The following is a 72,089-nucleotide window of genomic DNA, read 5'->3' on the forward strand; positions in this document are numbered from 1 at the left end:
TGATTTTTTTTGAAAAAAAAAATTGAATTTTGAAATTTTTAAAACTAAGATAAGATAAAATAGAAATTTTAAAATAAAAATCTGAATTTTTTTTATTTTTGAATTTTATGATGAAAAAGAAAAACACACAAAAGGCACACAACTTAAAATTTTTAGATCTAATGCTCCTTGTTTTCGAAAATTTTGGAGGAAAAACACCAAGGAACACCAAACTTAAAAATTTTAAGATCAAAACACAAGGAAGACTCAAGAACACTTTGAAGACTCACAAGAACAACAAGAACATGAAGAAAGAACACCAAACTTAAAATTTTTAGAAAACCAAAATAAAATTTTTGAAAACAAAAGAAAACTTAACAGGAGAACACCAAACTTAAAGTTTGGCACAAGATTTATTCAAAGAAAAATTATTTTTGAAAAGATTTTAAAAAGAAAATTCCCAATTACCAAGAACATAAGCACACTGCTCTAGCCAATTGAGCTACAAATTTAAAGTGTTTTAATAAAGGTATTTAATGTATAAATTTTTATTTTTAATTAAATTTTTTTTGGATACTAATAATTCGAAAATGCACAAGAAAAACAAGAAAAATAAACAAGAACAACTTGAAGATTAAGAAAGAACAATGAACACAAATTCGAAAATTTAAAAGAAAATAAAAACATGCAATTGAGACCAAACTTAAAATATGAAACTAAACTCAAACAGAAAAACTCAATTATCAGTTTATAAAATTTTTGAAAAATTTAAAAAGAGAAAATAAGGATTTTAAAAAAAATTCAACCAAAAACAATAATAGAAGACTCTAAACCAAAAAGAAAAAATTTTTCCTAATCTAAGCAACAAAATAAACCGTCAGTTGTCCAGACTCGAACAATCCCCGACAACGGCGCCAAAAACTTGGTGCACGAATTGTAAATCACACTTTTCACAACTCGTACCACTAACCAGCAAGTGCACTGGGTCGTCCAAGTAATACCTTACGTGAGTAAGGGTCGAATCCCACGGAGATTCTTGGCTTGAAGCAATCTATGGTTATCTTGTAATTCTTAGTCAGGATATCAATTATAATTATCAGTTTGGATTGCGAAAAATAAAAGAGCATGAATTAAATACTTGTTATGCAGTATTGGAGAATATGTTGGAGTTTTGGAGATGCTTTGTCTTCTGAATCTCTGCTTTCCCCCTGTCTTCTTCTTCACGCACGCAAGGTTCCTCCTATCCTATGGCATGCTGTATATTGGTGGATCACCGTTGTCAATGGCTACCATCTGTCCTCTCAGTGAAAATGGTCCAGGTGCACTGTCACCGCACGGCTAATCATCTGTCGGTTCTCACTCATGCTGGAATAGGATCCATTGATCCTTTTGCGTCTGTCACTACGCCCAACCCTTGTGAGTTTGAAGCTCGTCACAGTCATTCAATCCCTGAATCCTACTCGGAATACCACAGACAAGGTTTAGACTTTCCAGATTCTCAAGAATGCTGCCAATGGATTCTAGCTTATACCACGAAGATTCTGATTAAGGAATCCAAGAGATACTCATTCAATCGAAGGTAGAACGGAGGTGGTTGTCAGGCACGCGTTCATAGGTTGAGAATGGTGATGAGTGTCATGGATTATCACATCCATCATATTGAAGTGTGAATGAACATCTTAGATAGAGACAAGCGTGTTTGAATAGAAAACAGAAATAATTGCATTAATTCATCGGGACACAGCAGAGCTCCTCACCCCCAACAATGGAGTTTAGAGACTCACGCCGTCAAAGAGTACAAAGTTCAGATCTAAAAATGTCATGAGGTCCAAAATAAATTTCTAAAAGTTGTTTAAATACTAAACTAGTAACCTAGGTTTACAGAAAATGAGTAAACTAAGATAGATAGTGCAGAGATCCACTTCTGGGGCCCACTTGGTGTGTGCTGGGGTTGAGACTTGAGCTTTACACGTGTCTAGGCTGTTTCTAGAGTTAAACGCCAGGTTGTAACCTATTTATGGCGTTTAACTCCAACTTGTAACCTCTTTCTGGCGTTTAACGCCAGAATGCAACATGGAACTGGCGTTGAACGCCAGTTTACGTCGTCTAGCCTTGAGCAAAGTATGGACTATTATATATTGCTGGAAAGCCCTGGATGTCTACTTTCTAACGCAATTGAGAGCGCACCAATTCGAATCCTGTATCTCCAAAAAAATTCATTTCGAGTGCAGGGAGGTCAGAATCCAACAGCATCAGCTGTCCTTTTTCAGCCTGAATCAGATTTTTGCTCAGCTCCCTCAATTTCAGCCAGAAAATACCTGAAATTATAGAAAAACACACAAACTCATAGTAAAGTCCAGAAATGTGATTTTTATTTAAAAACTAATAAAAATAGAATAAAAAGTGACTAAAACATATTAAAAACTGCCTACAAACAATGCCAAAAAGCGTATAAATTATCTGCTCATCAACCCACTAACAATTATCAACATACAATCATCCAAACAACAAGATTAAACATAGAAATCATCAATGTAACATCAACAAGTCAAGATTCGCAACATTCATGAAATGGGTATAAAATGACAATTGACAAGAATTCATAAAACTATCACTAGATATAAGCAAAATTGTAACAAGGAATTCAAATTGAACAATTAAAACTAGTAATTAACAAGATCCAATTCCTAAATCAACAAGGGAAGATCAAATTAAAACTAGATCTGGAGAGGAACAAGGGTTTCTCTCTCTAGAATAACCAAAGAACCAAAAACTAGCTAAAATTATGTTTTAGTGTAAAAATGATTGATCCCCCCTTTCCCCCTAGCATCCTTGGGTCTTTTCCATGCAGAAATAGCTTGAAATTAGGCCTGATGAGCCTCAGAAATCGCCAGGCATGATTTCCTTTAATGAGGTCACGTGCAGCTTCCCACGCGTGCGCGCCATGCGTGCGTGCGCGCCGATTGGTTTTGCGATCCACGCGTGCGTGCCCAGTGCGCGTGCGCGTCGATAGGAATCTTCTGATCCACGTAGATGCATCCATCCTTGCGCGCCGCTTCCAGCCAATCCCATCTATGTGTCCGCGTGGAGTGCGCGGGCGCGCCGATGTTGCTTTTCCCAAGATTTCAATTCTTCATGTTCCTCCCTCTTTGTACATGCTTTCTCCCTCTCTTCTAAGTCATTCCTACCCTATAATTCCTGAAATTACTCAAAAAATACATCACGGCATCGAATGGCAATAGAAGAGGATTAAAATATGGCAATTTTAAGGCAAAATAAGCATGTTTTCCATCATGGAGCAATATTGGGAAGTGAACACAAAACCATGCATTTCTTGCGAATAAGTGTGAGAAATATTGATAAAATTTCCCAAAATAAACACAAGATAAACTACAAAATTGGGGTTTATCAAATCTCCCCACACTTAAACCAAGCATGTCCTCATGCTTAAAATAAAAAGACCAAAGATCATGATGGGAAAGGGTTTATGAAATGCAAACTACCTAAATGGATGCATGCAACTAATGTAAAATCATCTACCTACTTGGTCAAGAGTAAATCTATCCTCCAAGAATACATGTGAGCATATAGGGTGAAAATAGTATGTGATTCATGAATCCTACCAAATTGAACATCGCCATGGAATGCATATGACTTGCTAAACGAACGCTTGTGAAAGCCGGGAACAAGCATTGAGCATCGAACCCTCACCGGAAGTGTATCCGCTCTATTCGCTCAAGTGTATAGGGTTCGTCACTCAATCTTCTCCTAATCATGCTTTCCAAGATTTGTCTTTCATCTAACAATCGACAATTATTTAATGCATGCTTACAAGTATCATGAGGTCTTATTCATGGGTTGTAACGGGGGTAGGGTGAAGGTAAGGATGTATATGGCCACGTGGGCTTAAAATTTGAGTCCTTGATCAACCTAGGATCCACTAGACACATAGAACAACCTATACAACTACAATATATTACCTAGCCACCCTTGAGTTTTACTCTTTTTGCATACTCATGTATTCTTTTCAATTCACACCCATATGCATTGTTTTTGTTACTTTATCTTGGGGCATCTTTGTCCCCTTTCATTGATTTCTCTCTTTTATTTATTTATTTATTTATTTTTTTATTATTATCCCCTTTTTCTTGGGGTTTCTTTGTGAACAAAAGTTTCACTGCATACAGTTTCGTCATTCAACATATGAGTATGTTCCAAATCCTAGAGTTTTTCAATTACACTACAATTACACACCTATATATCTACCCGAATTTCCAAATATACCCTCCTATTTGAATGACACACATCCTAACTTACCTAAGCTAATCAAGGATTCAAATTTAGGGACATTCATGGTTTTTCACTTAGGGTTGTTTATGTGCTCTATTTAAGAACAAAAGGGTTTATCATGGGCTCAAAATTGGTTAGCAACGGTAGATAAAAGGGTTAAGGCCATTTGGGAAAAGTGACTATTGAAATGATGGCCTCAATCATGTAAATGCATTCATACACCAAGCAATAGACATATAGAATCAGACAAAGCAAGGATCACAATCATAGAGAGAGAGATATGCACACAAGAATGGAAATAATGGTTAAAAGTTGTAACCATGCAATAGGCTCAAAACTTTCATGCTTATGTTCTTAGCTCAATCACTATGTTCCAAAATACATTCTTAAAGAAAGTTTACTGCAAAAAAAAATTTCAGAATTTTGGTAGGTCACCCAGAACACAGTTTCTTGAAAAGAAAGTTATTGTTTTAACCAAGTAACTCTATAGAAACTAACTATCATGCAAGGGTATTTACAAGCAAAACTAACTACACATGTAATATACTAACTTCTAATCAAAAGATAAATCCATGGGCATTGAGGGGAAGAGAATGTTACCCATGGAGATCGGTCGAATGACCTCCCCACACTTTAGAAATTAGCACGGTCCTCCGTTCTACGAATAATATGCAAGGGACGGTCGGGACCGGAACCTTCACTATCCCCATCATCAGAGCTCCCATCACTTGGGTTTGAGGTGGATGTGAACATTTCGGGTTCCTCCATGCTAGGGGTAACACAATGCAGAAGCTTCTTGATGTAAGTGTACCGGCGGTGGTTGCGCCGCTCATATCTATCAAGCTTCCGGTAAAGATCTTCTATCCTTTGATGTGTGGATCTCAGTGGTGGTGATGATGAGCTAGAAGGAAAAAGAAGTGGCGGGGCCATGTCGAGGCTTGGTTTGCTCATGGGAAGGTGTAGGTATTTCCCGCTTGGGACCACATCGCCCTTAGCCGGAACTATGATCTTTTTGTCCTTGGCTTCCCAAGAAATACCCGCAGTAGTAACTAAGTCATACAGAAATGCTGGAAATGGCAAATTACCCCAGTCATGAACTTGACTCATCGCTTACCTGACAAGAAGCGGAATATTCACCGGCTTCTCCGTGAGAACACACCAAACAAGCAAGGCGAGGTCTGCCGTGAGGGACGACTTGTGGGTGCTAGGTAGCACATAGTGGGATATGATCTGGGCCCAAGCTCTAGCTTCCACAGTGAGGAAGCGAGCGTCAATGCTCTTGGGCCTCATCCGGAGTCGACCTTGGGTCCAAAATGTCCCTGGCTCAGTAATGACTCAGAGAATCGAGTCCCAATTGAATCCATACTTCTCTCGCTGACGTAAGACTTCTTGGTAGCCATCCATGTCACTTGGCACTGGTAGGACATTAAGCACTTGCTGAATAGCCTCTTCTGAAACTGAGACTTGCTTTCGGCGCATGTATACCGATTGAAGAGAGGGAAGATGGTAGTTAGTGTAGAATTCTTCCACCCAAGAGAGGTTGATTTCCCTTGGTTTCCTCAAAAGAAACTTCCATCCTCGCTGTTCAATGCGGGGCAAAATATAAACAGCAACCTTGTCCGGCGGAGCGAGTAGATGCTCAGGATGATAGTTCCTTACAGCTATGGAGGGGAACATAAGTTCACAAAAGCGGTTGGGGAACCTTGAGGAATCTTTTGCCGGTTTGCCCTTGTCATTCTCATCAAAAGGAGCGGGTGTCTTCCCTTTCTTAGATAGGGGTTTGGCTCCTAATGAAGAGCGTGCCTTAGAATTTGACTTTTGGGGTGCCCTTTTTGTGGCCGGTTTCCTTGAAGCTATCTCCTTGCCTTTCTTGGTGGCCATCCTGAAAAGGAAGAGAAGGAAGGAAAACATTAAACCCAAGAATCAATTTGACAAAAAACATGCAAGTGACTTGTGGTGCCCATGATGAATGTAAAAGCAAGGGTCACAACACTTGGCATGGGATGCAAGAGGAAGTAAAGCATGCAATGGCATGAGAAGAGTAGTCTCAAGTATCCATAATAAAGAGCAAGTCATGTTCAATTAACATCTAATTGGCAAGTATAAACTTTAAGCACACAAATTAGACTCAATGCATTTAAGAGAAAGTAAGTGAATGAGGAGGGAGCACCAATTTGAAAAATATATGACTAAAATGAACCAAAATGGTATATGTGCATTTCCTCGAACACTTGGCGTGCAATAATCAAGCAATGAGCAATTATGAGATACTAAACCGATTCATAGCCCAAAATGGAACATCAATCATCACATAAACATCACACAATGGGAAAGATAAGAAAAAGAATGACAAAAGATCTATTAATGCAAATTAAGCTCAAATTCAACATCCATGGAGAAATAAGGAAAAAGGAAAGGTAAGCAAACAAAAAGCAAGAAACATCATCATGCAAGTAAAAGGGAAACTAAGTAAAGCAATAAGAAGCATCTAACTAGAGGAAATAATGCAAGAGAAAATAAAGAAGAGAAGTAGAAGAAGTGAAACCTTGAAAAGTATGAAGGAACAAGGTTGAATCTTCTTTTGTGAAGATGAGAAAGAAAATGGGAGAGGTGTAGTGCCACCGGAAAAAAGTTGGTTGTCGCCGGTGAGTGGCTGGAGACAGTGGTGGTGGGGTAGGGAGGAAGAAGAGGAGAAGGGAGATGATAGAGGGAGAAGGAAAAGAAACTAAGAAAGAAAAGGGTTTGAGAGAAAGAAAAACAGGGCAAAGCGCGAAGTATAAAACTGACTCGCGCAACCGGCGCGCGTGCGCAAGGTGCACTGGCGCGTCGGTGAGGGTGCCTCCCACCAAGCTATCATTCCTATGCACTCAATCAATCATCAAAAGATCACAAAATTCACAAGAAACTAAAGATACGAACAAGATGGTATAAACAAGGAAGATCTTACCACGGTGGGGTGCCTCCCACCAAGCACTTTTCTTTAACGTCCTTAAGTTGGACGGTCCTTTTCTTAAGCTTCCTCTCTCCTTGGTACATCCTCCAATATGTACACCTCTAGCTCTCATGGGGGCTTGCAACCATGATACTTCTTCACTCTATGTCCATTCACTTTGAAAGTTGCTTCACTCTTGGGATCGAACAATTCCACCACTCGGTAGGGCTTCATCTCCTTCACCTAGAAAGGTCCTTCCCATCTAGAACGGAGCTTGCCAGGCATAAATCGGAGCCTTGAGTTGTAGAGGAGGACCTCATCACCTTCTTGAAAGTCCTTCTTCCGGATGTGATGGTCATGAAATGCCTCAGTCTTTTCCTTGTAAATTCGGGCATTCTCATATGACTCGTTCCTCAAACACTCAAGCTCTACTAGTTGTAACTTCCTAACTTCGCCCACCTTGGCTAAATCCATGTTGCACTGCTTTACCGCCCAATAGGCTCGATGCTCAATCTCCACCAGAAGGTGGCACACCTTACCGTAGATGATCCGGAAAGGACTCATCCCTATCGTAGTCTTGTACGCCGTTCTATACGCCCATAGTGCAGCTCCTAACCGGAGGCTTCAATCCTTTCTTTGTGGATTGACCACTTTCTCCAAGATTCTCTTGATTTCCTGGTTGGACACTTCCACTTGTCCATTTGTTTGCGGATGATAAGCAGTAGCAACCTTATGCGACACTCCATAGCACTTGAGCAATGCTTCTACCTTCCTGTTACAAAAGTGGGATCCTTGGTCGCTCACGATTGCTCGTGGCGACCCATAACGGCATACAATGTGATTCCTAATGAAAGAAACAACGTCATTGGCATCGTCAAGGCGGGTAGGTACGGCCTCTACCCACTTTGACACGTAGTCAACCGCTAACAGAATATACAGATACCCACTAGAGTTGGGAAACGGTCCCATAAAGTCAATGCCCCATACATCAAATATCTCACAGAACAGCATAGGTTGCTGAGGCATTTCATCCCTTTGGGATGCGTTTCCTGACTTCTAACACTGATGACAAGACACACATAACCAGTTAGCATCCTTGAATAAGGTTGGCCACCAGAATCCACAATCCAACACTTTCTTAGCGGTCCTTTGTGGGCCAAAGTGGCCGCCACATTCGGACGAATGACAAGCTTCAAGAATTGGTTGGAATTCAGAGTCCGGCACACATCTTCGAATTACTTGGTCTACGCCCCTTTTCTACAAGTGAGGGTCATCCCAAATATAGTATTTGGAATCACTCCTCAACTTGACCCTTTGGTTTTTCGAAAAGTTAAGAGGGAAGATTCTTGCAACTAAGTAGTTCGCCATTGGGGCAAACCAAGGAAAGCTATCCGACACAGCATGCAAACTATCCAATGGGAATGAGTCATTGATCAGAAATGGATCAATTTTTAAATTCTCAATGCGGCTTAAATGATTTGCAACCAGGTTTTGAGATCCACTTCGGTCCCTAATCTCAATGTCAAATTCTTGCAAAAGCAAGATCCAACGTATGAGTCTAGGCTTTGACTCATTCTTTATCAATAAGTACTTTAAAGCTGCATGATCCGTGTATACCACTATCTTTGAGCCTAGCAAATAAGATCTGAATTTATCTAAAGCATAAACAATAGCTAGGAGTTCTTTTTCAGTAGTGGTATAGTTGGATTGTGCCGCATCTAGTGTCTTAGAAGAGTAAGCAATGACATAAGGGAGTTTACCATCGCGCTGTGCAAGCGCGGCACCCACAGCATGGTTTGACGCATCGCACATTATCTCAAATGGCAACGTCCAGTTGGGGCCTCGCACAATTGGTGCCGTGGTAAGAACTCTCCTTTGCTCTTCAAAAGCTTTTACACATTCACCATCAAACTCAAAATCCACATCTTTTTGGAGTAGGCGCGACAATGGCAAAGCAATCTTACTGAAGTCCTTGATAAAGCACCTATAAAATCCTGCATATCCCAAAAACGAGCGGACCTCCCTCACAGATGAAGGGTGAGGCAAAGTGGTGATAACATCGACCTTGGCCGAGTCTACAGAAATGCCTTCATGAGATACTACATGTCCTAACACTATACCTTTTTGTAACATAAAGTGACATTTTTCAAAATTTAAGACAAGGTTAGTGTCAACACATCTAGCTAGGACCTTGGCCAAGCTCTCTAAACAAAAATCGAATGAAGTACCATAAACGCTGAAGTCGTCCATAAAGACTTCCAGGCAATTCTCCATTAGATCAGAGAAGACACTCGTCATGCACCGCTGAAAAGTAGCGGGTGCGTTACATAGTCCAAATGGCATCATTTTATAGGAAAAGGTGCCAAACGGACAAGTAAACGTGGTCTTCTCCTGATCTTCAGGAGCAATATATATCTAGATGTAGCCAGTAAATCCATCAAGAAAGCAGTAGTGAGATTTACCTGCCAAGCGGTCTAGCATCTGATCGATGAAGGGTAAGGGGTAATGGTCCTTCCGTGTGGCGGCGTTCAATCTTCTGTAGTCAATACATACTCACCACACATTTTGTACTCTTTTAGTGACCATTTCACCGTCGTCCTTCTCGACCGTTGTGATGCCCGACTTCTTGGGGACAACTTGAACCGGGCTCACTCACTCACTATCGGAAATTGGGTATATGATATCCGCATCCAGTAATTGGGTGACCTCTTTCTTCACTACATCGAGGATGGTTGGGTTGAGCCTCCTTTGCGGTTGCCTAACCGGCTTAGCTCCATCTTGGAGGAATATCCTATGCATGCACTTGCGGGGGTCAATTCCCACAATATCCGCTAGGCTCCATCCTATTGCTTTCTTGTACTTTTTGAGAACATCTAGGAGCTTTCCCTCTTCTTCACTTGAGAGCTCACTAGCAATAATGATCAGAAACCTTTGGTTATCCTCTAAGAAAGCATACTTCAAATGAGATGGAAGGGGCTTCAATTCACTTTTTATCTCAAGTTGAGGTTCCTTTTCATCAATCTCAAGGGATTCATTCTCGATAACTTCTTCATGTTCATCTTCTTGGTCATCTGTCTCCTCAACAATGGGGTAGCACAACTTGTCATGGTCTTCTTCTTGCACTTCTGCTACCACTTCATCAATCACATCACATCGGAGCACGAAATGTTCTTCGAGAGGATGTTTCCACTACAAGAAAAACACCCATTCAGGTACACTTGAAAAATGTAGCCAAAAGTGAAAAAAAATGATGCCTTAGGCTACGGCTACGCTTTTTGGGCTACGGCTACGCTTTTTGGGGTGATTCCTATTCGGCCGCTACCTATTCTCAAAGGCTACGCTTTTCTGCACCAAGGGCTACGCTTTTGGCGTTTGGGAATAGGCTACGCTTTTCAAGTGATGCTGTCCAGGACCAAAGGCTACGCTTTTCAGCTTTCGTTCTTCAAGAATAGGCTACGCTTTTCAACCCCTACTGCATCACTTGTAAAGCGTAACCACATTGTATACCATAGCTACTTTTTATAAGCGTAGCCTTAGATCCCTCTTTTTTTTGTATACTATAGCTACTGTATATAAGTGTAGCCTTAGGTCCCTCATTGTTTTTTTTTATTTTCTATATATATATTCTAATAATTTTTTTTCTAAAACCTAATATTTAGTAATATGATTATATAATCCTATTTTTTTTAATTAAATTAGTCAAAAATTATAAAATAAAAATAAATACATAATAATACCATACAATATTCTTTAAATAATAAAAATTATCCTTTAACAAAATATATTTATAATGAACTAAAAATATTGGGATGATCATAAATGAGTATTCATACATCTCACACTAAATTAAACATACCCATATCAAAATATACATTAGACCACTTAGAATTTACTACTAATAAACTATAAAAAACCAAAATATTGTATCCTACATAAGTATCTTCTAATAAAAATTATTAACCTTCTGATAGAAGAGAAAAAAATCTTGTTCTTTAAATATCTTGTTCAACGGAAGATCGTATTTGGGAGATTTCTGGTTCTTCATCTGCCTCAAATCCCACATACCTGGGAATTCCATTTCATCGTCTTTGGAAATGATATTTTAGAAATAGTAGCAGGCAAATCTTTAAACAGAACCTAACAAGAGTATAATTAATAATCAGCAATGACATTTTCTTACAAAGTGTAATAAAGTAATAAACACAAATAAATCATAGATGAATACATGAGCCAGTGGTCTGAACATATCCTTGTGTATATCTCAAGGGAATTAGCCTGAAATTTTCCTTTTTTGAGTTTTTTAGTCCTCGCTCATTCTATGAATAAGGATACTTCTTTATAAACCTTATACAAATCTAATGCTCCCCTAACATCAAGTCTTTTATTTAAACTGCAGTACACAATTGTATTAACACTTAACAATAAAGACAAGTTCCCTAATAAACTACACAAGATTATTTCCCCTCACATATGTGTAATGTCTAGTGCTTACTCAGAAATTGTATGACACTTGTTCTTCCCTTGTTCTGATGCATTTCCTTATGGAAATGAGGAAACACATTTTTTGGTATTTTATGTTGTGTGTCCTGGCTCTGTGGTCCGGATCTTAAGGGTTGAATTTCTTGGGCATTTTGCTTCAATTTGTTTGAAAAGTAGTTCAGTTGACTCTAAATCATTTTGAAATTATTTTGTTAAATATGTGTTACTATATGGAATTATATATGTGGTCTAGAATCAAAGCTACCTGTAGGTTTAAGGAAAAAGCCACATAAATATTTGATATATTATATTAACCATGGAACTTGCATCCTCGGAAAAAAAAAAACATTAAACAAACATAGACGGCAAGATTTTTTAAGGATAATGAATAGAAAAACCTCTAAAGAATATCTTGAAAGCTTCACGCGAGCATAAACATATTCTGTTTTTCCTGCAATGTCAAGAAGCAAAAGTAGCATATTAACAGGAAAACTGACTGGAAATTTAAATTGGGAGAGAAAGCATAATCTAATATCATAAAGTTTCCTTTCCATAAAAGCAGCAAATGATGATGCATCAAGCCAATAAATTTTTCTGCATTATGAACTAGTGGCTATGCAAATGTATCGTCACGAAACCATTTATCACAAAGCATGAATTACCATAAGTCTATTTTTTGCCTTGTGCTGAAATTCTATCCCGTTTTTTGGAAGAATGGGGGCAACAAGAATCAAACAAGAATCTAAAGATATTTATAAAATATATTACCCAACTACACCCAGGTCTGCATGTTACAACTAAAAAAAGAAACCAAAACAAAACAAAACAAAACAGCATAAATTCTCACCAGAAGTGTTACTGGTAAAGAGCACATTTACAGATTGCTGAAGTTCCACCCACCTGGCTAAAACCATCGAGGGATCCTCCTTGTTTAGATGGGCATCCCCTAATCTTATGTTAGACTGCAGAATCTTACTCAACAAAATAGTATGAGCATGCTCCGATACCTACAAACACAATTGCCCAAGTCCAAGTCAATAAGGTGAATGTAGAATAAAAAAGATAGTCAAGTATTCACAAAACAATGAAAGGACTAAAAAGGAGTAGTTATACTTTGAATGCCAGCAATTTACAAGCCTTATCCCATTAAATGAGATTAGCTAAATTGAAGGGGTAAGTGTGTTCACATTACCTTTACATCCTGCTGGCTTGCTTTCCTAAGAATGGCCCGCATGAGTCATGATAGAATTTTCTAACAAAAATCCTTCATTTTCCAATCTATATATATCTGCTAACAATTTCATAAGTACATTTTTCCTACATTTATATCCCACAACAATTTCAAATTCAGAGTACTTCCCTAAACCTATACCTTGCATTGACAAACTTTGGAAATATTCCACACTCCACAGTAGAAGCAAGAACATGGAGTACAAACAAAGAAGATAGAGAAATAGTACAACTCGTTAACAGTCTTTATTTATTATTCACACTTACCATATCACCTCCTTTAGTGGGAGGGCGGAATTTGATTGGTGGAACAAAAATATTCTCAAGAAAGAACATTGAGTGACCTGCTTTCTTTCCATATCCCTGACCTTGAATATCATTAATATAGGAACAGAGTCGAACCTCATTTTTTCACAAAAGTTCTAACGTCATTTTAACCTGTAATTTGAATAGAATTAATATATGATTCTAAATTTTCCAACAGCATGTGAAACTTTTCAGTGTCCGGCTAACACTTTACATTGAGGTTAATTCAATATTTGGAAGAAACTAACTTGATATAGAAAGGACCAGAAAATCGATTTTGCTCAGCAAGCTTGTAAGACAACTTGTACCTTTTTGAATCACTTTTCTTGGTCCCAGCAGAGTTGATATCCTCTTCATATGTTGTATCCCTGTCATCGGTTATAGTCTCACTTGCCAAACCTGCTGGTACTTAGTTTCCAATGAGAGAATAACACTAATAACAACTACAAACCCTAACAAAGCAAGATGCAAAATAATAAAGCAAAATGCAAAATAAAAAAGCAAACTCTAACATAGTAAGAAGCAGAAATTACACAAGATTGTAAAACCCCAAATATCAGAACAACAAATCCTCAAAAAAAATTACAAAACCAGATAAACCAGGCTGCAAAAAAAAATTGGAAGTTGCTACCGTTTCTCTATTAATGGTGGCATGAGAATGTCAAGATAAACCAAGCTGCAAAACATATTGATAAACCTAAAAACAATTGAATTTCAATAAACTAAGTAGGATTCTGTCTCAGATAAGCAGAGACTAATAACTTCTTAACCATGTTGCATTTCGTATCATAGTTTTTTTGATCTTTCTTTCAACTGTTTAAAGTAGTTTGAATGCTTTTAAACTTGATAACACCATTCAGCAGGCGTATATATAAGGAAGTAGGTCACGAAGATGAAAAAATTATAATTTGTAATTTTCCACTAATGATAATAAGTATGACTTAGTGCTAAAGCTAATAGCATCACTATCATAGAGGTTTAGTCAACATTAAAATAGAGCATATGGGAATAGAAAGATCTGGCAACAGTTCAAGAAAAATTGATAGACCTACTACAATAATTTAATTTCTAACTTATATCATATTAGTCAGAAAATTCTCTATCACACTAATTTATTCATTGATTCTAAGAAAGGAAAACTATATTCATGAAACACAACAGAATAGTTATAAATTGCTACCTACGATATCCTCAATTAGTTCTTCAACAGAATTCAAAGAAGAACACCATTAAGGACAGCTTTTCCAGCCATATTCTTCATCTATTTCACCTTCTTGTGCACCACACTATCTTTGTCCATCAACTGTTTCAGCCCTTTCTCTCTATGCATATATAAGTAGAACCATATACTTTGCTCTCTTGTGACCTCTAATTAAAGAACCATATACTACTTTTAATTTCTATGCAGAAGAACTATTCAATGATTTTTTCTGTACAGAAGAAACTTTGATTCATAGAATTATTCGTGACAGAAATATATTAAGAAATCTCGATTTTCTTGTCTTACCGGAGGCAATTAAGGAAGCAATAAAGAATCATAACCAATTAGTTCCATGTGATGGCAGTGACTGCATTTCATTTTTCTATTACCCAAACAAGTATGGTTTAGAACAACAAGCAACCTCTACTCAATTCAGATTTCAGTAAACAACAACTGAATCACTTGAACTAAACCAAACTTCAGATTTCACGGATAACAGGCAATTAGTGTACAAAACCCCCCAAATTAAAAACCCTAAATCGGAACCCTAAACCTCCAATTTCAGAACCAAATGAAAATCTATACACACCTTCTCGATGATGGTGAGCAGAGAGAACGATGATGCTAGGTGCGCGGCGACGGTCGGCACAGAGACAACAAGAGTGAGATGCAACGGTGAGAGCAGAGACAACTTGGTTGAGCGGCGACAGTGAGTGCAGATACGACGATGGTGACCAGTGATGGTGAGAGCAGAGACTACGAAGGTAGATGAACGGTCTGGGTGGCGCGCTACGATCTGTGCAAGAGGGCGACTTAGCTTCGATTGACAGTCAGTGGTTAGTGGTTAGTGGGGGTGGTGTGTGGCGGTGAGTGGTGAGTGGGGGTCAGTGGTTAGCTTCGATTCACGATGATGTGTCAGTGGTGAGTGGTGAGTGAGGGTTTTCTGAGGGTGATGATGAGTGAGCTGAGGGTGATGATGAGTGAGCTGAGGGTGAGTGGTGAGTGGGGGTCAGTGGTTAGCTTCGATTCGCGATGATGAGTCAGTGGTGAGTGGTGAGTGAGGGTTTTCTGAGGGTGATGATGAGCGATCTGAGCGAGGGTGATGATGAGTGAGCTGAGGGTGATGACGATGAGGGTTTTCTTCTCTTTGTGAGCTGAGTGTGAAATGGTTTTCTTTGTGAGCTGAGTGTGAGCAGATTTTTTTTTTTTTTTGTGAAAGGTGAAATGGTTTTCTTCTCTTAGAGGGAAATTTTTCATTAAGTGTGAACTGGATAAAAAGTTAAGAGGGAAAAAATTTACAAGTGTTAAAGAGGAAAAAATTTGACAAGTATTAAGTTTTTAGTTCTAGATACATTAGGCATCACTTTTAAAATGCACCCAAAACTTAATAAATAGGCTACTTTCTAAAAGCGTTCCCTTTGATACGAAAAGTGAATCCATAGGTATCAATCTACGGCTATGCTTTATAAGTGATTTCTATAATACCTAAGGCTACACTTTTTAAATGATGCCACAATTGTGTATCCTTTTCTCTTATAAAAAGGCAACACGGAGAAAAGCGTAGCCTATTCTATGAATAGGCTACGCTTTTCAAATGTAGCTTAAAAAAAGTGTGGCAGAATGGGTATTTTTCTTGTAGTGTTCATAGCTTCCTCTAAATTGAACTTGATAGTCTTGTCTCCAACCCCAAAGAAATATATACCGGTGAAGGCATCTAACTTGAATTTGGAGGTTTTGAGGAAGGGTCTACCAAGTAAAACAGAGGAGGAGCTTCTATTTTCTGTTGGAGGCATTTCAAGGATGTAAAAGTCAACCGGAAAAACCAAATCCTTAATTGCCACGAGTACATCTTCCGCTATCCTCATCACTGTGATCACACTCTTATCGGCTAAGGCAAATCTCGCCGCCGACTTCTTTAATGGAGCTAAATTCAACCGCACATAGATAGAAAGTGGCATGATGCCTACACAAGCTCCCAAGTCACACATACAATCATGAAAAGTGTATCCAACAATACAACAAGACACTAAGCACAGTCCAGGGTCACCACATTTTCTTGGAATAGGTTCCATCAAGGAAGAAATTAAACTACCAAAGGATAATGTCTCCAATTCTCCTATCATATCCTTGTGTACACAAGTCTTTCAAAAATTTTGCATACTTTAGAATTTGTTGAATAGCATCAAGGAGTGGTATGGAAAGTTTCACACATGGTTAATTTGATGCATGAGAACCATTGGCAAGGTACTAAGTTTGGTGTTTCCACACTAAAGTAAGTTCAAAAGCCCACAAATAAATTAATGCATGCTAACCATCTTTTAAGTGCTTGGAAACAAGCAACTTTCAATATCATTGCACAGTATCATACAAATTTTTGGAAGGATTAAGCATCATCAACCAAAAGGAGGAAAAAGGAATGTAAGGACCAGCAATGATGATGATGAGGAGTAAAGCAAGCAAACTCCAAAAGGTTGTATTGTTAAGTGATTATTTTGCATCACTGCTATGATTGAAAGTGATATTATACCCCTATCTGTCTTTCTGTCTAGTATAATCTCTCTGTAATTCAATAATTAAGATGCTTGATCATTCACAACCCTATACTCTCCAAACTTGTTTGCACTCAATATCTCAAAAAGGAATCACATGACAGTTCTTTGAAAAGAAGGATTAAAGAATTAAACAGTTTTGAGGCAAGCAAAAGATTAGGAGAAGTGGTGGTTCTAGTTGTATGATTATGCATTGAGGTTGCATGCTTGTGAAACTTGCATGGGAGCTCATAGGCAGGACATAGAGTTCAAAGAAGTATTGTGGAGATTCTCAAACATTTATTGATCCAAGAAGCAGCAAACAAAAGAAAATAAAGAGAATATAAAAAAACAACAGAGCATGGCCCAAGGCTCTGAGCATCAATTACTAGGGAGAAAAGAAGAAAGAAACAAGAACTCAAAGAGTTGTTATCCTAGTAAATGCTTGTGGTCGAATTGTGTCAAAGAAAGAGGCTTGAATAAGTAAATCCTTAGGGGTGCTTTAATACCTAATACCTTAAAACCAACTGGTTTAGGAGTATTGATTGAAAGCTTATTTAAAGAGCCGCTTTGAGACATGATACTTAGAGTCAAAGCCAAAACACAAAAAAATCATAAGCTGCTTCAAGGTGATTACCTATAGAGAGATCTCCATGATATCATTTGGATGAAAGTCCTAGGACCTAAGACTCCCAAGATATAGGGACTAGTAAGCACTGAAGCCCTTGCATGAGCATATAATTTAGAGTTCACCCCATTGTCACTTAATCACTTCACTCACAGAACATTACAAGTTATTCTTCAACCCATTCTAATTGAAAAGAACTTTTGAGCATAACTCTTTTCTTGCTTGGCGACAAGCAAGTTTTGAGTTTAGTGTTGTGATGACAAGTCATCTTAGCTCAATTTTACTAGTCTTTTTCTTTGTTTTTATTAGGTTTTATGCACTTTCTTGCATTGTAAGTTAGCAATTTGGAGTGGAATTGCATGGTTTCTTTGAATCAATCAACCACCCTTTAATTGATAAAAAATCATGAAGTTTAAACTAAAATTAATTAGTTTTAAATGAATTTTAAGCTTTGTGAATTTTGTGATACTTTGATTGGTTGTTTTGATTACTTGTAGGTAAAGAAAAGAAAAAAAATAAGAAAAGCGTAGCCTAAGGAGCATGATCTAAGCAAAGAAAGAAAGCGTGGCACAAGGAAGAGAAGCGTGGCTCAAACAAGGAGAAGCGTGGGTGGAGTCAAGAAACAAGAGCATAAAGCTCTTGCCAAGAGCTTTAAAGCTCTTGCCAAGAGCTTTAAAGCTCTTGTGGAGAGCTTTCCTTCAAATAATCAGAAGCCAAGCTCTTGCCAAGAGCTTAGAAGCTCTTGCCAAGAGCTTTATCAAAAGCATATGGAAGAAGGAAGCAAGAGCCAAGCTCTTACTAAGAGCTCAAAAGCTCTTGCCAAGAGCTCAAAAGCTCTTGCTAAGAGCTTTTTCAGGCATGCTTTGAAGGAAATCAAGGAAGAAAAGCTCAACTATGCACTCACCAAGACTTGAACCCATGACCAAGGGGAGGAGGTCAGCGCTATTCCACAAGGAAAAACAAGCCAAAATTGGCTTGTTTTCATTCAGCAAGGTTCGAACAGGGAGCATCAAGGAAGCAAGGCCTTGTGCGCCACTCATTTGCCAAGGAAAATCGCCAGCAACTTCCTTCACCAAGGATTGAACTGGGCACCTCAAGGAAGCAAGACTTTGGGCGCTACTCTTGTGCCAAGGAAATTAGGTCCACATGTGCTCCACCCAATATTTGAACCAGGGACCTCAAGGACAAGTAAAGCTCTTGCCAAGAACTCAAAAGCTCTTACAAAGAGCTTTGTTCTATTGTCACAAGGGAAGGATCGTGCGCAACACTTTGGCAAGAAAGGGGACCAAAGCTCTTGGCCAAAGCTCTTGCCAAGAGCCAAACCTTCCCCTGGGAGGTGCACCATGGGCCAAAAATTCATCAAAAATTCAAATTAATTCATTTCTTCACCAAATTTTAGAGCCCATCCAAATTCTTAGATCCAATTTAGGAAGTGTATAAATAGGTGTTAGTTTGATTTAAGGAGAACCTTTTGACTTACTTTAAAATTCTCTTTTGCTTCTTTGAATTTCCATTTTTGTAATTTTTAGCTTTTATTTTTGAATTTAGATCTTAGAGAATTGGGAAGGGGAATTGATCTCTCTTCTTCCTTGTTCTTGCTTGAGCACTCTTTAGTTTTCTTGCTTTTGATCTTGGGTGGAGAATTGAAGAACTTCTGCTTCAATCTCACCTTGAGATCTCTTGTTTACTTTTCTGCATAATTCAAATTCTGTTTACTGCTTCCAACTTTCTTTTCTTCTGCAATTTACTTTTATATTTTCATTTTGCAATTGTTCTTGTTGGATCAAGGAAGGATTTGAGATCTAGACTTGTTTTCTAGTCTCTTCCACTCCTGAGATCTTCAACATCCTTTTAATTGCTGCAAATTAAGCATCACTTCCTATTTTAATTTCTCAAGCATTTATACTTTTCTGTTTAAATCTACTTCACTTCAATTCACCTTCTACTCTTCTGTTTTGTTGAAATTTACTTCTGCTTGTTTAATTTCTGCAATCCCAGCTCCCTGAACCCTTTTATAATTCAAGCAATTTACATTTCTTGCACTTTAAGATTTAGTTATTTACATTTCTTGCAATCTAAGCTTCTGCAATTTAATTTACTTATTCTTTAAGATTCAGCACTCTTACTTCTTGTTCTCTTTAATTTACTGTAATTCTTCCCTCTCCCTTTACAATTCATGCAATTTAGCTTCTGTCAATTATAAACCACTCAACCAATACTTGATTCGCTTGACTAAATCAACCACTAAACAAAAATTGCTCAATCCTTCAATCCCTGTGGGATCGACCTCACTCATGTGAGTTATTATTACTTGATGCGACCCGGTACACTTGTCGGTGAGTTTTGTGTTGGATCGATTTCCACACATCAGGTACCCTGAATCTAATTGGAACATTTACCTTTCTTTATTTTGCACTTTGTTTGATTTTCAGTTGGGAAATTCTGTTTGTACTGGAAGCTATGAGTAGCTAACTTCCCTCTCATTGGGGGAGGAAGCTCTATTGTACTTGATGTATTAATTGATAGTGAATTTCTTCTTTTTCTTCTTCGTTCTTCATGCTTAGTGTTCAATCATCTTGGAAAAGAGGTTTAATACAAATTGGGTTTCATGGGACCCTTGGAAAAGGAAACATGAAACCATGCTTGAAATCCCTTCTCACATTGAGTAGATCTGGGTTTTGGGATTGGATACGGTGACATGAAATCTACCCAAATATTTGGATCTATGAGGATGTGTGGTAAAATCAGGGACCAAGCTTATCTTTCTTCATGAGCAATTAGACCAAGGAATTGGCTGATTATCAAGATTTGAGAGATTGAATCACCAAGGAATTGGGGTTCAATCAATCATGATTGCCAAGAGGTCAATGAGTTATATGATTGAAGATGAGATGATCTGAATTTAATCCAAAGAGAGAAATATCTCCCAATCCCAATGAATCGTCCCTATTTTTATCTTCCCTATTCTTTATAGCTTTCTTTAATTTCTGTTATCATCCCATTCCCCATTTACAATTCAGTCATTTATATTTCTGCAATTTACTTTCATGCTCTTTACATTTCTGCATTTTATTGTTTTTCTTTATCTTTAAGTCATTTATAATTCTGCTATTTAGAATTCTACACTCAACAATTCTCTTGATTAGTGATTTAAGAAAAATGTCGTGTCGGTATAGAATTTCACACAAAATAATTCCGTTGTTAGTATAGTCCAAACCAACAAACAATCCTCCCAATCAAATTAAATTTGGTTTTGTCATAAGTGCAAACCCCAATGAAAATTAACCGAAGTATTTAGACTCTGGGTCGTCTCCCAAGGAATTGCAATTAAGTGGTCAATTATTGGCTATGAAGAACAAAGGGGGGTTTGATTGATAAGAAGGAAAGAAATTAATTGGCAAGAATTAAATGACAAGAAGAATAAATCAAGCAAGTAACTAAAGAAAGCAATTAATAAAGAGAGACATTCGTGGCAAGGTTTGAGATCATAGGCTTTCTATCCTAGTCATTAATCATAACAATACTTAACAAGAATTTATCTTATTTTGTCATCCCCAATGTTGGAAGAAGGTATAAGTTATCTTCCATTAGAGAAAGTCGAACAAGACTAGTTAATCTCAAATCAAAATTCCTAATCAACTCACTAATTGAATTAGCAAGAGATTAGAGTCATTGAAAATGATATTAACTAACAACTCTAGATTACCAATCTAAATTGGGTATTAATCACTCAAGATTACCCAATTACTCTTCCCAAGCCAAGAATGCTCAAAATCTACTCTAAAGCCCAACCAAGCATTTTGTCAAACACTTGGTGGGTACAAATAGAAAGCATGGTAAAAGTGCGAGAATAATAAATCTACCACCTACCAATTGCAAGAAAAGTAGATTCACAACTTAAATCATCAATAAAAGAAACATCAACATCAAATTGCATTAATAGAGATCTAAATCCAACATGAGCATCCATAAACATAAAAGAGAGCATAAAAGGGAAATTAACAAGAAAACTAAGAAGAATAGAGTAGTAGAAATAAGAAATTGTAAAGGAAACAAGATGAATTCAAGAAATCATGCCTAGATCTAAGATGGATTAACCTAACCTAACCTAATTCTAGCGAGAAGAGGGAGCTTCTCTCTCTAGAAACTACACTACGTGATGCTAAGCTACAAACAATTGGTCCCCCTTTGCCCAAGCTTGAATTCAGCATGAAATAGCATCAGAAATAAAGTGGATTGGGCCCAAAATGAGCTACAAATCGCTGGCTATGATTTCACTTTAGTGAACCATATGCTCCATCGGTGCGCACGTGTACAGTGTGTGTGCGCATCCCTAGACCTTAGGCAACTATGGCAAATTTTATATCATTTTGAAGCCTCCGATGTTAGCTTTTGAACGCAACTGAAACTTCCTCATTCGGACCTCTGTAGCTCAAGTTATGATTGATTGAGTGCGAAGAGGTCAGGCTTGACAGCTTTGCGATTCCTTCATTTCTTCATGAGTTCTCCCACTTTGCATGCTTTTCTCCTCACTTCTTCCATCCAATACTTGCCTTATGAACCTGAAATCACTCAACAAACATATCAAGGTATCGAATGTAATTAAAGTGAATTGAATTTAGCTATTTTAAGGCCTAAAAAGTATGTTTTCACATTTAAGCACAAATCAAGGGAGAATTGCAAAACCATGCTATTTCATTGAATAAATGTGGGAAAATGTGATAAAATCCCCCAAATTAAGCACAAGATAAACCACAAAATTGGGGTTTATCAAATAGCTTGCCTAATTCCCCCAGTAACTAAAGTTGTTCAATCAATCAATCTCTGTGGGATTCGACCGCACTCTTGTGAGTTATTACTTGATGATAATTTGGTATACTTGCCAAAGACAAGTTCATTATAGTGATATAGTGAATTTTGGTCATCAAGTTTTTGGTGCCGTTGTCGGGGATTGATTTTGAATTGACAATGATTAAGTTGATGGGTATTTAGATTAAGAATTTTTCTTTACTTTGTTAATTACTTTAATTTCAGTTCCTTAATTTCTTTATTTCTTTTAGCACTTGAATTCTCAATTGTTCATTGTATATATATCCATTCTAACAAAAAGCACATTAACTGTTTGATGCTCTGCATCAACTAACTTGACTCACCCACCCTTCTCCCAAGAGGGTGTTCATCCTTGTTTTAGATTATGTTTTGTGTTGTGTATGATAAGGAGGAGAGGGGCTTTAACCTCCTACAATTCTGAACTTGAGAGGACATTTTGGAGATTGAAAAGAGAGGCAGTAGCAAGAGGTAAAATGGGGGTTGGTGAAGAAGAAGAAGAAGAAGAGAATCCAACTCAAAATATGGAAGGTGAAGCACACAATCATCCGGATGAACTAGTGGGAAACCATGCTCCCCCACAAGAAAGGAGAGTGCTAGGCTCTTATATCAATCCGAATCCTGGGAATTGTGGGAGTAGTGATGAGCGGATAATTTATACCCTTTTTGGCATTGTTTTTACATAGTTTTTAGTATGTTTAGTTACTTTTTATTATATTTTTATTATTTTTATTCAAAAATCACATTTCTGGACTTTACTATGAGTTTGTGTGTTTTTCTATGATTTCAGGTATTTTCTGGCTGAAATTGAGGGACCTCAGCAAAAATCTGATTCAGAGGCTGAAAAAGGACTGTAGATGCTGTTGGATTCTGACCCTCCTGCACTCGAAGTGAATTTTTTGGAGCTACAGAAGCCCAATTGGCACACTCTTAATTGCGTTTGAAAGTAGACATCCTGGGCTTTCCAGAAATATATAATAGTCCATACTTTTCTCTAGATTTGATGGCCCAAACTGGCATCCAAAGCCAGCCTAAAACATCTTGGCGTAAAACGCCTAAACTGGCATCATAATTGGAGTTAATTCAGTTAAGTCAGAATGAAGGGGTGACCCATGACAATCACCCAATCTTCGTTACTTGTAATAACCCTGATTTTCGAGTAGGTGAGATCTTTTCTGAAAGTACGGATTTCTCCGGAAGATCAGTAAAGGGAACACCTCTGATATATCATCAAGCATCTCAATCCTCATTGTCATTATGTCATCCTTAAGCTAGAACATCTTCAGAGGCAAGCTCGATAATGCAATCGTGAAGAACCTAGTTTTTGAACCGTATCGGTTGGCAGTTTTGATTCTAACTTTCGTAAATAGTCTCTGTTTGACGAACCGAACTCGATTCATGATAGAAGAGAGATAATAGTATAATATTATCATTATATTAGTATTAGAAAATGCTTGAATGATATTATAAGGTTACCTGGTCTATTTTAGTTAAAAGTAGAAAATCGGTTTAACCGGGTTCACAGTTTACTGGTGCAGTTTAGCACCAGCACTCTCTCATGACTTTAGTCATGCTAAGGCCTCATCATACATGTTCTATTATCATAATAAATACGTTACTAGTGTCATTTATGCTAGTAGATCAGAAAATAATTTTTAGAGATGTTTTTACGAGTGTTCTGATACATCTAGTTTTAGTAGTTATACACCTGAGATATTTTAATATTATTTTAACCCACCTCCAAGCCAACCAATCACAACTCACCTTACACCCCCAAGACCTCCAAGGCTGTCTCATTTCATCATTTTGGCCGAAAATAACAAGAGAGAAAATAGAGAAACCTTCATGAACACTTAATCTTCAAAGCTTGATTTCTTCTGAACTAAAACTCAAATCAAAACTCCAATTTCACCAAAATGATCCTCTCTTATTTCTCTACATAACCATGTAACTTATCAAGGCTGGAAATAAGGTGAGATGGTTGTTCCTTTCCCCTTTCAATTCGGTTTTCAAGGAAACATGCTTAAACAAGTGTTTTCTTGATGTTCTTCCTTAGATCTCTTGCTTAGCTTGACTTGTGGGCCAAAGATCTTTGATTTCCTGCACGTTTAAGGTGAGGGTAACCTTCCTAAGATGATGCTGAAGTTTGCTTAGTTGATGGTTTAGAGTTTTAAAGTTGTTCTTGATGTGTTTTAGGAGGAAAAAGTGCTTTAAGAACACTTCAAAGAGTAACCGGATTTGGAGCAGCAAATCAAGGTAGGGTGTCACGAAATTAATCTTGAATATTTATGTTTGAGTTGTGTGAATGTTGTATGATTTGGCTGTGCTAAAAATTGGTTGCATATATGATTGATTCTTGGTGAAAATTTGGTGAAATTTTGATGAAATTTGATGAAATTCAAGCTATGAATGTGTGTTCTTGTGGCTTCTGGAAAACGAAACTCTAGGCCCTAAATTGGGGTTCAATTTGTGCTAAAATCATGTAGAAAATATGGGGTTTTAGTGGCTGGGAATTTATTTTGAATTTTGGTAAAAATCGGTTGTTGAAAAGACTGAAAAACGGGTAAAAACAGAGAAAGAATTTGAAGAATATATGAAGAACATGAAGAACACTTTGAGTGTGGTGAAGAACAATGAAGAACACCTTTTAGATCTTAGAAAGGGCAAGGAAGTAAATATTTTGGTGTTTGAGGGGTTATTTTGTAATTTCTGAAAGTTAGGGTGGTTAAAGTAGAAATATTAAAAGTTACCGGGGTAAAAAGTTAATTTTAAAGGTTAAAAGGTAAAGGCAAGGTAATTTTTGAAAATTTAATAATATAATAATAAATAATAATAAAATAATGTGAAAAAGGCAGTTTTTTATAAAAGCTTTAGAAAGACAACTTTAAGTGCAGAATCTCATAATTACCTTCATAAAACACTTAGGGAAAGGTAAGAATATATTAGTGAGGCAAAGATAAAGAAAAGATAAAAAGTTAAAGAAAAGATAAAAGCCAAAGAAAAAGTCTGTAAAATTTTAATGACAGAAAAACAGACAGAGATTAGTGAACGAACTAGGGTAACATAGTTAGTCCTTGAGTTGCGACTAGGGTTAGGTATTATATGAAAAGTTAAACTGTTTCAGTATAGACTTAATGAACCTATACTTGGGACAGGCTAACTATTCATACCGAAATTTACATAAGCTTTAAATACATACGTTAAGTAGAATAATCTGATAAAAGTAAAGAGATACAGAGAAGAGAGTAATCAGAGCAGAGTAAAGAAACAAAGAGAAAAGAGTAGTATGATAAAAAGCAGAGGACCTGTTGAAGGGTCATTTGTTGCTTAAAGCAACCCAAGAGATGCTTGTTTGTTTATTTATTGCATTAAGGCAACTCCAGAGTTATTTGTTTGTTCATCTGCTGCAATGAGGCAGTCAGATAGATGGTGGTGCGACCACTGAGAATGCTTTCCTACGGTACAGATCCACACTTTATTTTTGTAAGGCAGAGTGGTTATTTCCTGCTACAGAAGTACCACGACCACTTGTTCCATTTCTGTAGTGGCAGAGGGGTTATTTCCTGTATACAGAAGGTGTGTCGGCATACATTCCTGCAATGGTAGATGTGTTATTTCCTACGTGCAGTGGACCCTGTGGTGGCAGAGGGGTAATTTCCTGTACACAGGGGTATAGCCAACAGGAAAGCCATACCCATTTCAGCTGCTTTGCGTTACGTCGGGAGCGGGTAGAAACCGACAAATGAGCTCATTACCTGCACTAGCGCTAGACATGCATCATACTTGGTTGTGTATTTTCTCTATTATGATTGTTGCATGAATGTATGTGTTCCTTGTTTGTATTCTATTCTCTATGTTTGTGTTCGTGTTATTTCCTTGTATTCTTCTATTTGTGTTCTGCTATCTGTTTTCTCTATCTTCTCTATTTATCTGTATTTTCTATTTACTACTTCTCTGTATTCTGTTATTAGTCTGCTAAACAACATAGAATTAATGAACATAACTAATAACCCCGGCCCTACTAAGAACTCCCCAGTTCTTACCCCTTTTCTCTCCTTTCCCCCTTCAGATGGAAGTGAGAGTACCTTACCGTAGTTCATTGATGATGCTTCTGCAAAGAGGATTCCGCTCTAGATAGTCTTCTGAGTCTAGGGTGAATATCGTTCTCTATTTATATGTATATATTGTGAGACCAGCCAATGTCTACACCCCGTTTGTACGTGAACTTTAACCTAAATCCTGTGTACGAGACTCTTGTTGTGTGGCTACTTCATGAGGTACCAGAGAGACATCCTATGGCAATGTCTGATCGTGCAGAGGAGTAGCAGATGATGTTCTACCTTTTGATGATGTTCCACCTGACTTGAGTTTTGGAAAACCTAGAATGTACTTTCCCTCGCTTTAGAAGTTTAGAGGGACTAGGTGAGTATAGAGTCTAGGCTAGCCTAGGTGCCAGCTTAGGGACCTCTTGAACTGGTCAGGACCTGGGATGTTGTATGTATGTATATGTATAAAGTTATTATCTAGCTATATCTAGGGGTGTTCTAACTGGTCACTAAATGTTGCTAGCTACTTGTGATGTATTTATGTGTGGTTGCTTATAATTGTTTTATCTGTTATCAGTTGTGAGTTGATTATGAATGATTCCGTCTATTAATCCAAACGTTTTAAAAAAATATATACCTTGCAAATTAACTACGCTTTTAACAACGAATCAGGCTTATATGATAAATAATAGATAATAATTAGGAAGACAAATTGGTAGCACTCGGTTTCCAGTATGATCTAGACATACTGAAAATTGGGTCGTTACTTTACTCGCTTAGCCAAGATCCGCGTGCCTGACAACCACAAAGCGGTCTACATGATGTTCAACGTAGTCAATGGACGATAGCTGGAGTATATTCTCTTGGATATCTAATACACGGACCGAGTCTGTGAGATTAGTATCTTCGTGGTATAGGCTAGAATTATTGGCAGCATTCCTGGGATCCGGAAAGTCTAAACCTTGTCTGTGGTATTCCGAGTAGGATCCGGGAAGGGATGACTGTGACGAGCTTTAAACCTACAAATGTTGGGTGCAGTGACAGTGTGCAAAAGGATCAATAGATTCTATTTCGACGCTAGTGGGAACCGACAAATGATTAGCCATGCGGTAGCTGTACCTGGTATTTTTCATCCGAGACGAGAAATCTGACAGTTGATTAGCCGTGCAGAAATCGTAGAGGACCATTTTCACTGAGAGGATCTTACAGCTTACCATGGAAGGGAGCACGCATGATTGGAAGAAGGCAATAGGAAAGCAAAGGTTCAGAAGCAACAAAGCATCTCCAAACGCTTATCTGAAATTCCCACCAATGAATTACATAAGTAACTTTATCTTATTTTATGTTTTATTTATCTTTTAATTATCAAAACCTTATAACCATATGAATCCGCTTGACTGAGATTTACAAGATGACCATAGCTTGCTTCAAGCTGACAATCTCCGTGGGATCGACCCTTACTAATGTAAGGTTTATTACTTGGACGACCCAGTGCACTTGCTGGTTAGTTGTGCGGAGTTGTGAAAAGTGCAAATCACGATTTCCCACACCAAGTAGCATCTTGAGACCCAAATACATGCCAACAATTTTGAGCTCAAACCACAGCTAATCACTCATGTTCAGAACAACTGTTCATTTGGAGAAAATGCTCAAGAAGATCTAAACCAACATCTAACGACATTCTTGAGAATTTGTGACACTATAAAGGCTAATGCTGTTCACCTGAACACCTACAAACTGCTTTTATTTCCTTTTTCTCTCAGGGATAAAGCATCAAAGTAGTTAGAATCATTTCCAAAGGAGAGTTTGATAACTTGGGAAGAGGTGGTGAATAAGTTCTTGGCAAGATTTTACCCTCCCCAAAGAGTTAACAGGTTGGGGGCTGAGGTGCAAACATTTAGACAACAAGATGAGAAAACTCTCTGTGAGGCATGGGAGAGATACAAGGAGTTGACAAGAAAATGTCCCCGGACATGTTCAATGAATGGGTACAAATGCACATTTTCTATGAAGGATTGACACAGGAATCAAAGAAGGCTTTAGATCACTCTTCAGGAGGCTCTGTTAACAAGAAGAAGACAATCGGAGAAGCCATAGACATCATAGAAACTGTGGCCAACAATGAGTATTTCTATGCCTCCGATAGAAACCCAAGAAGGGGAGTAATGGAGCTGAACTCTATGGATGCTCTGTGGTGCACGAAATTACAATCACACTTTTGCAACTCCGCACAACTAACCAGCAAGTGCACTGGGTCGTCCAAGTAATACCTTACGTGAGTAAGGGTCGATCCCACGGAGATTGTCGGCTTGAAGCAAGCTATGGTTATCTTGTAACTCTTAGTCAGGATATCAATAATTCTCATATTTAATTGTAAAAAGTAAAAGAACATGAAATAAATACTTGTTATGCAGTAATGAAGAACATGTTGAGGCTTTGGAGATGCTTTGTCTTCTGAATCTCTGCTTTCCTACTATCTTCTTCTTCATGCACGCAAGGCTCCTTCCATGGCAAGCTTTTTGTTGGGCATCACTGTTGTCAATGGCTACTTCCCGTCCTCTCAGTGAAAACGTTCCAAATGCGCTGTCACCGCATGGCTAATCATCAGTCGGTTCTCGATCATGCTGGAATAGGATCCATTGATCCTTTTGCATCTGTCACACGCCCAACAATCGCGAGTTTGAAGCTCGTCACAGCCATCCCTTCCCAGATCCTACTCAGAATACCACAGACAAGGTTTAGACGTTCCGGATCTCAGGAATGGGCGCCAATAATTCTAGCTTATACCACGAAGACTCTAATCTGAATCATGAGGCTAAGAGATATGCATTCAATCTAAGGTAGAACGGAGGTGGTTGTCAGGCACACGTTCAAAGGTGAGAATGATGATGAGTGTAACGGATCATCACATTCATCAGGTTGAAGTGCGAATGAATATCTTAGAATAAAAGCAAGCGTGATAGAATGGAAAACAGTAGTAATTGCATTAATTCATGAAGAACAGCTGATGCCAGGGCATTTTGGCCAGTTTCACTGACCTTTTCTTTACTATTTTAGGGTAGTTTCATGCATTTTCTTAGGAAATAAGCAAGTTTTGGGTAGAATTTCACTTACATCTTGATTTAAGCATACATTGTGCACTTTATATGATTTCATGAAAATTTTGCATGAATTAGATGACAAATTGGATGATGCATGTCTCATGATGTGTATTAGAACTTTGATGCACTTTATTGCTTGATTTAAGGACAAAGGAAGCAAGAAAGAGCCACGTTAGCAGCCACGTTAGTCTAACTAACGTGACCACCAATGTGGAATGGGAGCTAGCTTACAACGTTAATGAGAAAAGTAATCGCCAATAACGTCCTCGAAAAGCCATCATAGCCCACGTTAAGAGTCACGTTAACTAAGTTAACGTGAACTCTAACGTGGAAGAAAGAAATAAGGCCAATGTTAGTGACACTCATCTTTGTCACTAACATTGGACCAAGCTCATAAGTGGCCACGTTATGAGCCACGTTAACTCAGTTAACGTGGACTCTAACGTTGGAAAGCAAAAGAGAAGCCAACGTTAGTGACACTCACCTTTGTCACTAACGTTGGCCAAGCTATAATGAGCTACGTTAGTTGCCACGTTAACTTAGTTAACGTGGAAGCTAATGTGGAGAAAACAAACAATCGCCAACGTTAGTGACACTCACCTTTGTCACTAACGTTGGAATGAGCCACAATGAGCCACTATGAGCCACGTTAACTTCCACGTTAACTTAGTTAACGTGGAAGCTAACGTTGAGGATAGGATGATGAGCCAACGTTAGTGACACTCACCTTTCTCACTAACGTTGGAGATGGCTATCATTACCACATTAGAAGCCACGTTAACTTAGTTAACGTGGACTCTAACGTGGGAAGTAGGGGCACCTTGGAACGTTAGTGACAAAGGTAAGTGTCACTAACGTTCTCGAAGAATTGGCAAGCCTACGTTAAGAGCCACGTTAACTAAGTTAACGTGAACTCTAACGTAGGGAGGGAGGACTCTCAACATTATTGGAAAAGGTGAGTCCCAATAACGTGTGCGAAGGACCAAGAGGCAACGTTAGTGGTCATGTTGGTGCCACTAACGTTGAAGTTAACTTTGATCATCCCTGGGTGAGGAACGTTAGTGAAAAAGGTGATTGTCACTAACGTTCTCGAACCCACACTCTCACTTAACGTTAACGTCACTAACGTCCTGAGCTAAAGACCCTTCCTACTTCACACTTTCTCTCTGTAAGTAAAGCTAAGCCCACTGCAGAAGATAACTGCTTCAAACTCAAGATCCAAAGGCCCATATCCAAGACTTGAAGAATCAACTATAATATCAGAAGAGTAGTATAAATAGGGGTAGTTTTGAATCAGGAAATAACTTTTGAGGAGTGAGGGGAATTTGAGAATTACTCTCTATATAATTTACTTTCTCTGCACTTCTAGTTCTAGTTTTCATGATGTATTCTCCATCTTTGTTTTCCATTTCCAGAGCTATGAACAACTAAACCCTTTTTATTGGGTTAGGGAGCTCTATTGTAATTTGATGGATCAATACTAATTTTCATTACTCTTCTTCTATCTTTTCTCTTGATTTTACTAGAAAGCTTTCAATCTTCATCCAATTGGGTAGTTATATTGGAAAAGAAGCTATTCATACTTGGATCTCTTCTAAACCTTGGAAGAAGAATGAAGAGATCATGCTAGAAATGCTTTCTCATGTTGGACCAAATTGGATTTGGTTGGGTATGGTGACTATAATCCTACCAACACTTGATTTGGGAATGCATGTGGTATAATCAGTGACCATACTTCATCTCTTCTCATGAGCAATTGACCAAGGAATTGGCTATTAATCAAGATTTGAGAGATTGAATTACCAAGGAATTAGAATTTGATCACTTAAGATTGCCAAGGAGATCAATGAATGCATTGATTGAGGAAGAGATGAAAATGAACTTGATCCGGAGAATGCAACATCTCCTAAACCCAATGAATCCCCATTTCTGATCTACCCATTCTCTTTAATTTCTGCAATTTACTTTCATGAGCATCTTCCCCATTCCCATTTACAATTCTGCAATTTACTTTCCATCATTTACTTTCAGCTCTTTACTTCCAGCATTTACATTTTCTGCTATTTACTTTCTCGCCATTTAATTTCCTGTAACTCTCAAACCAAATTCTGCTTCGCTCAACTAGAACATTCCTCTAATTAAAGTTGCTTGACCAATCAATCCCTGTGGGATTCGACCTCACTCTATTGTGAGTTTTTACTTGACGACAATTCGGTATACTTGCCGAAGGAAAATTTTTGAGAGACAAGTTTCCGTGCTATCAAGTTTATGGCGCCGTTGCCGGGGATTGATTTTGTATTAACAATGACTAAATTGGAGGATAACTAGATTGAGCATTTTTCTTTTGTTTGATTTAAATTTCTGTTTGAGTTAATTACTTTCAGTTTTAGTTATTTTCCTCCCTTCCCCCCTACTCCTTTTTCTTAGTTATTTACCATTCAGTTCACTAACTCACTAACTGTTTGATATATTGCATCACTCACACTAACAGCAATTTTAACAAGAGTACTTTCTGCATCTATTTCCTTGCTTGTGCCTTGTTGGTTGTATGATAGGGAGAAGAAGCGGGGCTTCAACTTCCTTTGATTCTGAACCTGAGAGGACCTTCCTTAGATTAAGGAGGGAAGCAAGAGGAAAGAGAGTAGTTGGTGCTGAGGAAGAGGAGGAGTACTTTGAACTGGACATGGATGAAAACATGGAGAACCATTATGAAGAAGAGGCTCACAACCATGGCAGAGAAGGTCCAGCACATCAAGCTGGACAAGAGAGAAGAGTTCTGGGTTCTTACATCAACCCAAACCCAGGAAACTGTGGAAGCAGCATCCAAAGGCCAACCATACATGCCAACAACTTTGAACTAAAGCCACAACTTATCACCCTTGTTCAGAACAATTGTTCATTCGGAGGAAGTGTCCAAGAAGACCCCAATCAACATCTAACCACCTTCCTGAGGATATGTGATACTGTGAAGTCTAATGGTGTTCATCTTGACACCTATAGACTACTTCTGTTCCCTTTCTCACTTAAGGACAAGGCATCTAAATGGCTGGAATCCTTCCCAAAGGAGAGTTTAGCAACCTGGGAAGATGTGGTGAACAAATTTTTGGCAAGATTCTATCCTCCTCAACGGATCAACAGGCTGAGAGCTGAGGTGCAAACATTCAGGCAGCAGGATGGTGAGACTCTATATGAAGCATGGGAGAGGTTTAAGGACCTGACAAGAAGGTGTCCACCAGATATGTTCAATGAATGGGTGCAACTACACATTTTCTATGAAGGCCTCTCTTATGAATCAAAGAAGGTAGTAGACCATTCATCCGGGGGATCTCTGAAAAAGAAAAAGACCATTGAAGAAGCCATAGATGTCATTGAGACTGTAGCGGAGAATGACTACTTCTATGCTTCTGAAAGAGGCAACACTAGAGGAGTAATGGAGCTAAAATATGTGGATGTACTGCTGGCCCAAAACAAGCTTATTACCAAGCAGCTGGCTGACCTCACCAAAAAGATGGAGAGGAACCAAGTGGCAGCAATCACCACCTCATCAGCAACCCAAGAGGGAGTGAATGCTGAGGCAGAAGAGGAGCAAGAACAAGCCAACTACATTGGAAACTCACCCAGGCAGACCCATGATCCTTTCTCCAAAACATACAACCCTGGATGGAGGAATCACCCAAACTTTGGGTGGGTAAATCAACAAGATCAAAGCCAAGATCAGAGACGTCACAACCCCAACAACCATGCAGCTCACCAACATTCCACACAGAGATCATATCAGCACCACCCTAACAACACCTCTCCATATCCATACCAAAACCAAAATGACCCAACTCACCCATCCACTCTCAACTCACCATCATCTGAAGATAGACTCTCCAAAATTGAGACTCTGCTTGAGGGCATATGCAAAGAGATTCAAGACAGTAAGACATTCCGAGAAGAAGTGCAGTCCAATATGCAGAATCAAGATGCTGCCATCAAGAAACTTGAGACACAAATTGGCTACCTATTCAAGAGAATTTCCAGCCACAACCCTCGCAGCGATACAGACTCAAACCAAAGGGAGGAGTGTCAGGCTATAACCCTCAGAAGTGGAAAAAAATTGAAGGAGACTCCCAAGCAACCCCAAGAGAAAGATTTAGTTGGAAAGAAGGAGGAACAAGATGAAGTTCAAATCCCCACCTCCAACTCACGTCAAAAGGAAGGAGAGCTGAAGCCATATGTTCCGAAAGTACCATATCCTCAACAACTGAAGAAGAAGGGGGATGACAGCCAGTTCTCTAGATTTTTAGAAATCTTCAAGAAATTACAGATTAACATACCCTTTGCTGAAGCAATAGAGCAAATGCCGCTCTATGCTAAGTTCTTGAAGGAATTGATGACTAAGAAGAGAAGTTGGAAATGCAACGAGATTGTGATACTAACCGAAGAATGTAGTGCTATCATTCAGCATAAACTACCCCAGAAATTGAAGGATCCTGGCAGTTTCCAGATCCCTTGTATTATAAGGGAAATCATAGTGGAGAAGGCTCTATGTGACTTAGGAGCCAACATAAATCTGATGTCAGTAGCTATGATGAAAAAAATGAAAATCGAGGAGGCTAAGCCAACAAAAATGGCCTTACAACTGGCAGACCGATCGTTCAAGTTCCCTCATGGTGTAGTGGAAGATTTGCTGGTGAAGGTGGGGGATTTCATCTTCCCAGCAGACTTTGTGGTGTTGGACATGCAGGAGGAAGCCAAGGCCTCTATCATCTTGGGAAGACCGTTCTTAGCTATTGCTGGAGCTGTCATTGATGTCCAAAAAGGTGACCTCACCTTAAGATTACATAATGAAAAGATGACATTCAATGTGTTCAAGGCCACGAGTTACCTACCAGAACAATTGGGAGAATGTATGAGGTTAGACTCACTGGAAGATGCAGTGCAGGAGAGCTTTGACGAAGAAGAACCTGAAAGGTTAACAGAGGAGGAGTCAACGTCTAATGAAGAGGTTGCAACAGCAGAGATTCATATACAAGGTGCACCAAAGGAAGAGAATGAAAAGTTAGAAGCACTCAAACTTAAACTCAAAGCACTGCCACCCACTCTCAAATATGCATACTTAGGCGAGAATGAAAGCTATCCATTGATCATAAACTCATCCCTCAGCCAAGATCAAGAGAATGAACTGCTCCAAGTGTTGCGAAGGCATAAAGATGCCATTGGATGGACCCTCGCTGACCTAAAAGGGATCAGTTCGGCCATATGCATGCATAAAATACTGTTGGAAGATGATGCCAAACCATCCATTCAATCCCAAAGGAGGCTGAACCCAATCATGAAGGAAGTGGTACAGAAGGAAGTTATGAAGTTGTGGTAGGGAGGGGTAATCTACCCGATCTCAGACAGCCCCTGGGTCAGTCCCGTGCATGTTGTTCCGAAAAAGGGAGGAATCACTGTAGTTCCCAATGAGAGGAACGAACTAATCCCCACCAGGACAGTCACAGGATAGCGGATGTGTATAGACTACAAGAAACTAAATGAAGCTACACGAAAAGATCATTTCCCCCTTCCATTCATGGATCAGATGTTGGAAAGACTCGCAGGACACTCATACTATTGTTTTCTCGACGGTTATTCAGGATATAACCAAATAGTGGTTGATCTTAGAGACCAAGAGAAAACCTCATTTACTTGCCCATATGGAGTGTTTGCTTACAGGCACATGCCATTTGGGCTATGTAATGCACCTGCGACTTTCCAATGCTGCATGCTTTCTATCTTCTCAGATATGATAGAGAAATTCATTGAAGTTTTTATGGATGATTTCTCGGTATTCGGAGATTCCTTTCCTAGCTGCCTAAATCACCTAGCCTTAGTATTGAAAAAGTGCCAAGAGACCAATCTGGTTTTGAACTGGGAGAAATGTCACTTTATGGTGACAGAAGGAATAGTCCTTGGCATAAGGTTTCTAACCAAGGCATTGAGGTGGACAGAGCTAAAGTGGAACTTATTGAAAAACTTCCTCCACCCAGTGATGTCAAGGCAATTAGGAGTTTTTTAGGGCATGCTGGCTTTTACAAAAGGTTTATTAAAGATTTTTCAAAGATAGCCAAGCCCTTAAGCAATCTCCTTGTATCTGATACACCATTTATCTTCAATGAAACATGCATGCTAGCGTTTGAAAATTTGAAAAAGAGATTGTCCTCTGCCCCTATCATTTCCCCACCCAATTGGAACTTACCATTTGAATTGATGTGTGTTACATCTGATTTTACAGTTGGGGCCATGTTAGGACAGAGGAAAGATAACTTAGTCCATGTGATATACTATGCTAGCAAAGTCCTCAATGAAACTCAAATAAATTATACCACTACTGAAAAGGAATTGCTAGCAATAGCTTTTGCATTTGACAAGTTTAGATCATACCTCATTGGTGCTAAAGTGATTGTTTTCACAGATCACACGGCACTTAAATATTTGTTTGCCAAGCAAGAATCAAAACCAAGACTAATAAGATGGATCTTATTGTTGCAGGAATTCAATATTGAAATTCGAGACAAGAAAGGAGTGGAGAACAAGGTAGCGGATCACCTATCCAGAATCCCTCATGATGAAGGTGGAACACATGATACAAGTGTAAATGAGCTCTTCCCTGATGAGCAGTTGATGACAGTTCACAAAGCACCATGGTTCGCAGACATTGCCAACTTCAAGGCAACTGGGGCTTTACCTCCAGAAATCAATAAACATCAAAAAAGAAAGCTCATAAATGATGCAAAATATTTTTTCTGGGATGAGCCTTATCTCTTCAAGAAATGTTCAGATGGAATCCTGAGAAGATGTGTTTCATAAGAAGAGGGACGGGAGGTCCTGTGGAATTGCCACGGCTCATACTATGGAGGCCATTTTAGAGGGGACAGAACTGCAGCAAAGGTGTTACAAAGCGGATTCTTTTGGCCCACCCTTTTCAAGGATGCTAAAGAACTAGTAAAGAGCTGCAATGAGTGCCAAAGATCTGGGAACTTGCCCAAAAGAAACGAGATTCCACAAAATTTCATCTTAGAACTGGAATTGTTTGATGTATGGGGAATCGATTTCATGGGACCATTCCCAACCTCATATTCAAACAAGTACATTTTGGTGGCAGTGGACTACGTTTCCAAGTGGGTGGAGGCTATTGCAACCCCAACAAATGATAACAAGGTGGTCATGAACTTCCTCAGGAAGAATATTTTTAGCCGGTTTGGAGTCCCACGAGCACTCATCAGTGATGGAGGGAGCCATTTTTGTAACAGACCACTAGAAGCTCTTCTCCTACGATACGGGGTAAAACACAAGGTTGCCACACCTTACCATCCCCAAACAAGTGGGCAAACTAAGATATCTAACAGAGAGCTAAAAAGGATTTCGGAAAAGACTGTGGGTACATCAAGAAAGGATTGGTCGAAGAAGCTGGATGATGCTCTTTGGGCATGCAGAACAGCATTCAAAACGCCACTAGGGATGTCCCCATACCAACTGGTGTATGGGAAAGCTTGTCATCTACCACTGGAGCTGGAACACAAAGCTCTCTGGGCTCTCAAGTTATTAAATTTTGACAGCATCGCTGCTGGTGCAAAGAGTATCTTGCAGCTGCAAGAGATGGAAGAGTTTGGATCTCAAGCCTATGAAAATGCCAAGATTTATAAAGAAAAGGCGAAGAGAAGACATGACCTGCATCTGGCACCAAGGAGTTTCGAAAAGGGGCAGCAAGTACTCATCTACAACTCCAAATTGAGACTGTTCCCTGGCAAACTCAAATCAAGGTGGTCAGGACCCTTTCTTGTCACAAAAGTCTCACCATATGGGCACATAGAAATCATGGATGAAAGTTCGGAGAGGACTTTCACTGTGAACGGACAAAGGCTCAAACACTATATGGGCAACATAGGGGAAAACCTCAATGTGAAGTATCATCTCAAGTAATGGAGGAATCGTCGAGCTAGCGACGCTAAAAGAGTGCTTTGTTGGGAGGCAACCCAACCTGAAGTAGTTTCTTTTTCATCGTCATTTCAATAAAAATCACAAGTTGTTTTTCCCTGTATTGCGAGGAGCTAAGTTTGGTGTTCCACACCAAAACAAATCCAAGAGTGAAAGTGCAGTTTTAAGTTTGGTGTTCCACCAAAGATATTCGTTATAATCACACTACACTCCAATGACAGATTGCTAGCTCCAACCAATCAGGGGAACCACTTAGCAGTAGCTTAGTCTGAAGTTAATGGTTGTTTTGTTAATAACAACATATGAGGCTCTCTGCAAGTATGCAATCTGTTGTACTAGGCAAAAGAACTAACACACCAAATTAAGTTCAGAAATTCGCAAGCAGACATGCAAACTAACTATGTCTCAAGTGCTTTAGAAACAAGCAACTTCCAATAACTTTGCAGGAACCTTCTGAGGAAATAGTGCACCATCATCCAAGGAAGTGAAGGAGCAAAAACTATGGATAAGGACAACAAGGGGATAGCAAGAAACCATCACCCGAAGGTTGTGTTGTTACTTAATTCCATATACTTAAAATGCTAAAAAAATTGGAAGCCCGAAGGAACTTGATTTATAGTTGCTCATTAGTTTAGATGATTAGAGTTTAATGCTCTATTGCTTTTGTCATATGTGTGCTATCCACGATACTTACTGGATTTTCACCTTGCTTACTTGTATGCTTGTCTCCTTTTTAATAAAAAGAGAATGTGTGTTATCAAAGAGCAGAGTGGAGTTCATATTGTGGACTAAGTTCCTTAGTGTGTGATGTGGTCATAAGTTAGCTAAGTTGATTCACCAACAAGGGTGGGAAGACAACTATCTGTCCTGAATCATATGCTTGAAACACACCCCATGAGACTAGCTAAATAACAAGATCCTAATAAGAAAAAGGGGAAAAGAACAATAAGAGTTGAAAAAGAAAGAAAAGTTAAAAAAGAATAAGGCTAGGTACCAAGGGTTTGAAACTTGAGAGATGTGTCTGTGGTGCTCCTGTACCAAGGATCTGCTTGGATGAATAAGTTCGTAGGAGTGCTTCATCACTTGGTAACTTGGGTTAACTAACCCAGGATTATCAACTGAAAATCCATTATCAAGAGCAACCTTACTACAGAACATTTAGTAACCCAAAGAGGTGCTGGACACCAAGGTCTCAAGAAAGAAAATAACAAACCATGTGCCTGTGGTGTGTATGTATGGGGGAATGAGACTTGAGGGAGTAAGTCCTTAGGGGTGTCTTAACACCTAGCACCTTGAACCAACTGGTTCGGGAGTGCTGGCTGAAAGCTTATCTTAAAGAGTCGCCCCCTCACAGAGCACTTAGCCTAAGAACACAAATAAGCCCTAAAAATAATAAAAGGATCAATGAATAAGAGTCTCATAGGGTGCAATCAAGTGAGTATTCCAAAACATGATAAAGGTCTGAAAGCCAGTGAAGGAATGAACCTAAGTTGCTATGCATGAAACCACCATAAAACCAAGGATATGACCTCCACAATAATGACTCATTCCTCTTGGCATTCCATTCATCATTCTCTTGTTCCAGTACTTGCTTAGGGACAAGCAAGCTTTAAGTTTGGTGTTGTGATGCCAGGGCATTTTGGCCAGTTTCACTGACCTTTTCTTTACTGTTTTAGGGTAGTTTCATGCATTTTCTTAGGAAATAAGCAAGTTTTGGGCAGAATTTCACTTACATCTTGATTTAAGCATACATTGTGCACTTTATATGATTTCATGAGAATTTTGCATGAATTAGATGACAAATTGGATGATGCATGTCTCATAATGTGGATTAGAACTTTGATGCACTTTATTGCTTGATTTCAGGATAAAGGAAGCAAGAAAGAGCCACGTTAGCAGCCACGTTAGTCTAACTAACGTGACCACCAACGTGGAATAGGAGCTAGCTTGCAATGTTAATGAGAAAAGTAATCGCCAATAACGTCCTCGAAAGCCATCATAGCCCACGTTAAGAGTCGCGTTAACTAAGTTAACGTGAACTCTAACGTGGAAGAAAGAAATAAGGCCAACGTTAGTGACACTCACCTTTGTCACTAACGTTGGACTAAGCTCATAAGTTGCCACGTTAAGAGCCATGTTAACTCAGTTAACGTGGACTCTATCGTTGGGAAGCAAAAGAGAAGCCAACGTTAGTGACACTCACCTTTGTCACTAATGTTGGCCAAGCTACAATGAGCCACATTAATTGCCATGTTAACTTAGTTAACGTGGAAGCTAACGTGGAGAAAGCAAACAATCACCAACGTTAGTGACACTCACCTTTGTCACTAACGTTGGAATGAGCCACAATGAGCCACTATGAGCCACGTTAACTTCCACGTTAACTTAGTTAGCTTAAGTTAACGTGGAAGCTAACGTTGAGGATAGGATGATGAGCCAACGTTAGTGACACTCACCTTTCTCACTAACGTTGGAGATGGCCATCATTACCACGTTAGAAGGCACGTTAACTTAGTTAACGTGGACTCTAACGTGGGAAGTAGGGGCAGCTTGGAACGTTAGTGACAAAGGTAAGTGTCACTAACGTTCTCGAAGAATTGGCAAGCCTACGTTAAGAGCCACGTTAACTAAGTTAACGTGAACTCTAACGTAGGGAGGGAGGACTCTCAACGTTATTGGAAAAGGTGAGTCCCAATAACGTGTGCGAAGGACCAAGAGGCAACGTTAGTGGTCATGTTGGTGCCACTAACATTGAAGTTAACTTGGATCATCCCTGGGTGAGGAACATTAGTGAAAAAGGTGATTGTCACTAACGTTCTCGAACCCACACTCTCACTTAACGTTAACCTCACTAACGTCCTGAGCTAAAGACCCTTCCTACTTCACACTTTCTCTCTGCAAGTAAAGCTAAGCCCACTGCAGAAGATAACTGCTTCAAACTCAAGATCCAAAGGCCCATATCCAAGACTTGAAGAATTAACTAGAAGATCAGAAGAGTAGTATATATAGGGGTAGTTTTGAATCAGGAAATAACTTTTGAGGAGTGAGGGGAAATTGAAAATTACTCTCTGTATAATTTACTTTCTCTGTACTTTTAGTTCTAGTTTTCATGATATATTCTCCATCTTTGTTTTCCATTTCCAGAGCTATGAACAACTAAACCCCTTTCATTGGGTTAGGGAGCTCTGTTGTAATTTGATAGATCAATACTAATTTTCATTACTCTTCTTCTATCTTTTCTCTTGATTTTACTAGAAAGCTTTCAATCATCATCCAATTGGGTAGTTATCTTGGAAAAGAAGCTATTCATACTTGGATCTCTTCTGAACCTTGGAAGAGGAATGAAGAGATCATGCTAGAAATGCTTTCTCATGTTGGACCAAATTGGGTTTGGTTGGGTATGGTGACTATAATCCTACCAACACTTGATTTGGGAATGCATGTGGTATAATCAGTGACCATACTTCATCTCTTCTCATGAGCAATTGACCAAGGAATTGGATATTGATCAAGATTTGAGAGATTGAATTACCAAGGAATTGGAATTTGATCACTTAAGATTGCCAAGGAGATCAATGAATGCATTGATTGAGGAAGAGATGAAAATGAACTTGATCCAGAGAATGCAACATCTCCTAAGCCCAATGAATTCCCATTTCTGATCTATCCATTCTCTTTAATTTCAATAATTTACTTTCATGAGCATCTTCCCCATTCCCATTTACAATTCTGCAATTTACTTTTCGTCATTTACTTTCAGCTCTTTACTTCCAGCATTTACATTTTCTGCTATTTACTTTCCTGCCATTTAATTTCCTGCAACTCTCAAACCAAATTCTGCTTCGCTCAACTAGAACATTCCTCTAATTAAAGTTGCTTGACCAATCAATCCCTGTGGGATTCGACCTCACTCTATTGTGAGTTTTTACTTGACGACAATTTGGTATACTTGCCGAAGGAAAATTGTTGAGAGACAAGTTTCCGTGCTATCAATAGCAGAGCTCCTCACCCCAACAATGGAGTTTAGAGACTCATGCCGTAGAAGATACAATATGAAACGTGTAAAGTGTCATGAGGTACAAGATGAATCACTAAAAGTAGTTTTTATAGTAAACTGGTGACCTAGGGTTACAGAAAATGAGTAAGCTAGGGTGTTTAATGTAAAAATCCACTTCCGGGGCCTACATGGTGTGTGCTTGGGCTGAGCATTGAAGCTTTCATGTGTAGAGACTTTTCTTGGAGTCAAACGCCAGCTTTTGTGCCAGTTTGGGCGTTTAACTCTAGTTGTTATGCCAATTCCGGCGTTAAACGCCAGAATTCTTGAGCTGACTTGGAACGCCTTTTTGGGCCATCAAATCTCGGGCAAAGTATGGACTATTATATATTGCTGGAAAGCCCAGGATGTCGACTTTCCAACGCAATTGAGAGCACGCCAATTGAGTTTCTGTAACTCCAGAAAATCCACTTTGAGTGCAGGGAGGTCAGAATCCAACAGCATCTGCAGTCCTTTTTCAGCCTCTGAATCAGATTTTTGCTTAGGTCCCTCAATTTCAGCCAGAAAATACCTGAAATCACAGAAAAACACACAAACTCATAGTAAAGTCAAGAAAAGTGAATTTTAAATAAAAACTAATAAAAATATAATAAAACTAATTAAAATATACTAAAAACATACTAAAAACAATGCCAAAAAGTGTATAAATTATCTGCTCATCACTCTGCTAGCTCAAAACAAGGTGATCACAGCTTAACTAGCAGCTCTAACTAAGTAAATGGAGAAGAATCAAGTCTCAGCTATCCATGCTTAAGAACCTATGCCAGAAGAAGATAACCCAGAAGTTGAATGTGAATGGGAGCAAGCCAATTATGTGAATAATTCATCCAGACAACCATATGACCCTAATGCTAAAACCTACAACTCAGGTTGGAAGAACCATCCAAATTTTGGGTGGGGAAACCAACAAAATCATACCCAAGACCACAAACCATACCACTCTAACCAATACAACAACTACAACCCCAACCATCAATCAAGCAATAATATACCTTACCACAATTAATATAATGTACCCTACCACTCCAACCAACAACCATAGAACAACCATTCTCAAAATGCATCATCCCGACCCCACAACCAAGTGACAACAGTGGCAATTTTGCAAGATTGGAAGCCATGATGCACAGTTAGCAGGGAATATTGCTACTATTGCTTTCCAGTATTACCACCGGATACATAAATGCCACAGACACATAACTGGGTGAACCTTTTCAGATTGTGACTCAGCTTTGCTAGAGTCCCCAATTAGAGGTGTCCAGAGTTCTTAAGCACACTCTTCTTTTTGCTTTGGACCTCGACTTTAACCGCTCAGTCTCAAGTTTTCACTTGACACCTTCACGCCACAAGCACATGGTTAGGGACAGCTTGGTTTAGCCGCTTAGGCCAGGATTTTATTCCTGTGGGCCCTCCTATCCACTAATGCTCGAAGCCTTGGATCCTTTTTATCACCCTTGCCTTTTGGTTTAAAGGGGTATTGGCTTTTTCTGCTTGCTTTTCTTTTTCTTTCTTTCTTTCTTTTTTCACTTTTTTTCTTTTCTTTTTTTTTTGCAAGCTTTTCACTGCTTTTTCTTGCTTCAAGAATCAATTTTATGATTTTTCAGATTATCAAATAACATTTCTCCTTTTCCATCATTCTTTCAAGAGCCAACAATTTTAACATTCATAAACAATCAAATTAAAAAATATGCACTGTTCAAGCATTCATTCAGAAAAACAATAGTATTGCCACCACATCAAAATAATTAAACTGTTTTAAAATCTGAAATTCATGTACTTCTTTTTCTTTTTCTATTAAAAACATTTTTCATTTAAGAAAGGTGATGGACTCATTTTCATAGCTTTAAGGCATAGACACTTAGACACTAGAGATCGTGTAATGAAGACACAAACATAAATAAACATGAAGCATAAAAATTCGAAAAACAGAAAATAAAGAACAAGGAAATTAAAGAACGGTTCCACCTTAGTGATGGCGGCTAGTTCTTCCTCTTGAAGATTTTATGGAGTGCTTGAGCTCCTCAATGTCTCTTCCTTGCCTTTGTTGCTCCTCTCTCATGGTTCTTTGGTCTTCTCTAATTTCATGGAGGAGGATGGAATGCTCTTGGTGCTCCACCCTTAGTTGTCCCATATTGGAACTTAATTCTCCTAAGGAGGTGTTAATTTGCTTCCGATAGTTTTGTGGAGGAAAATGCATCCCTTGAGGCATCTCAGGGATTTCATGATGAGGAATTTCCTCATGCTCTTGTTGAGGTCCATGAGTGGGCTCTCTTGTTTGCTCCATCCTTTTCTTAGTGATGGGCTTGTCTTCTTTAATGAGGAGTCTTGGCCACAACTTCATAGAAGTGGTCTTGATGCACCCCTGAGATGAATCTCTCCATCTTCCATGACTCGGAGGTGGAAGCTTTTGCCTTCCCTTTCCTCTTTCTAGAGGTTTCTCCGGCCTTAGGTTCCATAAATGGTTATGGAAAAACAAAAAGCAACGCCTTTACCACACCAAACTTAGAAGGTTTGCTCGTCCTCGAGCAAAAAAAGAATGAAGAGAGTAGAGGGAGAAGAAATAGAGGAGATGGAGGGGGTAGTGTTTAAGATGTGTGAAAATGAAGGAGTGAAGATGGGTTTATATAGGAGTGGAGGGAGGGTTGGGGTTCGACCATGTATGGGTGGGTTTTGTAACGACCCAATTTCTGGAACGCCATGATCATACTAGAAACTGAGCGCTACCAACTGGTCTACCTAATTATTATCTATTATTTATTATATAAGCCTTATTCGTTGTTAAAAGCGTAGTTATTTTACGAGGTACTTTTTTTTAAAAAAACGTTTGGATTAGCAAACAGTATCATTCATAATCAATTCACAACAGATAATATATAAAACAATTATAAACAACCACACATAAATACATCACAAGCAGTTGACAATATTCAGTGATCCAGTCTTTATTAGAGTATAGACTTTTAGTTAGAACACCCCTAGACATAGCTAGATAATAACTATATACATATATACATACAACATCCCAGGTCCTGACCTGTTCAAGAAGTCCCTAAGCTGGCACCCAGGCTAGCCTAGACTCTATACTCACCTAGTCCCTCTAAACTACTAAAGCGAGGGAAAGTACGTTCTAGGTCTTCAAAACTCAAGTCAGGTAGATCATCATCAAAAGGTGAAAGGTCGTCTACTAATCCTCTGCACGATCATATGTCATCAAAGAGCGTCTCTCAAGTACTTCATCGAGTGGCCACATAATAGAAACATCGTACGGAGGACTTAGGTTAAAGTTTGTAGATAAGCAAGGTGCAGACGTTGGCTGGTCTCACAGTATATACATATAAACAGAAACAGAGTTCACTCTAGACTCAACAGACTACCTAGAGCAGAATCCTTTTTGCGAACAGTCGTCAATGAACTATGGAAGGGTACTCATGCTTCCATCTGAAGGGGGAAGGGAGAGAGAAGGGGTAAGAACTGGGGAGTTCTTAGTAGGGTCGGGGTTATTAGTTAAGTTCATTAATTTGGGGTCGATTAGCAGACAAATAACATAATATAGTGAAGCAGTAAATAGAAAATAAAGATAGAAAGAGAAAGTAGAGACAACAGAAAGCAGAACACAAACAAAAGAATACAAGAAAATAAAACACAGAAATAGCATGCAAGCAGACAAACATAAAGAAATAGACCACACTCAGAAAGGAATGCTACAGAGAATGATGTGCAGACAAGAATGATGCATGTCTAGTCCTAGTGCAGGTAATGAGCTCATCTGTCGGTTACTAACCCGCTCCCGACGTTATCCAGCAACCTCTGTCTGGATAAGGCTTTCCTATTGGCTATACCCCTGTGTACAGGAAATAACCCCTCTGCCACCACAGGGTCCACTGCACGCAGGAAATAACACATCTGCCACTGCAGGGATGTATGCCGACACACCTTCTGTATACAGGAAATAACCCCTCTGCCACTACAGAAATGGAACAGGTGGTCTGTAGCAGGAAATAACCCCTCTGCCTTACAGAAATAAAATATGGATCTGTACCGCAGGAAAGCATTCTCAGTGGTCGTACCACTATCTATCTGACTGCCTTCACGTAGTAGATCATCATACAAGTATATCCGGCATTGCCTTAGCGCAATAAATGAATAAACACATCTCTTGGGCCTACAGACATAGCACTTCCGTAAGTGAACTTCGGTTTACAGGGATAGTCTAAACACAACACAACAACTTTCTGTAGGTGAACTTCGGCCTACAGAAATAACACCTCTGTAGGTGAACTTCGGCTTACAGAAATGGCCCCCCTGTAAGTGAACTTCGGCTTACAGGTATCACAACTCTCTGTAGGTGAACTTCGGCCTACAGGAGCAACACCCTAAGATACACAATTGATATTCACTGCAGGTGAACTTCGACCTACACGAATAACAACTCACTGTAGGTGAACTTGGGCCTACAGGACCTCTAGGGCCAATGGAAAAGCAGCAGATGAACATCCAACAGAACATCATGCTACAAGGCTTAACTCTTTATTCTTATACTCTTCTCTTTATATCTCTTTACTCTGTTCTGGTTTCTCTTTCTTCTGTATCTCTTTACTCTGTTTTAATTACTTTGTTATCTGTATCCCTTTTCTCTTCTCTGATTACTCTTTTCATCTGTATCTATATTATTCTTTTTCTCTTTATCTCTTTACTTTACTCTGGTTACTCTGTTTTCTATGTTTCTCTACTCTGCTCTGATTTCTCTGTTTAAAGTATGTATTTAAAGCTTATGTAAATTTCGGTATGAATAGTTAGTCTATCCCAAGTATAGGTTCATTAAGTCTATACTTAAACATTTTAACTTTTCATATAATACCTAACCCTAGTCGCAACTCAAGTACTGACTAAGTTGCCCTAGTTCGTTCACTAGTCTCTGTCTGTTTTTCCGTCATTAAAATTTTACAGACTTTTTCTTTGGTTTTTATCTCTTCTTTAACTTTTTATCTTTCCTTTATCTTTGCCTCACTAATATATTTTTACCACTTCCTAAGTGTTTTATGAAGGTAATTATGAGATTCTGCGCTTAAAGTTGTCTTTCTAAAGTTTTTACAAAAAACTGCCTTTTCCGCATTATTTTATTATTTTTATTAAAATATTATTTTTAATTAAATATTATTATTTAATATTTTATTATTTTTTATTATTTTATCATTAAATTTTCGAAAATTAACTTACTTTTACTTTTAACCTTTTAAATTCACTTTTTACCACCCGTAACTTTTAATATTTCTACTTTTACCACCCTAAGTTTCAGAAATTACCAAATAACCCCCAAACACCAAATTAATTACTTCTTTGCCCTTTTATGAATCAAAAAGGTGTTCTTCATTGTTCTTCATCACACTCAAAGTGTTCTTCATAAATTCTTCAGATTCCTTCTCTGTTTTTACCCGTTTTTCAGTCTTTTTAGCAACCGATTTTTACTATAATTCATAATAAATTAGCAGCCACTAAAACCCCATCTTTTCTACATGATTTCTGTAACAACCCTAGTTTTTGAAAATCAAATAATTAGTTATTTGTGATTTATTTTAAGAAAATTATTTTGCTAAAGGTAATTAAATAGAATTTCATAATAATTGGAGTTTAAATTAATTAGAATTTTTATATAATCTTTATTAGATATTTGGTATAATTGAAATTATAATTTTGATAATTGAAAAATAAGAAGAATTGTATCATTTAATTTAAATAAATTCTATTTTGAATGAATTATGTTATTAATTTGAACTCCTAGAAATTATTTTATTAGAAGTGATTAGATTGATATTTATAAATACCTTAAGTCAATTATTATTTTTGTACAATTGTTATTATTAGTTATTTTATAAATTGAAATTAAAGTCTAGTGATAGAAAAATAATGAGAAGTTATATCATTAATTTGAATGATTAATATTGAGTTTGAACTATATTTTATAATTATATGATTAATATATTCATTTTATATTTTAAATTAGAAATAATTGATTGAACTTAGCAATGTGATGATAAATAATGTTCCTAAATATTTTTAATAGAGTATATTTGATTCTAAAATTACTCTACTATTCAATTTTATCAAAATATCTATTCATATCTATCTATATTACTTTATAAAATCCTTAATTTCTAACCCTAATTCCCAAATTGAATCAGAAACCCTAATTCCCAAATTGAGGAACCCTAACCCTAGCTTCCCTTTGCCTCAGCCGCACCCCACCCCTCCTTCACCCTCTTCAGCTAACACACTCACCCTTAATCCCCAAGTCAGCGCTGTTACCCTTACCACATGACACACACAGAGACTTACCTCTCTCACTCTCAGCCTCACCAACGAACTCACACTCATTTCCTCACTATACACACGCGCGCACACATATGGAGAAGACAGGAAGAGAGAGCGCCAGCGAAGAAGAGGGAGGAGCAGCGCCGCTACCGCACTCCGTCACACCCAGCCGCGTCTTGCTCGCCGTCGAAGCCACGCCGATCGTCGCTGCCCAGTCGTCGTTCTGCCTCCCACCAAGCCCGTCCCGCCACTGACGTCGCCGAACAGAGGAGGGCGACCACCACGAGGAGCCACCGCCGTCCTTGCTCGTCATCTCCCTTGGAGCCATCGCCGTCGAGTACCAGCAGAGAGAGAGAACGCGCGACGTTTAGGAAGGAGGACGTGAGTCAGTGACGCAAGGAGGAGTGCGACCCACTGCGTGAAGTTGTGCTGCCATGCCTTCCGTCGCCGTCGTGCCTTGGTGTCGTCGAAGGAGCCGCCGCTGGAAGAGGAGGGTTAGCTGGATGCTACCATCACCAACATCACGAAATATACGTAGAGTAAAGGAAGAAAAGATCTTCACCGCGCCAGGTTGTCGTGCTGTGATCAGAAGCTGTTGCCGTCAGAAAGCTCATCTGCGGTGAGAGAGAGAGTTCACGAAGGTTGGAACCATTGTCCTTTGCTCAGCCCCTGTTTCTGCTATTGTTTATGTTGGCTCAGCCATTACCGCCACTGGAGCTGCCCGGAAACCCTGTTGTTGCTGATCCGTTATTTTATTGTAAGCTATCTGTAGTTCCAATTCTATTGAACTCATTTCCATTTCCGACTCCATTGAATTTGAACTCTCTATTTTGTTGCCACCGTGGTTACTGCTGCGAGAGTGAAGAATGAATTGGAAATAATGCTGCTGCCGTTGATCGGAGATGCCAAATTGTTGCTACTACTACTTTGAGATGATATGGCTTCTATTAAGGTTGTTGTTCATGAGTGCAGCATTCTCAATTTCTATGGATTTCTACACTCTAAGGTAGGGGATTTAACGTTTTTAATTTAGAATGCCCACCAAGTTATTTGAATAAGTGCAAATGGTTAACAATGGTTTAGAATTTCTTAATTGTCATGAATGACCTGAAATGCATTTGAAATTTGTTAGTTGTTGTGAATATTTTGAGCTGTGACTGGAATTGAATGTGGCTGTGAATGGTGATTCATTTGATAATACTTGTTAAATTGAAATTTGATGAGTTAACTATTGAAAAGTTGTCGTAATGATAATTGATGAACTGAGTTAGATTTGTGTTTGGTTTGGGGTTATTGTGATGATGGTTGAGGTTGTGAAATTTGGAGTAAGTTTGATGATGTGTTAGTGCTTCAATTGGATTATTGAATTCAGGTTAAGGCTGCAAATGTCTTTGGGCTTTGTTGTGAGTGTTTGAAGTTGTAATTGACATTGTTTTCTCTGATATGGATGGAATTGAGTTGAATTATAACTGTAGTTGGTGATTGATTTGATGATTGTGCGTACTGAATGTTGTAAGGGATAGAATAAATGGTGTTACTTTTTTTGCTGAGCTTGCTGGTGTGAATTGATGAGTTATTGTGTGTTTGAATGATGATGAGTGTATATGGAAAATTATGCTTGGCATAGTGTAGAAAAGAAAAGGTTTGATGATGCTTAAGTACTTGACATCGTGTGAATTATTGATTCTGGGTTCTTGGACTGTGTTGGCAATGAAGACAATTTTGAATAATTGGAAAGAGGTTAAACATGTGATTTTGGAAGGGTTATCAGTTCAAATGTGGTTTTTGATAAGTAAGGTTGTTGAAAATGCTTGAGGCAGAATTTCTGCATACATGACAGTAGAAAGAATCAATTTCCGGGAGCATCCCAGGTCATATAATTGAATGAAACTATTTTTTCATGAAACTATACTGTGTTTTGAGCATCTCATAAAAAATTCAGAATTTACTGATGAGTATTTTGGGAGAAATGAATTTTTGAAGATTGATGGTTTCTGCAGAAAATTCTGTTTCTTTACTGCAGAAGCACCAACTTTCAACTCACTTAACTTTCAATTCTGGTAAGTATTTGAGCTGAAACCAACGGCATTTTGAAGCTTCCTGTGTCCACAATCTTCATTTTAAATTTCATGTCAATATCCTATTTAACCAAGTAGATATGTTGAAAAGAGTATGGATAACTCACTGGATTTTGGAAACCGAATTCTAAAAGGCCTGGCTGTGTTTCTCACTTCATAACTTTTTCATATGAGATGGTATTAATCTGAAATTTGATTCAATAAAAAGCTAAAAGAGTCTTTTTTGAGGTCGTGAATTTTGAAGGGCATTGGGTGAAAACTGGATTTTTAAGGAATTTGTCAAACTTACTACTTGCTGCTGTTTTTCTGCATTTTCTTAGGAAACAATAACAGAATTTTAAGAGAGATGGTACAAGTTTTTATTGTGACCAAATTACCTCAACACCAAGTTTCTTGGAATACTAGTTTATTGAGTTTAATTTCGAAAGAATCCTATGATAAGTGAAAGTTAGTTACGAATTGATGAGGTGAAAGTTGAATTGATGGGTTATGTGGGAATTGTGGGCTATGACCGAACTGTTGGCTATTGTAAATTGTGAATTTTATGACTGATTTGAGAACCTCTTATTTGGTAGTTGTTGAGGAAAGGGGGAGACTTGTTGAGAAAGAGGGAACCCGTAAGGGTGGCTAAGTCCGAGTTTTAGGGGAGGTGCTGCCGAAATTTTATAAAATTTGAGGTTTTATTTGAGAAGTTATTTTAGAAGATTTGGACTTGAAAAATGATTATTTAAGTTTTATTTGATTACTTCTAATGAGAGGTTATGTTTTGAAAGGTGTTTAATGAAATTAAAATAAATGATTTTCTTCAGTCTTTCGCTAGAGGACTAAACTGAAAAATAGTTTTAAAGTTGGCTTGACTCAAGGTTGCTAAAGCAGAGATTATGAACTGAATTGATGATTGAGATTTTTGCGAACGAATGCTTGAGAAAGTTAAGAAAGGTTTAAGAAAATATGTTAAGGATTCAAAGGGAAAACAGAATGGGGAACTGATATATGGATTGTTTAGTTTTAGAAAGGAAAATGAAAAGTGATAAAATACGGGAAAACTCCACGAACTGTTAGTTGTTTAACTACGGGGAAAATCCATGAATTGATAATTAGTAAAATTCGGGAAGTACCCACGAATTGAATGATCATTGATCTAGGGGAAAACCTATAGATTGTTATTTGGTTTATATGCAGGAAAAACCCACGGACTGATAATCATTGATTACGGGAATAACCCATGAATTGTTGTATGTTGATCTCGGGTATAGCCCATGAACTGAAGATCATTGTTTGCTGTGTATTGATCTCGGGTATAACCCACGAACTGAAGATCGCTATGTTATTGTGTATTGATCTCGGGTATAACCCACGAACTGAAGATCTCTGTTTTGTTTGTGAAATGATCTCGGGGACGCCCACGAACTGAGGATCACTGTTTCCCCTTGTGCGTATATTATGGGGTCGGGCTTTGCGCCGACTGCCGGTAGTCACGAAGGAGCGGTATTCTTACCACCGACACATATGCACTAAGGACACAAAGGGAAGCCATATCTAGGACTTGTTCCTAGGTAATGTCGGGCTGTAGGGTGTAAACCGACACGTGAGCTCATGGCCTGCTTAGGGCAGACATGCATCATATTGGTTGTGCATTTGCATTTGATTGTGCTTGCTTATATTACTTCTCTGTGATTGTGTTGTTTGTTTTATTGTGATTTGTTTACGTGTTTAATTGAGTTTCTTGCTTGTGCTAGTAGTCTGTGAATGTATAGAGATGATTGATAACTGTTTGTTGTGACTGAGAATCAATTATGTGGCTGAAAGATATTTAATATGTCAATTTTTGTGATTGAGATCTGTTTTGGGTTTAGGGATCTAAAGAAAGTAACTATTTATCTAAAGTAAGATTAAAAAGTATTTCAAAAGGTTTGACTAAGATGGTTTATTAAGCAAAGTTAATTATTTGCATGTTAATCATTACTTTTACGGCATTCCCATTCCCTACTGAGAACGTGTGGTTTGTTCTCACCCCAAAATCTTCCACCCTTTCAGTGACACAGGTTTGAAGATTCAGTTTGAAGCTGCGGGCGATTCTAGAATTTACTTACAAGTTAAGTTTATGACTTGAGTTTCTTTCATAGAATTTCCTCGCCCTTACTGCTTAAGGTTTTATTTTATGCAGAGGGATAGGAGTTGTACCTGAATTTTATTTAAATTCTTTTGTATAATATTACTATTATTAATAATTATGTGATTATTATTACTTGGTGATGTTTGCTATATGATTTTAATTAATAAAAACAAAAATTTCTGATATTTTTACTAAAATTGAATCACGATATCGAACTAAAGGCTTAATAGTAAATAGTTAATAAGGAAAACAGGTCAGTAAGGCCTTACTTTTGGTACGATCATGACGTATTGAAAGTTGGGTCATTACAATTTCAACACAAATTGAACCTCAATTTAAGCTTAGGGTTTCGTTTTTCCAGCTGCCCAAGAACATGAACTTTAAAGCTTGAATTTTATCAAATTTCATCAAAATTTCACCAAATTTTCACCAAGAATCAATCATATATGCAACCAATTTTTAGCACAGCCAATTTATACAACATTCACACAACTCAAACACAAATAATCAAGATTAATTTCATGACACCCTACCTGGTTTTGCTGCTCCTAATTCAGTTAGACTTTCAGGTGGTCCTTTAGCACTTTTTCCTCCTAAATCACATCAAGAACAACTTTAAATCCAAAAACTCTCAACTGACCAAATCTCACTCAGTATGTTAGGAAGAGATATCTCACCTTAGACTTGCTGGAAATTCACATTTCTTGGCCCTCAAGTCAAGTTAAGCATGATTCCTAAGGAAGAATATCAAGAAAACACATGTTTTGCATGGTTTTCCTTGAAAACCGAATTGAAATGGGAGAGAGACAGCCATCTCACCTTATTTCCATCCTTGATAAGTTACATGGTTATGTAGAGGAAGAAGAGAGGATCATTTTGGTGAAATCGGAGTTTTGATTTGAGTTAGTTCAGAAGAAATCAAGCTTTGAAGATTAAGTGTTCATGAAAGTTTCTCTCTTTTCTCTCTTGTTATTTTCGGCCAAAATGATGAAATGAGACAGCCTTGGAGGTCTTGGGGGTGTAAGGTGAGTTGTGATTGGTTGGCTTGGAGGTGGGTTAAAATAATATTAAAATATCTCAGGTGTATAACTACTAAAACTAGGTGTATCGGAACACTTATAAAAACATCTCTAAAAATTATTTTCTGAGCTACTAGCATAAATGACACTAGTAACATATTTATTATGGGAATAAAACATGTATGATGAGGCCTTAGCATTGCTAAAGTCATCAGAGAGTGCTGGTGCTAAGCTGCACCAGTAAACCGTAAACCCGGTTAAACCGATTTTCTGTTTTTAACTAAAACAGACCAGGTAACCTTATAATATCATTCAAGCATTTTCTAATACTAATATAATCATGAATCAAGTCCGGTTCATCAAACAGAGACTATTTACGAAAATCAGAATCAAAACTGCCAACCGATACGGTTCAAAAACTAGGTTCTTCGTGACCGCGTTATCGAGCTTGCCTCGGAAGAGGTTCTAGCTTAAGGATGACATAATGACAATGAGGATTGAGATACTTGTTGATAAAAAAGAGGTATTCCCTTTACTGATCTTCTGGCGAAATCCGTGCCTTCGGAAAAGATCTCGCATACTCGAAAATCAGGGTTGTTACATTCTACCATCCTAAAAGAAAATTTTGCCCTCAAAATTTCAGCCGCATGCAAGAATCCATCTTCAAGAAGTCTATTTCCTTCAAGCCATCCTGACGAAGAGATTGGATCGTACCTTACAGCATCTAAATATCACATAGCCATGGCCATGGAGATCATAACAACTATAAGAATAGTTGTGCCTCTCATGAATTTGTCGTTCGGAACTCGATTAAACCATGCCTATCATAGTCATTGAGGTCTTATCCGCACCAAACAATCAATATTAAGGTGATCAGTCTTAATATCTCAAGCTAGACACGAACATTCCCAAAATGAGCACTCATAGACATTCATGCCAAATGTATCTTGAAGATACCCTAATAGCATAGGACACACAAGCAGAGTATGCAATGAAGCATAGTCAGTCCACTCCCCAGGCTCTACTGGGAACGAACTACTCTGATACCAAATTATAACGACCCAATTTCTGGTACGTCATGATCATACTAGAAACTGAGCGCTACCAACTTGTCTACCTAATTATTATCTATTATTTATTATATGAGCCTTATTCGTTGTTAAAAGCGTAGTTATTTTATGAGGTATTTTTTTTAAAAAAAATGTTTGGATTAGCAAACAGTATCATTCATAATCAATTCACAACAGATAATATATAAAACAATTATAAACAACCACACATAAATACATCACAAGCAGTTGACAATATTCGGTGATCCAGCCTTTATTAGAGTATAGACTTTTAGTTAGAACACCCCTAGACATAGCTAGATAATAACTATATACAGATATACATACAACATCCCAGGTCCTGACCTGTTCAAGAAGTCCCTAAGCTGGCACCCAGGCTAGCCTAGACTCTATACTCACCTAGTCCCTCTAAACTACTAAAGCGAGGGAAAGTACGTTCTAGGTCTTCAAAACTCAAGTCAGGTGGATCGTCATCAAAAGGTGGAAGGTCGTCTACTAATCCTCTGCACGATCATATGTCATCAAAGAGCGTCTCTCAAGTACTTCATCGAGTGGCCACATAACAGAAACATCGTACGGAGGACTTAGGTTAAAGTTTGTAGATAAGCAAGGTGCAGACGTTGGCTGGTCTCACAGTATATACATATAAACAGAAACGGAGTTCACTCTAGACTCAGCAGACTACCTAGAGCGGAATCCTTTTTGCGAACGGTCGTCAATGAACTACGGAAGGGTACTCATGCTTCCATCTGAAGGGGGAAGGGAGAGAGAAGGGGTAAGAACTGGGGAGTTCTTAGTAGGGTCGGGGTTATTAGTTAAGTTCATTAATTTGGGGTCGATTAGCAGACAAATAACATAATATAGCGAAGCAGTAAATAGAAAATAAAGATAGAAAGATAAAGTAGAGACAACAGAAAGCAGAACACAAACAAAAGAGTACAAGAAAATAAAACACAGAAATAGCATGCAAGCAGACAAACATAAAGAAATAGACCACACTCAGAAAGGAATGCAACAGAGAATGATGTGCAGACAAGAATGATGCATGTCTAGTCCTAGTGCAGGTAATGAGCTCATCTGTCGGTTACTAACCCGCTCCCGACGTTATCCAGCAACCTCTATCTGGATAAGGCTTTCCTATTGGCTATACCCCTGTGTACAGGAAATAACCCCTCTGCCACCACAGGGTCCACTGCACGCAGGAAATAACACATCTGCCACTGCAGGGATGTATGCCGACACACCTTCTGTATACAGGAAATAACCCCTCTGCCACTACAGAAATGGAACAGGTGGTCACGGTACTTCTATAGCAGGAAATAACCCCTCTGCCTTACAGAAATAAAATATGGATCTGTACCGTAGGAAAGCGTTCTCAGTGGTTGCACCACTATCTATCTGATTGCCTTCACGCAGTAGATCATCATACAAGTTTATCCGGCGTTGCCTTAGCGCAACAAATGAATAAACACATCTCTTGGGCCTACAGAAATAGCACTCCCGTAAGTGAACTTTGGCTTACAGGGATAGTCTAAACACAACACAACAACTTTCTGTAGGTGAACTTCGGCCTACAGAAATAACACCTCTGTAAGTGAACTTCAGCTTACAGAAATGGTGCCCCTGTAAGTGAACTTTGGCTTACAGGTATCACAACTCTCTGTAGGTGAACTTCGGCCTACGGGAGCAACACCCTGAGATACACAATTGATATTCACTGCAGGTGAACTTCGGCCTACAGGAATAACAACTCACTGTAGTTGAACTTGGGCCTACAGGTCCTCTAGGGCCAATGGAAAAGCAGCAGATGAACATCCAACAGAACATTATGCTACAAGGCTTAACTCTTTATTCTTATACTCTTCTCTTTATATCTCTTTACTCTGTTCTGGTTTCTCTTTCTTCTGTATCTCTTTACTCTGTTTTAATTACTCTGTTATCTGTATCCCTTTTCTCTTCTCTGATTACTCTTTTCATCTGTATCTATATTATTCTTTTTCTCTTTATCTCTTTACTTTACTCTGGTTACTCTATTTTCTGTGTTTCTCTACTCTGCTCTAATTTCTCTGTTTAAAGTATGTATTTAAAGCTTATGTAAATTTCGGTATGAATAGTTAGTCTGTCCCAAGTATAGGTTCATTAAGTCTATACTGAAACAGTTTAACTTTTCATATAATACCTAACCCAGTCGCAACTCAAGTACTAACTAAGTTGCCCTAGTTCGTTCACTAGTCTCTGTCTATTTTTTTGTCATTAAAATTTTACAGACTTTTTCTTTGGTTTTTATCTCTTCTTTAACTTTTTATCTTTCCTTTATCTTTGCCTTACTAATATGTTTTTACCACTTTCTAAGTCTTTTATGAAGGTAATTATGAGATTCTACGCTTAAAGTTGTCTTTCTAAAGCTTTTACAGAAAACTGCCTTTTCCGCATTATTTTATTATTTTTATTAAAATATTATTTTTAATTAAATATTATTATTTAATATTTTATTATTTTTTATTATTTTATCATTAAATTTTCGAAAATTAACTTACTTTTACTTTTAACCTTTTAAATTCACTTTTTACCACCCGTAACCTGAATAACCATCCAAAAAGCAGTAATATTCATGACCTGCTAGTCTCTCTAGCATCTGGTCTATGAATGGTAAAGGAAAGTGATCCTTTCGGGTGACTGTATTGAGCCTTCTATAGTCAATACACATATGCCACCCTGTAACTGTTCTTGTAGGAACCAGTTCATTCTTTTCATTATGAACCACTGTCATGCCTCCCTTCTTGGGGACAACTTGGACGGGGCTTACCCAGGGGCTATCAGAAATAGGATAAATAATCCCAGCCTCTAGTAACTTAGTGACCTCTTTCTGCACCACTTCCTTCATGGCTGGATTTAGCCGCCTCTGTGGTTGAACCACTGGCTTGGCATCATCCTCCAATAGGATTTTGTGCATGCATCTTGCTGGGCTAATGCCCTTAAGGTCACTTATGGACCACCCAAGAGCTGTCTTGTGTGTCCTTAGTACCTGAATTAGTGCTTTCTCTTCCTGTGGATTTAAAGTAGAGCTTATGATCACTGGAAAAGTGTCACCCTCTCCCAGAAATGCATATTTCAAGGATGGTGGTAGTGGTTTGAGTTCGGGTTTAGGAGGTTTCTCCTTTTCCTAAGGGATTTTCAGAGGTTCTTTTATTTCCTCTGATTCCTCCAGATTAGGCTGAACATCTTTAAAGATGTCCTCTATCTCTGATTCAAGACTTTCAGTCATATTGACCTCTTCCACCAGGGAGTCAATAATATCAACGCTCATGCAGTCATTTGACGTGTCTGGATGCTGCATAGCTTTGACAACATTTAACTTGAACTCATCCTCATTGAATCTCAGGGTCACTTCCCCTTTCTGGACATCAATGAGAGTTCGTCCAGTTGCTAGCAAAGGTCTTCCTAGAATCAGAGTTGCACTCTTGTGCTCCTCCATTTCCAGCACTACAAAGTCAGTGGGAAAGGCAAATGGCCAAACCTTGACAATCATGTCCTCAATTATGCCTGATGGGTATTTAATGGAGCCATCAGCAAGTTGAAGACATATCCGGGTTGGTTTGACCTCTTCAGTCAAGCCAAGCTTTCTGATGGTGGATGCAGGTATTAGATTGATACTTGCTCCAAGGTCACATAGAGCTGTCTTAGTACAAGTAACCTCTATTGTGCATGGTATCATAAAGCTCCCTGGATCTTGAAGCTTCTCTGGTAAGCTTTTTAGAATGACTGCACTGCATTCTTCAGTGAGAAACACTCTTTCAGTTTCTCTCCAATCCTTCTTATGACTTAAGATCTCTTTCATGAACTTAGCATAAGAGGGTATTTGCTCAAGTGCCTCTACAAACGGGATCTTTATTTCAAGAGTCCTGAGATAGTCTGCAAAGTGGGCAAATTGTTTATCCTGTTCCGCTTGGCGAAGCTTCTGAGGATAAGGCATCTTGGCTTTATATTCTTCAACCTTAGTTGCTGCAGGTTTATTCCCTATAGAAGTGGTTGGAGAAGCTTTCTTAGAGGGGTTACTATCAGAACTTGCAGGTGTCTGATTCCTCATAGGCGTTTGAACGCCAGGATTGGGTGCTGGATGGGCGTTTAACGCCAGGTTCCCACCCTTTTCTGGCGTTTGAACGCCAGAGTTATTCCTCTTTTCTGGCATTTGAATGCCAGAGTTATTCCTCTCTGGGCTCTTGATGTCCTCAGAGGGATTTTGGGCAATGGTTGGTCATCCTCTGTCATTTGTTCCTTTCTTGACTTTTTGCTACTTTGAGCTGAGTTATTCAATGTCTTCCCGCTCCTTAGTTGGACAGCTTGGCATTCTTCTGTTATCTGTTTAGATAGCTGCTGTCTTGTCTGATTCAATTGTTCTTCTATATTCTTGTTAGCATTTTTAGTGTCTTGGAGCATCTCTTTGAATTCTGCTAATTGTTTTGTCATAAGGAGTAATTGTTGATTAAGTTCAATAATCTGTTCTTGAGGATTGGGATAAGTAGTTATTGCCATAGCCTCTTCTTTTATGGAGGACTCACTGTTTGAGTACAGATGTTGATTTCTAGCAACTATATCTATGAGCTCTTGAGCTTCTTCAATTGTTTTTCTCATGTGTATAGATCCACCAGCTGAGTGGTCTAGGGACATCTGAGCTTTTTCTGTAAGCCCATAGTAGAAGATGTCTAACTGTACCTACTCTGAAAACATTTCACAGGGGCATTTTCTCAGCATCCCTCTGTACCTCTCCCAGGCATTATAAAGGGATTCATGATCCTCTTGTTTAAAGCCTTGGATGTCCATCCTTAGCTGTGTCATCCTTCTTGGAGGGTAAAATTGATTCAGGAATTTGACTGTTAATTGTCTCCATGTTTTTATGCTTGATGTGGGTTGGTTATTTAACCCCCTCTTAGCTTGATCTTTTACAGCAAATGGAAACAATAATAATCTGTAGACATCCTGATCCACTTCTTTATCACGTACTGTGTCAGCAATTTGTAAGAACTGTGCCAGAAACTCAGTAGGTTCTTCCTGTAGAAGACCGGAATACTGGCAATTTTGCTGCACCATGATAATGAGCTGAGGATTTAGCTCAAAGCTACTAGCTTTGATGGGAGGTATATAGATGCTACTCCCATATGCAGCTGTAATGGGGTTAGCATATGACCCCAGAGTCCTTCTGGACTGTTCACTTCCACTTAGGTCCATGATGGAGAAAGGGAGATGATGTGGATTACAAATAAAATATATTTTTGCTTTTATTTTATTTTAATTAAAATTAACCGAATAAAATAAAGTAAAATAAATGCAAAATAAAATAATGTTTCGAAAACAAAAAGGGAATAAAATAAAATAAAAGCAAATTAAAAACTAAATTGATTAATTAATTAAAAAGATTTTGAAATTAGCAATTAAAAAGATATGATTGAAAATTATTTTGAAAAAGATATGATTGAGAAGATATGATTGCAATTTATTAAAAAAAGATATGATTGAAAATTATTTTGAAAAAGATATGATTGAGAAGATATGATTGCAATTTAAAAAGAAAAGATATGATTGAAAATTATTTTGAAAAAGATATGATTGAGAAGATATGATTGAAGAAATTAAAGCGATTTGATTTTTGAAAAAGATTTGAAAAGATCAATTTTTGAAATTAGAATATTGACTTGACTAAAGAAAAAGATATGATTTTGAAAATCTTTGACTAAATTAATGCAAAATTTCGAAATTTATAAGTAAAATAAGGAAAGGATATTTTTTTGATTTTTGAATTTTAATGCGGAAAGAGAAAAACAACAAAATGACACTAAACTTAGAAATTTTAGATCAAAACACAGAGAACAAACAAGAAAGCTTTGAATGTCAAGATGAACACCAAGAACACTTTGAAGATCAAGATGAACACCAAGAACAAATTTCTGAAAAATTTTTAAGTAAATAAAAGCACAAAAACACCAAACTTAAAATTTTTAGAAAATCAAACACAACTTTTCGAAAATTTAAAGGAAAAACACAAAGAAGACACCAAACCTAGAATTTTGAAGATCAAGAAAGAACTAAAGACATGTAATTTCGAAAAATTAAAAGAAAATAAAATCATGCAATTGACACCAAACTTAAAATATAAAACTAAACTCAAATAAAAGACTCTAAACCAACAAAAATAATTTATTCCTAATCTAAGCAACAAGATAAACCGTCAGTTGTCCAAACTTGAACAATCTCCGGCAACGGCGCCAAAAACTTGGTGCATGAAATTACAATCACACTTTTGCAACTCCGCACAACTAACCAGCAGGTGCACTGGGTCGTCCAAGTAATACCTTACGTGAGTAAGGGTCGATCCCACGGAGATTGTCGGCTTGAAGCAAGCTATGGTTATCTTGTAACTCTTAGTCAGGATATCAATAATTCTCAGATTTAATTGCAAAAAGTAAAAGAACATGAAATAAATACTTGTTATGCAGTAATGAAGAACAGGCTGAGGCTTTGGAGATGCTTTGTCTTCTGAATCTCTGCTTTCCTACTATCTTCTTCTTTATGCACGCAAGGCTCCTTCCATGACAAGCTTTAGGTTGGGCATCACCGTTGTCAATGGCTACTTCTCGTCCTCTCAGTGAAAACATTCCAAATGCGCTGTCACCGCACGGCTAATCATCTGTCGGTTCTCGATCATGCTGGAATAGGATCCATTGATCCTTTTGCGTCTGTCACACGCCCAACAATCGCGAGTTTGAAGCTCGTCACAGCCATCCCTTCCCAGATCCTACTAAGAATACCACAGACAAGGTTTAGACATTCCGGATCTCAGGAATGGCTGCCAATAATTCTCGCTTATACCACGAAGACTCTGATCTGAATGATGAGGCTAAGAGATATGCATTCAATCTAAGGTAGAATGGAGGTGGTTGTCAGGCACGCGTTCATAGGTGAGAATGATGATGAGTGTCATGGATCATCACATTCATCAGGTTGAAGTGCGAATGAATATCTTAGAATAGAAGCAAGCGTGATAGAATGGAAAACAGTAGTAATTGCATTAATTCATGAAGAACAGCAGAGCTCCTCACCCCCAACAATGGAGTTTAGAGACTAATGCCGTAGAAGATACAATATGAAACGTGTAAAGTGTCATGAGGTACAAGATGAATCACTAAAAGTAGTTTTTATAGTAAACTGGTGACCTAGGGTTACAGAAAATGAGTAAGCTAAGGTGTTTAATGTAAAAAGCCACTTACGGGGCCCACTTGGTGTGTGCTTGGGCTGAGCATTGAAGCTTTCATGTGTAGAGACTTTTCTTGGAGTTAAATGCCAGCTTTTGTGCCAGTTTGGGCGTTTAACTCCAGTTTTTATGCCAGTTCCGGCGTTAAACACCAGAATTCTTGAGCTGACTTGGAACGCCTTTTTGGACCATCAAATCTCAGGCAAAGTATGAACTATTATATATTGCTGGAAAGCCCAGGATGTCGACTTTCCAACGCAATTGAGAGTGCGCCAATTGGATATCTGTAGCTCCAGAAAATCCACTTTGAGTGCAGGGAGGTCAGAATCCAACAACATCTGCAGTCCTTTTTCAGCCTCTGAATCAGATTTTTGCTCAGGTCCCTAATTTCAGCCAAAAAATACCTGAAATCACAAAAAAACACACAAACTCATAGTAAAGTCCAAAAAAGTGAATTTTAAATAAAATCTAATAAAAGTATAATAAAAACTAATTAAAATATACTAAAAACATACTAAAAATAATGTCAAAAAGCGTATAAATTATCTGCTCATCACTCTGCTAGCCCAAAACAAGGTGATCACAGCCTAACTAGCAGCTCGAACTAAGTAAATGGAGAAGAATCAAGTCTCAGCTATCCATGCTCAAGCACCTATGCAAGAAGAAGATAACCCAGAAGTTGAATGTGAATAGGAGCAAGCCAATTATGTGAATAATTCATCTAGGCAACCATATGACCCTAATGCTAAAACCTACAACTCAGGTTGGAAGAACCACACAAATTTTGGGTGGGAAAACCAACAAAACCATACCCAAGACCACAAACCATACCACTCTAACCAATACAACAACTACAACCCCAACCATCAATCAAGCAATAATATACCTTACCACAATTAACATAATGTACCCTACCACTCCAACCAACAACCATAGAACAACCATTCTCAAAATGCATCATCCCAACCCCACAACCAAGTGACAATAGTGGCAATTTTACAAGATTGGAAGCCATGATGGCACAGTTAGCAGGGAATATTGCTACTATTGCAGAGAGACAATTGCAAGTTAAAAAAAGATAGATTCAATTCAAGAGGAGGCCAGATCCAACGTAAGGAACCAAGGGGTAGCAATTTCAAAACTGGAATCACGACTAGGGAACTTGTCCAAATAGATACCAATGCCTACAAATACGTTTCCCAATGATACCATGGCCAACCCAAGAGGAGATTGCAAGGGCATCACACTAAGAAGTGGGAAGGTGGTGAATGAGGCATCCTCAAGTCACAACTTGCAAGAAGAAGAGGCTGCAAATGACTCAGAAACCAAGAAGAAAGAAGAGACACCTGATCTAGCTCCACCAAAGCAAGTCTTAAAGCCTTATATACCAAAAGCACCCTACCCACAAAGGCTGAGAAAAGATTTGAAGGACAGCCAGTTTTCTAAGTTCATGGATATCTTTAAGAGGCTCCAAATTAACATACATTTTGCTGAGGCATTATAGCAAATGCCCCTCTATGCCAAGTTCCTAAAGGAGCTTATGACCAAGAAAAGAAACTGGGGAGAAAAGGAAACTTTGGTGCTTATGGAGGAATGTAGTGCCATCATACAAAAGAAGCTTCCCCAAAAGATGAAAGACCTTGGGAGCTTTCAAATCCCCTGATATTAGCATTGAGAAAGCATTGTATGATCTGAGAGCTAGCATCAACCTTATGTCCTTAGCCATGATGAAAAGAATGAAAATTGAAGAGGCCAAACCAACAAGAATGGCACATCAACTAGCTGATAGGACATTCAAGTTTCCCCATAGAGTGGTAGAGGATTTATTGCTTAAGGTTGGAGAGTTCATCTTCCCAGCTGATTTTGTAGTACTTGATATGGAAGAAGAGGCTAATGCATCAATCATACTAGGGAGGCCATTCTTAGCAATAGCTGGGGCAATAATTGATGTGCAAAAGGGAGAGTTAGTCCTAAGGCTGCATGAAGAAAAGATGGTGTTCAATATTTTCACTGTAATGAGTTACCCAAAGGAGTCTATTAGAGAATGTATGATGGTGGACACAATGGAGAAGATGGTTCAAGGAGTCCTAGAAGAAGACAAACTTGAAGAGGCAATGGAACAAGAGCAACAAACATCATGTGGTGAGCTACCACAAGAAAACATGGAAGGCTCTCAATCATGCTAGACAAGGTAAGCAAGAAGGAAGTGGAAGCACCAAAGTTGGAATTGAAGACCCTGCCCCAAAGCTTGAAGTATGCTTACTTGGGGAGCAATGACATATATCCAGTAATCATCAACTCAAGCTTGAGTGAAGAACAAGAAGAGGAGCTCATCAATGTGTTGAGGCAATACAAGGATTCCATAGGGTGGACACTTTCAGACTTATAGGGGATTAGCCCTTCTATGTGCATTCATAAAATCCTTCTTGAGGAGGATTCCAGGCCCTCAAGACAGCCACAAAGAAGGTTGAATCCATCAATGAAGGAGGTGGTACAAAAAGAAGTGCTGAAGTTATGGCAAGCAAGAGTGATTTATCCCATCTAAGATAGCCCTTGGGTGAGCCCTGTTCAGGTAGTTCCCAAGAAAGGAAGAATCACAGTTGTGCCAAGTGAAAGAAATAAGTTGATACCAACAAGAACAGTGACTAGATGGCGCATGTGTATAGACTACAGAAAGCTCAATGAAGCCACAAGGAAGGACCATTTTCCTTTACCATTCATGCATCAAATGTTGGAAAGGCTTGCTGGACATGAGTACTACTGTTTCTTGGATGGATACTCAGGCTACAACCAGATTGTAGTGGATCCTAAAGACCAAGAGAAGACTTCTTTCACTTGCCCTTATGGTGTTTTTGCATATAGACGCAAGCCCTTTGGTTTGTGCAATGCACCTACCACATTCCAAAAGTGCATGCTGTCCATTTTTTCTGTTATGATTGAGAGGTTTATTGAGGTATTCATGGATGATTTTTCAGTGTTTGGTGACTCTTTTCCTAATTGCTTACACCATCTTGCCTTGGTGCTCAAGAGATGCCAAGAGACTAACCTAGTTTTGAACTAGGAAAATGCCATTTTATGGTCATCGAAGGGGTAGTCCTTGGCCACAAAATCTCTAAGAAAGGCATAGAGGTAGATAGAGCCAAGGTGGAAGTGATTGAAAAATTACCCCCACCTTGCAATGTCAAAACAATTAGGAGTTTCTTAGGACATGCTGAGTTCTATAGAAGGTTCATTAGAGACTTTAAAAAAATTGCCAAACCTTTAAGTAACTTGCTTGTCTCTAATGTGCCATTCATATTTGATAGAGAATGTATGCAAGCTTTTAATGAGCATAAAAGCAAGCTCTCCTCTGCACCTATTATAGCACCACCTAGTTGGGACTTACCTTTTGAATTGATGTGTGATGCATCCGATTTTGCTATTGGTGCTGTTTTAGGACAAAGGAGAGATAAGCTAGTGCATGTCATCTATTCTGCTAGCAAGGTTCTTAATGAAGCCCAAAGGAACTACACCACCATAGAAAAAGAACTCCTTGCTATAGTTTATGCATTTGATAAATTTAGATCTTACCTCATTGGTTCTAAAGTCATTGTATTTACTGACCATGCAACACTCAAATACTTGTTAACCAAACAAGAATCCAAACCCAGATTGATAAGATGGATCTTGTTACTCCAAGAATTCAACATTGAAATCAAGGATAGAAGTGGAGCAGAGAACAAAGTGGCTGACCACCTATCAAGGATACCACATGAAGATGATAAAGTACATAGCTCAGGAGTAAATGAAAGCTTCCTGGATGAGCAATTGATGATGATTCAAGAGGCTCTATGGTTCGTAGACATAGGCAACTTCAAGGCCATTGCAGAGCTACCATCCAACATCAACAAGCACTTGAGAAGGAAGCTCATCAATGATGCCAAGTATTACATTTGGGATGAGCTTTACCTCTTCAAGAAGTTTGCTAATGGGATTCTAAGAAGATGCATCTCTCATGAGGAAGGAAAAGAGGTCCTTTGGCATTGTCATGGATCTATCTTTGGAGGACATTTTAGTGGAGAAAGGACTGCAGCCAAAGTATTGCAGTGTGGATTCTTTTGGCCTACTATATTCAAGGATGCAAAGGAGTTTGTGACAAGGTGAAATAAGTGTCAAAGAGCTGGCAACCTACCCAAAAAGAATGAAATGCCACAAAGATTCATTATGGAGTTAGAGTTATTTGATGTTTGGGGGATTGATTTAATGGGACTATTCCCATCTTCATACTCAAACAATTACATATTGGTGGCTGTGGACTATGTATCAAAATAGGTAGAGGCAATAGCTACATCAACAAATGAGAATAAAGTGGTGATTAATTTCTTGAGGAAGAACATATTTATCCGGTTTGGGGTTCTAAGAGCTCTTATAAGTGATGGGGGAACTCACTTTTGCAACAAGCAGCTTGAGACACTCCTTGTCAAATATGGTGTTAAGCACAAGGTAGCAACCCCATATAATCCACAGACTAATGGTCAAGCTGAAATTTCAAATAGAGAACCCAAGAGAATCCTTGAGAAGACTGTTGGGAACTCAAGAAAAGATTAGTCCAAGAAGCTAGATGATGCATTGTGGGCTTATAGAATAGCCTTTAAGACACCTATTGGCACGTCTCCATACCAATTGGTGTTTGGAAAGGCTTGTCATCTAACAGTAGAGCTTGAGCATATAGCATTTTGGGCTCTAAAGATGTTGAACTTTGACAATCAAACTGCTGGGGAAAGAAGATTGCTGCAGCTCAATGAGCTAGAAGAATTCAGATCTCAAGCCTATGAAAATGCCAAGATTTACAAGGAGAAAACAAAGAAATGGCATGATCAAAAGCTGGCAAAAGATAGTTTGTAGAAGATTAGAAGGTGCTATTGTACAACTCAAGGCTCAAGTTTTTCCCAGGGAAGCTGAAATCAAGATGGTCTAGACCCTTCACAATTATCAAGGCCTCCCCTTATGGTCAGGTGGAGCTCATGGATGAGAAAACTCAGAGGACTTTCACTGTCAATGGCCACAGACTTAAGCACTACTTGGGAGACTCACTAGAGGAGCAAAGAGTGAACTATAATCTCAGCTGAAGAAGGAAGAATCATCAAGCTAGTGACGTTAAAAAAGCGGTAGTTGGGAGGCACCCCAACACTCATATCCTTTCAATTTCAAGCTTTCTAGAGTAGCTTATGTTTAGTCACTTTGGTTGATTGTTTTTTAGTTTCAGTTGTTAGTTATTTAGTTGATAGTTTTTTAAACTTTAAAATTTTTTCTAGTTGCTGGAACTGCAACCTTGCATGCTACATTATGTGATGATGTTAATTGGGTTGAGAAGTTGGCTAAAGAACTAAGTTTGGTGTGGCCACCAACCCACTTAATTTTTGGACTTACAACAATTTGTTTAATTTCAAGAGTAAGCCAAAAATCTAAGTTTGGTGTGGCTACCATCATGAGCAACTCAGTTGTGCGTCCACATTAAACCCACTAATTTGGACACCCCAGCATAAGAAGGAGCCTCCAAAAAGGAGGATGGTGATGAGTCATCCAAGAAGAAGGGTAAGGAGCCTATGCATTGGAGCTGCACCATAATGAGCAAAGGTTGTTGAGTCCTATGGTTGAAATCTATTTTCTAATTTGCTGCTTAAGTAGTTTATTTTGATATGCTAGCTGTTGTTTTCTTTATAAGTCTCAAAGTCCTTCTATGAGTCCTTTGATTTCTAGTTTTTATTTTAAGAAAGAAAATGTCTTTTGTTAAGTTTTCACTGCATCAATAAAATTAATTTGTTCCCACAAAGAGTTCATGATGAGTTGTTGCAAAATAAGAATAAGAGACTAAGACCCAAGTGAGATGGATTCAAAATAAGATATGAGAAACAAGTATAAAACCATGAATTGAAGTTTGGAAGTGAGTAATTCATAATGAAACAAGTAGACCTAGAGGACATAACAAGTAGATGCTGAGGATGACCCTTGAACATCAATAGAACCAAGAAGTAGTAAGCAAGACCCAAGGCTCTGAGCATCAACTACTAGGATAAAAGAAAGAAACAAATAGCTCAAAGAGCCAAGATCCTAATAGATGCTTGTGGTGAAGATGTGTTAAGAAGAGAGACCTGAGCAACTAGATTCTTAGGGGTGTTTCAACACCTAGTACCCTAAAACCAACTAGTTTGGGAGTGCTAATTGAAAGCTTAACCTAAAGGGTCGTCTTGAGACAAAACACTTAGAGTCGTGGTCAATCAAAGAAACAAAAGAAGAATGAAAAGAAAGAGAGCAATCAAAAGGAAAATAACAAATCTTACTACTTCAAGGTGACAATCAATAGAAAAGGCTCTAAAAGAAAGCACTTAAAAGGGTCCTCAAAGGTTTGAGAATTCATTGTGATATGAAAGCAATAACAAAGTTCATGCATGATTTGATACTTAGCCTCTATCTTTAATTGTGAATACATTCTTTTAAGGGTCAAGTCTTAATCAAATTAGAACAATTCACATTGATTTGCTTGGGAACAAGCAAAATTTAAATTTGTTGTTGTGATGACTTACATCATCTACATCTTTCTCTTATCTAAAAGGATCATAGAATTGGTAAAATCACATTCAAGTGATGCAATTATATAAACTATATGATGAATTTATGGGATATTTCTTTGAAACTATATGAAAACGATGCCAAAAAGTGTATAAATTATCCGCTCATCAGTGCACGGAGGAACGTGCAATGCTTATGTGTGGGAGAGGATTCGTCATTTTTGGGACGTAAATTCTCTTTTCCGAATACTTTGCACTTTATTTTTGCTTTCTTTTATTATGTTTCTTGTAGATATTTGTTAGTATTTTTTTTTCTACTACTCCATCTTTACTTTAGTTAATATATATATTGCATTTGCATTTTTTTCATGCTATATATTTTATAGATAGAAGTTGTGATTGGATGTTGTGAATAGTATAGCACCTAGTTCAATTTTGGTCCTAATTGCTCATAATGGTTTTTTTTGCATGTTGAAAATTAGGAAGAGAACTAGGAAATTTTGAAAATTGCATTCATCACAACATACATACATATATATAGGAAATAATTTTGGTGAAAAAAAAGAAAAATTTCCAAGAATTTTGTTTTTTTTTTTAGGGCGTTCTATTGAATTGATTTGGAAAATTGTTTTTTAAACTTACTTAGAATGATTTTTATGGAACATAGAAGAGAGATAGAACAAAATACCTTGTAAATTTTTGAGCTTATATTGAGTGGTTACACATTCTAACCACAATTTTTGTTCATTGTGTGCTATGCTCCTTCTATGATTGTGATTTTGGTTTTGCTTGATTCTTCTTTATTTCTAATAGTTGATGTTTGAATGCATTGAGCATGATTGAGGCCATTTTTTAATTAAACTCACTCATCCATATAGCCTAACCCTTATATCTACTTTGTAAGCCAATTTTGAGCTTTTTAATCCCCTTTTTTCTAATTGTAACCACATCAAACCCTTAAGCAAAAAATCAAGAGTTACCTTGAATTGCATCTTTGATTAGCTTAGGTTGAGGTTTGTGTGTGTCATTTAAGTGTGGGGGAAATTTTTGCGAAGCATTAGTTGAGAAAAAATTTATTTTGCATATTCATTGAAAATTTTGAAAAATGGGTGCACATTCATGTATCAATTTACTTTAACCATGTGCATTTGTCATAGAAAAAGAAAAAAAAATAAATAGAAAAGAAAAAAAAGAAATGAAAAAAAAATAAGATGGGACAAAAGTTACCCCAAAGAAAAAGAGAAAAAAAAAATATATATATATAATAAGAAATGTATATGTGGATTTGGATGAAAAAAATGCGTGAATGTGTATAAAAAGAGAATGGAAAGTTAGGTTACATATTTTGGTTGATATAGGTTGAGTGAGATACTTAAACTAATCAAGGATTCAATCTTTTAGTCCACTTAGCCATATCTATCCTACCTTAACCCTAACCCCATTACAACCATATGAAGTCCTCATGATAATTGCATTCATGTAATGATGACATGTCACCATGTCATGTATTTCTATGCTTTTTCCTTTGTTTTCAATAGGTTTTATGCACTTTCTTGAGCTACAAGCAAGCCAATTAGGTAGATTTTCATGCTTCCTTTGATTTAATCAACCATGTATGAATTCATGCTATTTCATGAGGTTTTATGCTATAATTGTTGCATATTATGATAGAATGAATATCTCATGATTATGAGCATAGCTTTGATGTGTTTGGTTGATTAATGATAGGTGAAGAAAGCTTGGAGAAAGGTTGAAGCAAGAAGGAATAGCTAGGAGTAAAGAGGGGACAATGGAATAAGTGAAATTGAACCAGGAAGCAAAAAGCTGGACCTATAGTTAACCTCAAACTTTTGCACAAACTTTTGGGTGAAAAGTTAGCCCCAACGTTAACCCCTAACTTTGAGGCTAACGTTGGCACATGAAAATCCTCCCTGGGCACCAAAAGTTTGCGTCAACGTTAGCCCCCTAACTTTGAGGCTAACGTTGGCATGAAGAAAACCTCCCTGGGCACCAAAAGTTTGTGCCAACGTTAGCCCCCTAACTTGGTGGCTAACGTTGGCACATGAAAATCACAAGAGGAGGAGCAAAAGTTTGCGCCAACGTTAGTCCCCTAACTTGGTGGCTAACGTTGGCGCCACACACCACAAAGCATACAAGGGGTATACTTTCAACAAGAATAACTTGAGCTACAGAGCTACAAATGAGGTGATTCAAGAAGCATTGGAAAGTAGGAATCAAGAGCTTTCCAAGCATATATGGCACTGCATGGTGGACACTAAAATTGAGGGAGAAAACTGCCCCGCAATGTGCATAAATGAACATGGTGGCAACCTGCAGTGAGGCCAACTGATCTCTGCACCTTCAACGGAGTATAACTCGAGCTGTAGAGCTCCAAATAATGTTCTCCCAACGGCATTGGAAAGTAGACATCCAGGGCTTTCCAACAATGTATAATAGTATGGGGTGGACAATACGTTTGAGCCTCCAGAACTGGCGTTTTCGCCAACGTTTGAGGCAAACGTTACCTCAAACGCTGCACAGCAAAGCCAGCGACCATGCCCTCTTCAAATGATCATAACTTGAGTTGTAGATGTCCAATTGAAGTGATTCCAAGTGGGTTAGAAAGCTGACATTCAGAGCTTTCCAACCATATATGATAGTCTATATTGGGCATAAAATTGGCAACATGACAAGAGGACAAAGTTGGCGCCATAAATGTGCATAAGGGAGGCCAACGTTGGAGCAAAAGTTAGACCCCTAACTTTTGCCCCAACGTGGATAGCAGCAAATTTTGTGGGCTGATATGAAAAGTTAGACCAAAAGTTAGACCCCTAACTTTTGCTCTAACTTTTGCACCAACTTTTGCAAACTCAACCCGGTTCAATTCGGTTCCTCTTCAAACTCCAAGAGCAATCAACCAAGGCCTTTATCAACCCAATTCCATCATGAGCAAGGGCCCAAATGATCATCACTCAAAGGCACAAGAAATAGATAAAATAGGAATTTCATTTAATTGTAATTTGTTTTTAATTTCATTTTCATTTCCATTTTGTAAAGCCTATATAAGGCATCATTTTCATATTTGTGGGGGGGGGGGGGCTGGCTCTGCTAGAGCATGAGGAGCAGGGTAGAATAGAAAGTCCCCTTTGATACACTTTTCTGCAATTATTATTTTCTAATTTTGAATTCAGTTTTCTGAAATCTCAGTTTCTACAAGTCTCTGCTACACTTTTCTTTCCTGCAAGTCAAATTTCATCTAAGCTTTGATCTATTGCTCTCTTTAATTTCCAGCACCCTCTCCCCTTTACATTTCATGCAATTTACATTTCTTGCTATTTAAGTTTCTGCAATTTACATTTCTTGCTCTTTAAGCTTCTGCCCATTTACATTCTGCAACTTTAATTTCCCTGCAATTTTTACCTTCTGTTGCTCAACTTCACACAATTCACTCAATATTAGCTTGACTAAACTAATCACCCACTAAAGTTGCTTGATCCATCAATCCCTGTGGGATCGACCTCACTCCCGTGAGTTTTTATTACTTGATACGACCCGGTACACTTGCCGGTTAGATTTGTGTGTTTTGGGGGAAATTTATTTTTCACCAAAATATTCATCAAGTTTTTGGCGCCGTTGCCGGGGATTGATTAGATCAACAATGATTAAGTGGGTGAGAAGTCTAGATTAAGCATTTTCTTTATTTTTGTTTTCTGTTTCAAAGTGAAACCAAGGTGTTTGAGTTTTTGCCTCACTAAGAAATTCTCATCTCTGATATGAGTAATTTCAATTTTCATTGGTTGTGTGTTTTACAAAATTCAGATGGAGTTCAACTCATCTTATGATCAAACAAATTTTATGGGATATTACCCATCATCACCAATCTCTAATGGTGGCTGGGAATATCACCAAGAGAATACACATTCTGAGCACTCCAATTCATGGAGATTTGCTTCAGAACCACAAGATGAGAAAGAAAATCATATGGGATATTTCCCTCCACCACAAAATGATGCAAGTCATGATTCTAATGGTGGCTGGGAAGGGAATTCTAGTGCTCCATATGATAATCATCCAAAGATATCATCACTTGATCATACTTCAACCGAAAGCCCCTTTCAAAACTCATCACCCACACAA

The 72,089-nt window shown here is 38.2% G+C and overlaps 1 long non-coding RNA gene and 1 other non-coding gene across 3 annotated transcripts; both read right to left on the reverse strand.

The window, feature by feature from the left end:
• Positions 1-12,060: 12,060 nt before the first annotated feature.
• Positions 12,061-15,617, reverse strand: LOC112757178 (uncharacterized). 2 transcript variants are annotated; one of them, XR_011874336.1, is made up of 4 exons: positions 15,007-15,617; positions 13,525-13,615; positions 12,528-13,348; positions 12,061-12,131 (listed from the first exon to the last, which is right to left on the reverse strand). It is a non-coding gene; the product is annotated as an uncharacterized lncRNA (long non-coding RNA). The 2 variants fall into 2 exon arrangements; XR_011874335.1 differs by lacking the exon at positions 15,007-15,617 and having other exon boundaries at positions 13,525-13,815.
• Positions 15,618-32,683: 17,066 nt separating this feature from the next.
• Positions 32,684-32,790, reverse strand: LOC112761984 (small nucleolar RNA R71). The gene has a single exon (XR_003182349.1). It is a non-coding gene; the product is annotated as a small nucleolar RNA R71 (small nucleolar RNA).
• Between the last annotated feature and the right edge of the window lie 39,299 nt (positions 32,791-72,089).

This window comes from Arachis hypogaea, chromosome 16 (genome assembly GCF_003086295.3).
Source record: "Arachis hypogaea cultivar Tifrunner chromosome 16, arahy.Tifrunner.gnm2.J5K5, whole genome shotgun sequence".
Taxonomy (NCBI): Eukaryota; Viridiplantae; Streptophyta; class Magnoliopsida; order Fabales; family Fabaceae; genus Arachis; species Arachis hypogaea.